The sequence below is a fragment of the Grampus griseus genome, assembly GCF_964374135.1.
Source record: "Grampus griseus genome assembly, chromosome: 8".
NCBI classification, from domain to species: Eukaryota; Metazoa; Chordata; class Mammalia; order Artiodactyla; family Delphinidae; genus Grampus; species Grampus griseus.
Genome location: NC_139002.1, coordinates 63534245 through 63605864, shown reverse-complemented (window position 1 = coordinate 63605864; position 71620 = coordinate 63534245). Strand labels below are relative to the sequence as shown.

At 45.5% G+C, this 71620-nt stretch overlaps 3 protein-coding genes across 3 annotated transcripts; 2 read left to right on the top strand and 1 right to left on the bottom strand.

The window, feature by feature from the left end:
• Positions 1-35247: 35247 nt before the first annotated feature.
• On the bottom strand, positions 35248-42633 carry EIF3F (eukaryotic translation initiation factor 3 subunit F). The gene is made up of 8 exons (XM_082660661.1): positions 42246-42633; positions 38960-39030; positions 38642-38721; positions 38071-38208; positions 36645-36736; positions 36088-36224; positions 35847-35960; positions 35248-35477 (listed from the first exon to the last, which is right to left on the bottom strand). The coding sequence occupies exons 1-8, from the start codon at positions 42625-42627 to the stop codon at positions 35400-35402; spliced, it is 1092 nt and encodes a 363-aa protein (XP_082516787.1). The 5' UTR covers positions 42628-42633; the 3' UTR covers positions 35248-35399.
• A 2483-nt stretch (positions 42634-45116) lies between these two features.
• Positions 45117-46671, top strand: NLRP10 (NLR family pyrin domain containing 10; the record flags this gene model as incomplete). The annotated part of the gene is given in 10 exon segments (XM_082660092.1): positions 45117-45261; positions 45264-45355; positions 45361-45445; positions 45448-45668; positions 45671-45796; positions 45800-45850; positions 45852-45938; positions 45941-46133; positions 46136-46290; positions 46294-46671. Coding segments are annotated over 10 exon segments (1533 nt in total).
• A 14912-nt stretch (positions 46672-61583) lies between these two features.
• On the top strand, positions 61584-62594 carry OR10A3 (olfactory receptor family 10 subfamily A member 3; the record flags this gene model as incomplete). Its single annotated transcript, XM_082659437.1, is given in 4 exon segments — positions 61584-61910; positions 61913-62077; positions 62081-62488; positions 62490-62594. Coding segments are annotated over 4 exon segments (978 nt in total). The 5' UTR covers positions 61584-61610.
• Between the last annotated feature and the right edge of the window lie 9026 nt (positions 62595-71620).

Here is a 71620-nt window from a genome sequence, read left to right as displayed (position 1 = left end):
TTATTACGTCCTTTACGAAGATGAGGAAATGGAGGCTCACAGCAGTTAAGGAGCTTTCCCAAGGTCACACACGTACTGTGCGTGATTTGAATACTATGAAAGAACAAATCCAACGTTCGGGAACATCCAGACATGACTCTGGCTGCCCCTCCCACCCCAGCCCCACCCCCCAACCCACCAAAAGTCTGTGGTTTTGCTGACATCAAGTTAGATTCAAGAACCAGGATAGACTAATTTTTTTTTTTCTTGTGACAGGAGACCTACTTTTTGAAAAGAGAAGCACATATTTTGTTAGTATCACGTTCTCTCGGAATGGTAAAGTAAGCCTTAAATACGAAAGGGTTCCTTTTACAGTAAGAATTTAGCTACTTTCTCAACTTGACAGAAACCTACCTGGGCAGACATTATCACCAGAAGCTTTGTGCCCTGTGTGGGGAACCAGGGATCCAAATATGTTGTAGAGACCCCTGGCCAGTGTGGTCCCTTGTCACCAATAAGATCCAGGCCAATTAGGAAATTCGCTTTACCTAGTCCTATAGTGGATATGTGTGTGGCCTGTTTCTGTTAATCCACAGCCCACTTGAAAGGGTACACAAGCATTATCTCATCCAGTTCTCACAATGACCCTTCCCTATAAGGAAATCATCACCCCATTTTACAGATGGGGAAACTGAGACTAAAGGAGATTACTTGATACATTTCTGAACTATTATTTTTATAAGCAGCAGATACAACTTCTATAATCAACCAAAACAGTAAGGATTTTCCCTTACTGTGCTACATTTACACAGCTACTAAGAGGTGGAGCTGCGATTTGAACCAGGTCTGTTTAATACTAAAGCTCAAGTTCTTTCTACTGCCCCTTTTGTGCCATCCCAGTGACCCAGTCTCTTGGGAGTCACAGCCTTCCCTAGACATGTTTAGCACAGGTTACATCTTGCTTCCTTGCCCTTCTCTCCTATTCAAAACTTATTACAAAGCTGCAGTAATCAAAACAGTGAGGTACCGGCATAAGGATATACATGTAGACCAATGGAATAGAATTGAAAGTCCAGAAATAAATCCATATATCTAGGGCCAATTAATTTTTTTTTAATTTTTAGAATTGAGATAGGGCCAATTGATTTTTCACAAGAGCCCTAAGTTCATTCAATGGGGAAAGAACAGTCTCTTTAACAAATGGTGCTGGAACAACTTAGTTTCCACACTCAATAGATTGAAGTTGTACCCCCACCTCACACCATACACAAAAAGTAACTCAAAATAAATCAATGACCTAAATATAAGTTCTAAAACCACAAAACACTTAGAAGGAATCAGTGGTAAATCTTCATGACATTGGATTTGGCAATGGATTATAAACATGACACCTAAAGCATAAACAAAAACAAAGATAAATTCAACTTTGTCCAAATTAAAAACTGATGTGCTTCAAAGGACATTATGAAAAAAATGAATCTTTGTATACTGTTGATGGGACTATAAATTGGTACAGCCATTGAGGAAAACAGTATGGAGGTTCCTCAAAAAATTAAAAATAGAACTATCATATGATCTAGCAATCCCACTTCAGGGTATACCCAGAAAAAAATGAAATCTGGCTCTTGAAGGGATATCTCCACTCCCATGTTCACTGCAGCATTATTCACAATAGCCAAGATATGGAAACAACCTAAATGTCTGTTGGCTGATAAATGGATAAAGAAAATAGATTATATATATGTATATGTATATATATATGTATATGTGTATATATATATATACACACACACATATAAATATAATGGAAGACTATTCAGCCTTAAAAAAGAATAAAATTCTGTCATTTGGGGCAACATGGATGAACCTGGAGGACATTATGTTAAGTGAAATAAGCCAGACACAGAAAGATAAATACTGTATGGTATCACTTATATGTGGAATCTAAAATGGTCAAAGTCAGAATTCCCTGGTGGTCCAGTGGTTAGAACTCTGTACATCCACTGCAGCGGGCACAGGTTTGATCTCTGATTGGGGAACTAAGATCCTGCATGCCAGCGCAGTGCAGCCAAAAAAATAAAATAAAATAAAATAGTCAAAGTCATAGAAGCAGAGAGTAGAAAGGTGGTTGCCAGGGAATGGAGGGATGGGGGAAAATGGGAGGATGTTGGTCAAAGCGTACAAAGTTTCAGATATGCAAGAACAAATGCCGATGCTCTAATATACAGCATGGAGACTACAGTTATCAACACTGTATTGTATTCTTGAATTTGCTAAGAGGATACATCTTACGTGTTCTCACAGAGCGAGAGAGAGAGAGAGAGAGAGAGAGAGAGAGAGAAAGAGAGGGAGAAAGAGAGAGAGAAAGAACAAAAGAACGAAAGAAAGAAAGAAAAAAAAAAGAAAGAAAGAAAATGGTAACTATGTGAGGCGACGGATTTGTTAATTAGCTTGACTGTGGTCATCATTTCACAATAAATATGTATATCAAAACATCAAGTTGTACACCTTAAATATAAATAATTCCTAGGCATCAATTATATCTCAAGCTGAAAAAATCAAACAACCAAAGAAAATCTACCAAAAGACATGCATTAAAATGTCCACTATTAATAACAGCCAAAACCTGGAAACATTTCAAGTGTTGGTCACAGTGCATTGGAAGAACTGTGGTAAGTTCATACAGTAGGATACTGCATAGCCACGAGAATGAACAAACTGCAACTTGATGCAAAAACTCAGATGAATCTGCTGTTGAACTACAGAAGGAAGACCCAAGACTATAGCTGGTACTCTTAAGGCAAAAATCAGCAAAACTAAACTTTGCTATTAGAAGTCAGCCCAATGGAAGTCAGGATGGTGGTCACCCTTGTGTCAGGGGCGGTGGCAAGGAGGGTTTCTGATTATAAGAGTGTACTCACTTTGTGAAAATTCACCAAACTCTTCACTTATGACTTGTGAATTTTTTTCCTATGCAGGTTATACTTCAATAAAAAGTACTAGAAAAACAAACAAAAAAGATGGGCAAATGACTTGAATAGATATTTCTCCAAAGAAGATATACAGATGGCCAATAGGCACATAAAAAGATGCTCAACGTCATTAGTCATTAGGAAAAATGCAAATCAAAACCACAACAAGAAACCATTTCACTCATCCTAGGATGGCTATAATAATAATAATAAATAAATAAGTATATATACATATATATATATATATATTTTTTTTTTTTTTGCGGTACACGGGCCTCTCACTGTTGTGGCCTCTCCCGTTGCAGAGCACAGGCTCCGGACGCGCAGGCTCAGCGGCCATGGCTCACGGGCCCAGCCACTCCGCGGCATGTGGGATCCTCCCGGACCGGGGCACGAACCCGTGTCCCCTGCATCGGCAGGCAGACTCTCAACCACTGCGTCACCAGGGAAGCCCCTAATAATATTTTTTAAAAAGGAAAATAACCACTGTTGGCGAGGATCTGGAGAAATGGGAATCCTCATATACTGCTGGTAGGAATGTAAAATGGTGCAGTCACTGTGAAAAGCAGTTTGGTGGTTCTTCAAAAAGCTAAACATAGGGCTTCCCTAGTGGCACAGTGGTTAAGAATCTGCCTGCCAATGCCCGGGACATGGGTTCGAGCCCTGGTCCAGGAAGATCCCACATGCCACGGAGCAACTAAGCCCATGCGCCACAACTACTGATCCCGCATGCCACAACTACTGAAGCCCGCACGCCTAGAGCCCGTGCTCCGCAACAAGAGAAGCCACCGCAATGAGAAGTCTGCGCATCGCAATGAAGAGTAGCCCCCGCTCGCCACAACTAGAGAAAGCCAGCACCCAGCAACAAAGACACAATGTGGCCAAAAATAAATAAATTAAATAAATAAATTTATAGAAAAAAAAAGCTAAACATAGAATTATCATATGATTGGGCAATTCCATTCCTAGGTATATATCCAGAAGATCTGAAAACAGGGATTGAAACAAAAACTTGCACACCAATGTTCACAGCAGCATTTTCACAGTAGCCAAAATGTGGAGACAGCCCAAGGGTCCATCAACAGATTAATGGATAAACAAACGTGGTATATGCATACAATGGAATATTGCTCAGTCAAAAAAGGAATGAAGTTCTCATACATGCTACAGCATGGATGAACCTTGAATACATTATCCTAAGTGAACTAAGCAAGAGACAAAGAAAAAAATATTGTATGATTCCACTTATATACAATATCTAGAATAGGCAAATTCACAGAGACAGAAAGTAAATTAGTGGTTACCAGAAGCTGAGAGGAGAGGTAATGAGGAGTTTTTTGTTAATGAGCACAAAGTTTTTGTTTGGGGTGATGAAAAGTTTCAGAAATCTACAGTGGTGATGGTTACACAAAATTGTGACCACACAGAAAAAAACTGTACTGCTAAACCCTAAGAACGAAACTTGGAATTGAATTTTTAAAATGTCATTTACAATTTCATTGAAAAATATACAATACTTAGGGATAAGTCTTCCAAAACAGGTTAAAGACTTGTGCTCTGAAAACTACAAAATATGCCTGAGAGAAATTAAAGATGATCTAAATAAACAGAAAGATATATCATTTTCCTAGGTCATCAGAAGGCCCAATATTAATGAGTCAAATCTCCCCCAATTCATCTATAATTTTAATCAAAACCCCATTAGGCGTATTGTTTCGTTTCATTTTGTTTTTTGCAGAACTTGAAAATCTCATTGTAAAATTAATGTGAAATTTAAAAGGACCCAGAATAGCCAAAACTTTGAAAAAGAAGAACATCCTGGTATCTCCAGGGCTTGGGTGAAAGGGCCTCTCCATATTGTCCCTTTCATCTTGTTTTGACTCCACACTCACCAAAAAACCTCCAAATTTTATTTGCCATGTAGCTTGATTCTGGGTTGGGGATGAGCCCCAGGCAGGACCACAAACACTGTAATAACTGGAAAGAGATCCTCACAACTGTGGAGTAATAAATGAGTACTGTGGTTTGAAAAAGAAAAAGAAGAAGAAAAAGAACAAAGTTGAAGGTCCTCAACTACTTGGTTTCAAGACTTATTATAAAGTTGTAGTAATCAAGACAGTGTGATATTGGCATCAAGAAAGACAAGATCAATGGAACAGAATAGAGAGTGTAGAAATAAATATAAGGACAAGGGATAAAGGTGCAAAAAGAGTAAAGTCCTTTCAGCGAATGGTGATGGAACAATTGGATATTCATTTTAAAAAATGAACTTCATACCATATACAAAAGTTAACTCAAGATGGAGCACAGACCTAAAATGTTAAACCTAAAATTAGAAAATTCCTAGGAGAAAATCTCTGTCATCTTGAGTTAGGCAATGATTTCTCAGCTATGACACCAGAAGCACAATCCATAAAAGAAGAAACTGATAAATTGAACTGCATCGAAAGTAAAACTTCTGCTCTTCAAAATACATAAGAGAATGAAAAAAGAAAAGCCACAGACTTGGAGAAAATATCTGCAAGTCACTTATCTCAGGGGTCCCCAACCCCTGGGCTGCGGACTGGTACTGGTCTGAAGCCTGTTAGGAACTGGGCTGCACAGCAGGAGGTGAGTGAGTGAGCGAGCGAGCGAGCGAGCTAGCGAAGCTTCATCTGCCGCTCCCCGTAGCTCCCCGTCACTCCCCGTTGCTCCCCATCGCTTGCATTATCGCCCAAACCATCCCCCAGCCCCTACCCCCGTGAAAAAATTGTCTTCCACAAAACCGGTCCCTGGTGCCAAAAAAGGTTGGGGACCACTTACTTATCTGATAAAGGACATGTATCCAGAATATGCAAAGAACTCTCAAAATTCAATAATAAGGAAACAACCCAATTTAAAAAATGGGAAAAAAGATTTTAACAGACACTTCACCAAAGAAAATATATGGATGGCAAATAAGCACGTGGAAAGATGCTCAGTATCATTAGTCATTAAAGAAATTAAAATTACAATGAGATACCACTACATACCTATTAGAATGGCTAAAATTAAAGAGACTGATCCTACCAAGTTTGCGAAAGGATGTGGAGGAATTGGGACTCCCATACGCTGCTCATGGGAATGTAAAATGGTACAACCACTTTGGAAAAGTTGCACAGTTCCTTAAAAAGTTAAATGTACATCTACCAAATGATCTTGCCAGTCTGCTCCTAAGTATCTACCAAAGAGAAATAAAAACACATGTACATACAAAGACTTGTATATGAATAGTCACAAAGTTTTAGTTGTAATAGCCAAAAAGTGGAAACAACCCAAGTAAATGGATAAACAAAACATGGTATCCCCATATAATGGAATACTACTCAGGAATAAAAAGAAATGAACTACAGATTCATGCAAGAACATGGAAGAATATCAAAATAACTGTGCTGCGTGAAAGAAGCCAGACCAAAAAAGAGTACATACTGAATGATTCCCATTATACAAAATTCTAGGAAATGCAAAGAAATCAGACCAGTGGTTCCCTGAGGATGGGGGGAGTGTGGGATGACGGGGGTAGTAGAAAGGAAGTATTATGAAGAGGCACAAGGAAACACTGGCCTCCTTGTTGTTCCCAGATATACACTAGGCCCACGCCTACACCGGGACCTTTTCACTGGCTTTCCCCTTCCATGGAACATTCTTCCCCATTAGCCACATGATTCACTCCCTGGCTCTTTTCAGGTGTCTGCTGAAATAGCACCTTATCAGAAAGAGTTTCCCTGATCACGCTATATACTACAGCATATTCACCACCACCCCAACTTGCATGTAGTCAGACTCTGTCCTTATTCTGCTTTATTTTTCTTCTTTACACTTACCATATCATATTTCACTTAGCACTGATATATATATATGTGTGTGTGTGTGTATGTAGATGTGTGTGTGTGTGTACATATACATATAATATTTTGGTCTATGTTTATCTCCCCACACTAGACAGTAGGAACTTTGGGACCAGGCACTTTGTTTTGTTCACTGCTCTGTCTCCCATGCCTAAAATGTTGTCTGGAAGTTAGGAGGTGCACAATAAATACATATTAAATGAATGGACCCCCTCAAGAGGCAGGTACAATTATTATTATCTTTTTTTTGTAGATGGAGGTTAAGTCACTGGGCTAAAGTCACATAACCAATAATTGAGGAAGCTGGGCTTTGAAGTCAGGTCACTTTGACTCCAAAATTCAAGTTCTGAGCAATTGTACTACATGGTCTCAAAGTCTGGGAGATCAAACTGACAAACAGATAATCATACAACCGTGGAGCTAAAGTGACTAACAGTGGGAGTATAAATCAATTCCCTCCTTCTGGAAAATAATCTGGTAACGATCCCCAAATCTGGAACTAACAACCCCTCTTCTAATCAAATAATCAGACATGAGAAAAAAATGTTATACAAGGATGTTTATCATGGAATGGTTTCTAATAGCAAAGATTTGGAAACAACGAAAAGGTCCCCACAAGGGAGTGACTGAAGTGCAGTAGAAGTGATGCAGAGACAGGAAGTCGCAGAAGATCAAGCCGGATGTGATCAATTTTTCTCAAAGGCAATACCATTTGCTTAGAGTATGGGGGTGTGGAGTCAGGGTCAAGCAATAGGGGTCTTGAGTATGATGGTTTGGAGAGGCTGCTGTAGGGAATGGGAGTGAAGGTAACCCAGGAGAAATGAAAAGATTGAGAGATGATGGAGATGTCCCAGCTGCAGACGAAGACCATGAAGGTAAGGACAACCTGCATAGCTGTGTAGTTTTGTGATATAGTGTTCTGGTGCCACAATAAGAAAAGGGAGTGGAGAGCCGAACACTGATAAATGCAGGGCTGGGGTGGCGGCGAGCATATGTGAGGAAATACAAAGTGATGATAGTGAGTGAGTTAACTAATCTCTCACGTGGTCCAGGCTGGGAAGGGAAGAGAGGCCCGGGAAAGGCTGGCCCAGGAGAAAATGCACAGATGAAGGCACTGGATGACCCTATAGTGTCATCCCAGAGCATGGGATGCTCATGTGAATGATATCAGAAGTGAAGCAATTCCAGGTATCAACATCTAGGAGTTTATCCTGTAAATAACTGAAGAGAAGTCTCTAGAATGGGAAGATCCAGAAATTAGAAGGAGTGCTAATCATTTACATGGACCCTGAAACTTTTGGGGATAATGACTGGGGCTTGAGTAGAGAGAAGATGGTTAGCCAAGTGCCAAGCTGTTGAGAACACCTGGACTTAATGACACTTTGTGTCAGTCATTTTGGATACATTGTTTCATTTTATCTTCATAATAATCAGTGGTATAGATAAGAATAGACAGATGAAATGACTAGACTTGGAAAGTTCAAGGTCAATGTCAAAGTCTTGAAGTGTTCATTTGCCTATCAGGATGCTAAATAGAGACTATAGAGTTATCAGTGAAGGGTCTGATTTTGAACATGTTGAGTTAGATGTGTTTGTGGACTACCTATTGGGTTGGCCAAAAAGTTAATTCAGGTTTTTCTGTAAGATGCTACGGAAAAACCCAAACCAACTTTTTGGCCGACCCATATAGATGGAGAGGTCTACAGGCTCAACAGGGCTAAGGCTCAACAGAAAGATTGGGGTTGGCCTCTTGCCTTCCAAGATGGCGCACACTCTGTCTATGGAGTGTGTATCTCCCTGAATAAATCTTCTTTCACTTTACTATGTCTTGCTCTTGAATCTTGCCTGCACGAAGCCAAGAACCCACACTGGGCGGCCATCCCAGGGACTCAGACATGACTTGGGATGTGACCATCCTCTCGCACCCCACTCTCTCTTTCCTGCAGCATCTTTTCTGGCACCCAATGCGGGGCCTCAAAGGCCATGATCTCGATCCGCCTATTGGGCTATGGCTCCCCTCTGAAGGGTGGCTGGGACTTACCCTGAGCCATGGAGATTCAAGTAGCCCGTTAAGGGGCAGCTGACGTCGCCTGCAGGGTCTGGCAGAGACCAGTTCTCTGGCCGCGAAGAAGCGCACTGAGGCCAAGGCTTCTCCCCCTCAGTCTTTCTCATTCTCCTATTGCTCTATCTCTTTGGACTTGAAAAGATCCACCCAGACGACCACCAAACATCCAAATTAAGACTGCGCGGCAAGTAACTGACAACTTGGTTGGGTCTAAAGAACTCCTGCCAGGGGGCTTATCTGGTGGCACAGTGGTTGAGACTCTGCCTGCCAATGCAGGGGACACGGGTTCGAGCCCTGGTCTGGGAGGATCCCACATGCCGCGGAGCAACTAGGCCCGTGAGCCACAACTACTGAGCCTGCGCGTCTGGAGCCTGTGCTCCGCAACAGGAGAGGCCGCAATAGTGAGAGGCCCACACACCGCGATGAAGAGTGGCCCCCGCTTGCCGCAACTAGAGAAAGCCCTCGCAGAGAAATGAAGACCCAGCACAGCCAAAAATAAAAAAATAAAATAAAATAAAGAACTCCTAAAAAGATTGGGGTTGAAGATATGGATTTCTATGTTAAAAAGCATTAAGCTGGACTTCCCTGGTGGCACAGTGGATAAAGATTGCTTGCCAATGCAGGGGACATGGGTTCAACCCCTGGTCCAGGAAGATCCCACATGCTGTGGAACAACTGAGCCCGTGTGCTGCAACTAAGGAGCCCGCCTGCCACAACTAAGACCCGGTGCAACCGCATAAATAAATAAATAAATAAATAAAGCATTGAGTTGATAACTGAGAATAGAATGGAATGGAACAGAATGGAAAAGAGGAGACGGCTTTGGCATGTGCTCACATTTGGACAGTAGGAACCAAGAGGAGGCAGCAATTTAAAAAATGTAGGCAGTATATTGTAATAGATTGTAAAAATTGCCATGAATTCTCGGCCAGCTCCTCCCTTCAAGAGGTGAGTCTTATACCTCTACCTTTTGACTTACTCTGGCCAATAACAACGTGGCAAAATGATGTTGTACAAGTTCTAAACCTAGGCCCCAAGAGGCCTTACAGCTTCTGCTCTCTCACTGGGAGCCCTTCTACCAGCATGTGAGCAAGCCTGAGCTATCCTGCTGGAAGATGAGAGGGCCTGCGGAGAGAGGCCCCAGATGGGCTAGTCTTCACAGCTGAGGCACCAGGTATGTGAGCCAGTATAGCCAAGAAAAGCTGAGTGTGGCCCAGACCACAAAATCTACCCAGCTGAGCCCAGCCCAAATTGTGGATCCACAAAATCCTGGGCTAACTCAGTTATTATTTTAAGCCATTAAGTTTAGGAGTGATTTGTTCCACATAAATAGATAAATGATACTTAAATGGCCTCAGATGCTGAGGGGAGGGAATTCCCTGGCAGTCCAGTGGTTAGGGGTTGGCGCTTCCACAGCTGGGGGGCCTGGGTTCAATCCCTGGTCAGAGAACTAAGATCCCTCAAGCCAAGCAGCATGGTCAAAAAACCCCAAACAACAAATAAGCAAAAAAAGAAGCAAAGGGGAAAACAGCTTAAATGAATAGGTTACACACAGCAGAGAGGTCAACTTCAATGGGAATGTGACGCAGAGTGCCTCCCAGGTTCAAAGATGTGGTAGAGGCAGAGGCCAGAGAACAGGGTAGGAAAGTGAGGGTTAACTGTTACCAGTGGTTTACTCCTAGGGGTTGGAGTTGGGGGGCTGCAGAATCACTGAGTTTCACTTTTAATAACCGTGTACCATATGCATTTGTTGCTTGTATAATCTTTTTAACAGCTCTTTTGAAGACTGTAACTTTTTGAATAATTCAATACTTACGTTTTGAAAACTAAGTAGTAACTAGAAAACGGAGGTGGGCGGTATATATCAATGTTTCCAGCTGTATCAGAGTCATCTGGGAAGTTTTACACACATACTGATTCCAAGGTCCCATTCCTGGACAATCAGATTCAGTTAGTTTGGACCAAGGCGAGGGAAACTGTTTTCTTCTCACAGCTCCCGAAGTGTTAAGGTTGTCAGGGTGAGAAGGAAAGAGTTCTGAGGACAGAACCCCTGGAAATATCTATATTTAGGGGTCTAAAAAGGAGAACAATGATTTTCAAACTAAGTTTCTATGGAAAACCAGGGTTCCCAAGAGATATTTATAGTATTTATTAATAAAACAGAAATAGGTACCACTTGTTACTATGTCCCAGGCAGAAGGCTAAGCCCTTTATATTTATTACCCCATCTAATACTCATGATACTTCCCCATTTTACAGACGAAGAAACAAGTCTATAGAGGAAAAGTAATTTGTTCAAGGTTAGCTAGGTGAAGTCAGGATTTGAATCCAGGCTGTCTAATTCCAGAGTCTTGCTACTTTTGTTTGTTTATGCAAGGGGAAAGAAAAGTTTAGTTACTATATAGAATTACCTCAATTTAAAAATGTCTTCCTACATGTGTTTTAGACCTTTGGTATATGCTACCATGTATTTCTACTAGAATCTGGACTGTGAGCTCATGTGGGGGAAGGAATTAATGTAGTTTTATCTCCTTACCTCTAGGGCCCAGCACATAGTTTGCACTCAATACATGTTTGTCGATTAAGTGAATAAATGTGTGATTTAGGATCTGAACACAGGCTCGAAGGTTTCGTTGTTTTTTTAAAAAAATTTATTTATTTATTTATTTTTGTCTACGTTGGGTCTTCGTTGCTGCGCACAGGCTTTCTCTAGTTGTGGTGAGCGGGGGCTACTCTCCGTGGTGGTGCGCGGTCTTTTCATTGAGGTGGCTTCTCTTGTTGCGGAGCACGGGCTCTAGGCACGTGGGCTTCAGTAGTTGCGGCACGTCGGCTCAGTAGTTGTGCCTCGCGGGCTCTAGAGCGCAGGCTCAGTAGTTGTGATGCCCAGGCTTAGTTGCTCCGTGGCATGTGGGATCTTCCCTGACAATGGCTCGAACCCGTGTCCCCTGCATTGGCAGGCGAATTCTTAACCACTGTGCCAGCATGTAAGTCTCAGGTTTCGTTCTTTTAAGGTTAATATTCCAATCGTTTTAGAGTTCCTCTCCACAGAGAGCACTGCTTTTCAAAAGAGCAAGTTCACTGGAATTGTGAGGCAGACTGCAGGCTGATTGCTAGGACTGTGCAATGAAGGGTTGATGAGGAAACAGAATCAAACTGATATTTTTCCTTAAAGAAGGCAATGAAAGCGAAGAAAGAGATGTGACCCAGGTGCACCCATCTTGCCGAGGGAGACGAGACAGATTCGAAAAGGTTTACAGGCTGAGGGGAGATGGCCAGTAAAGAGGGGAAGGTGAAGATGGAGAAGAGACATGGGGTCAGTGGGAGGCGAGACCCAGGGAGGGAGGGTAAGGAGGTGTCCCAGGGGAATTGGCCTGGGGCAGGAGGAACACCTGTTTCTCCGAATCTCTAAAACCAAGGGCTGTCAGAGATGCAGGAAGGTTTTTTTTGTTTGTTTGTTTTTTTAACATCTTTATTGGGGTATAATTACTTTACAATGGTGTGTTAGTTTCTGCCCTATAACAAAGTGAATCAGTTATACATATACATATGTTCCCATATCTCTTCCCTCTTGCGTCTCCCTCCCTCCCACCCTCCCTATCCCACCCCTCCAGGCTGTCACAAAGCACCGAGCCAATATCCCTGTGCCATGCGGCTGCTTCCCACTAGCTATCTACCTTACTACGTTTGTTAGTGTGTATATGTCCATGACTCTCTCTTGCCCCGTCACAGCTCCTTAAAAAACTACAAATAGAACTACCATATGACCCAGCAATCCCACTACTGGGCATATACCCTGAGAAAACCGAAATTCAAAAAGAGTCATGTACCAAAATGTTCATCGCAGCTCTATTTACAATAGCCCGGAGATGGAAACAACCTAAGTGCCCATCATCGGATGAATGGATAAAGAAGATGTGGCACATATATACAATGGAATATTACTCAGCCATAAAAAGAAACGAAATTGAGCTATTTGTAATGAGGTGGATAGACCTAGAGTCTGTCATACACAGTGAAGTAAGTCAGAAAGAAAAAAACAAATACAGTATGCTAACACATATATATGGAATTTAAGAAAAAAAAATGTCATGAAGAACCTAGGGGTAAGGCAGGAATAAAGACGCAGACCTCCTAGAGAACGGACTTGAGGTTATGGGGAGGGGGAAGGGTGTGCAGGAAGGTTTTAAGCAGAAGAAAGAGGAGGACGGCAGGAAGCAAGACTTCAGGGAGGTGAGAGCTGCCTGGCTAATGAAGTTTCTCTTCCAGCCCTCACCATTTAGGGTCATGGATCAGAACACTTAACTTCAGAATTCTGCAGACTGACGTGGGGTTATGGACTTTAACAACAACATCAAAAATCTATTTACTATCCTCATGACCTCATTTTAAAAAGAGGGGTGTTATTTAACACACCGAAGAAAGGTAGAAAAGACAACATCTCAGAATAAATCTACTCTGTGTTATGACCGACTCATTCCGTTGTCCTTTTTCTCATTTCATCAGTAAGGATGGAGGATCCCTTCCTCCAGAACTAGTGCGTGGGGAGCGCTGCTCCAAACCGCCCACGCGCCGGCAGCCGCTTTGCATCCCCGCGAGGCTGGCACGGAGCCTGGCAACCCGGTGGGCGCCGGTGCCGCTCCTGGCGCCCCGACAGCCGGCCTCGGGCTGCCATCCACCTCCGCCCAGCAGGCAGCGACTCTCAGGTCCCGGACAGCGACCCAGGGCACTCTGCCCTGGGCTAGCCCTGTCCCCGCCGAGGGCCCCGCGGGGCGCAGACCCAGGCAGCGGCGGCGGTGCCAAGGGGGGGCGCGGCCTGGACTTGAGGGGCGCCCCTCCTCGCCCCACCCCGCCCCGCAACCCCTCCAAGCTCTTTTGCGCTGTTCCAGAGCCGATCGACACCCGCAGGATAGCCGAGGTGGGAACGGGGGAGGTGGGAGGTGGGAGCCAGCTCGCGGGTCCCAGTGCCCCGGTGCCCTCCTCTGACAGCTCTGCCCCGCGGGTGTGAGGACACTGTCGCTCGGCTCCAGGTTCGGACATCTGAGGCTCTCGGTACCGATGTCCCGGACGCTCGAGGGTCCGAGTACACCCTGGGGGGTCTGGGCGTGAGTGCCCGCTCTCCTGCAAAAGTGCGAGCGTCGGAGGGCGCCCACGCAGGGGCACGCGGAGGTCCTGGCGGAGCCCATCCTCCAGGCGCCCGCCCTACCTGTCGTAGCTCCAGCGGCTGTAAGACAGGGTCCGGTGGCTGCTGACTCCCTCCATCTCCGCCTCACGACTCTGCTTCGGGGTAAGCTGGCAGCGGCGGCAGCGGCGCGGGGCTCTGAGCTAGCTTGCTAGCTGCGGGCCCGGCCAAGGCGCGGGCGGAGGACTGTACCATTCGCCCCCACCCCCGGGGGGGTGACCCCCCCTCCGGCTCTGCCAATGGCGTAGACGCGCGGGCTGCGGGGACCCGGGCCCGCGGGGGCCCCCTCCCCCGCGCTCGAGTCCTGCGGGGGCGCGGCTGCTGCAGCCTGGACTACTTATTTATTTATTTCCGATGTGTGCCCCACGTCGCCATAGCAACCGTTCCATCTTTTCCGGCTTCACTAGGGCACCGCTGTTTTCAAACCTTCCCGGGACCGGGACTACTTAAAGGCTTTCCTGTCTCCTGCTGGCGCAGGAGTCCGGGATAAACGCCCGATAACACAGACACCCTGGACGGAGATGCCCCTTCCTTTCCCATTCACCCCCTTCAACCTGCCACGGCCAAGTGCCCCCCTTCTCAGGAATGGGAATACCCATCCTAGAATTTCAAAGATTCCCGCCGTCTCCCCGCCCCCATCCCCCCAGCAGGGAAATCCTTTAACCACTGGAGTGCCCCCGTCCTAAAACTGTCGAGACTCAGCCGCCTCCTTACCCGAGTGAAAATCCACCTCTCCCTCTCTCTTCCCCCGCCAGATTCCCCTTGCATATTGTGGCCCCCTTGGGTTCCGAGGACCAAGCTCTGTAAAAACTCCCATTCCAGGCCATCTCTTTCTGTTTGTTTTCCTTTGTGCTTTCCCTTCATTACTACCGAAAATCCTTTGGGGGGAAAAAAAAATCCAGCTTTGTTGGCTTAACTTCATTTACGCCTGGCTGAGGGTGGCCCAGGGAGGAAGGTCTATGGGAGAGGGGTCCGCTGGGTGGGGCGGTCTGGGGTAAAGTGAGCCGGCCTGGCGGTCGGTCTGCCCCGCCCCTCTTTCCCTTCCCTTCCCCCACCCTGGGCTGCTGCCTGCGGGGATTTACAGGTATAATCTTATTGCCGAGGTCGCGGAAGCCTAAGAAGGGCCTTCCAGTGCCGCTGTTGCGCGGTGGTTGCGCTAACACGCTGAGATCAAGGCCCGGGTGGAGGTTCCAAGGTTCCCTGGAGGTAGAGGGCAGGGCGGTAGGGCCTGAGCTACACTAATCCACGGATCAGGGTCAACTCCCGTGGAACTAGCCTTACCTGTTAACCCTGTGGGTCACAGGGCTTGCAACTGGCACAGCCTCTGTTGCGTCCCTCTCACAAATGTGTTTTCGTTTGTCCCGAGCAGGTTTTTTTCTTTTTTTCATCAACAGCACAAAAATTGGGAGATTTAATAGACTGGGATTTTGTTCTGTGTTGAAAACTAAGAAAATCTGGCAACTCTAGGTCTGCCTTCAGCACGGCGGGTACAGAGCAGAGAAGTGGCTGCTGTCCTTACGGGGAGTGTGTGTTCTCCCATCAGCGTCAGGCCCCAGCCAGCCAGCTTCTCTCACTTAAATAACTTGCTGGTCCCTATAGCTCTGAAATTTGCCACGCACTCAGGCCTGCCCCAAAGCATCATTAACCAGATTTGCCAAGGGCCGGGTGCTCAGCAGAACGCTGAATACAGCAAGCAGCCACTGTTACTCCCTTTGGGGTTTACAGACTGACCTGCATGGTCTGCCCCCCAAACAGAACTACTGCTTCTGAGCCACATCTTGATGGTAAGACTCTTGGCACACCCATAACCTCAGGAGTGGTGGATTGGGACTCCAAAATCAACTTGTTGCAACTCTGTGAAGGCTTATTTCACTGTTGGGGTAGGGGTGATGGCTGAACTTCCCTATCTGGAGAACGGGCGGAGTTTGTGGGGCCTCCCACAAATGCTGCAGAACCAGAAGCCACTGCTTCTGACCCATATGTTAAAAGACAAGCCTCCAAAGATGTCTTTTCTCCAAAGGACTGACGGAAGGGCAAGAGGACCTCAGAAGGGACTCCCACAATAAGAGAGGACCCGCTCCAGTGGCATCACCCACTCCAACCCATGTGAACTCAGAGTCAGCAGCCACAGAGACCTGAGACTGACACTGGGCACTGATTACCAGGCCCCTGTAGCCTGCCTTGGGGAAGCCCCTGGAGGTAGTAATGATAAACACAGATTCTACCCCCCAGGGAACCAGGTTGTTGACAAAAGACAAGAGTTCTGTAGCTGTAAGAGCCAAGAGCAGGTGTACTGGACTCCCAGACCTCCATTTCCCAATCCTGACACCCAAATAAGAAGTACAAATAAGAAGCCCAAAGCCAGGTGTCCTGAACCAGGGCTGAAAGTTGTAGGGAAGCTACATCCCAGACATCCTGGAGGAACCCTTGGGCTAGGCAGATGGAAGAGCCTAACAAAGCCGCAGAGAAAGGGCCCTTGACCCTTCCCAGTGCCAGGAGCTGTGTGTCAGCATTCTGTGGGAGGGAGCTGTGCAGCGGTCTTAAAGCACGGTCACAACATCTTTGACGTTCCTCTCATTGAGAAGTAAAATCTATGGTACCTTGCCTTGATTCTGGGTGCTGTGTGACTTCTGAGGTTATGTAATAAAAGGCCTTTCAGTGTTCCCTTGTTCATTGGAGACCTGAGCCACCGTGTAAGAAGTTTGACTTCCACGTGGCTGCCATGTTGTTAGGAACCCTAAGCTATGAGCAAAAGTCACATGCAGATGCTTCTGTTGACAGTCTCAGCTGACCTAGCCTTCAACTCACCACAACTAGGCACCAGACACATGAGTGAAGAAGCCTTCAGAAGATTACATCCTCTAGCCCTTCAAGTCATCCCCTGCTTGAGTCTTCCCAGCTGAGGCCCCAGACATCATGGAGGAGAGACAAGTCATCCTTGCCATGCCCTCACCTGACCCACAGAACCTGTGAGCATTATGAAATGGTAGTTGTTTTTATACCACAGATAACCAGGCAGGCAGAATTCATCTCAGAGGAGCTGGTGCTTTTTCCTTGAAAGCTGATTAATGGGTCTTTTGGTTATGAGAGGAAGGGTCTCAACTAGTCTGCACAGAAGAGTTGCAACAAGGCTACTCAATTGCCCTGCATAGTAAAGCATTAGGAATGTAGGTGTTGTTGTATGGTAGTTAAATAATGGGTGGGCGGGATAAGTCTGGGGAGAGAGAATACAGGAGAAAGGCTTGGGTAGGAAGAGAGGGTGAGTGGCAGAAGGCTAGAGTCTAAGAGGGAACGTAGCTGATGAGAAATTCCTAGGCAGGGATGACCAAGGCACCTGAAGAACAAAGATGTCTAACATGCTATTTTAAGTTGGTTCCTGCTCTGTGGTGCTGCGTTGTCATCTCCAAGCCTTGAGTAGAAGTCTGATTGTGTATGCACCAGCACCTTGTTGAGATGATGCTTGGACAATGCAGAAGACAGTGCACCATCCTCACGTGAGACAAAGTGGCGTAGAAGGACAGCAAGCCAAGCAGTTAGTTGGAGATTAAGAATTAAGTTAGGAGCAGTGATGCAAAGGCAAAGGAGACCAGGAGAACACACCCCTTCCTGGACATCCTTGGGCATATCAGGGAGGGCACACTAGACTTCTCCAAATCAAAGGAGATAGATTGGAAATAGTCTATTTGCATTTTAAAGAAAAGTGTAACTTTCAAAGGCTGGAGGGCTTGGGACTGTCTGTGAAGAAGTGCCTGGACAAGTGGTCCTGGAACTAGGGTCCCGGCTACCCTCCAGTAAGGTGGAATCCCTCAGCCACGCAAGGCCAAACTGTCCAGCGCATTTCTGGGAGAGCAAACGAGCAGCAGAGAAATCCAAAAGAGGACCCAGGACCAAGGGTCCACCATGGCAAAATGAGGAGATAACAACGCGGCACCACAGAGCAGGGACCTGGGAGTCTATGTCCCCAGAGAACAAACCTGGAAGGAAAAATTCTCTGGTGTAACAGAGATGGAAAGCTATGAAGGGCAACCACTCCCTATCCTGAAACAAATTCCGTACTCTCCAAAGTAAAACTCTGGAAGAAAGTCCTGTTGGCTAGAACCAGGTGCACCCTCCACTGCGCCCTGAAGTTTCATCCTCTCCCTTCAGTTTCTGTTCCCATTGCTACCCCCATGTCACCCTAAGAGACAATGCTCCTCTTTTAACAATCTGGCCCTGGTGGACACAGTCCCCATGTTCTCAGATCTAGAACAGGCTAGATCTTTAATGACATCACTAATTTTAGAGGAACAACTACGGGAAAGTAAGCAGAGCCGTCACATGAAATGCATAAATGCAGGGTCCCTGTGCCATTCCTCTGGCCATCTGTAGATACCTATATTCCGATTCCAAAAGGTAGACTCTCTTGTGAGACTTCTTTCCTAGTCATCCTGACGCCATCATGCCCAAGGTCAAGAGGTGAAGATGTCCATTTCAGAGAGCTAGGCCTCATCTCCAGGTGACTGGCATTCTGAATGATCTTGTTGATATGATGGGCCATCCCCACTCTCACACTCACAGAGTGGTGGCTTGACCTTCACAGACCCAGCTGAACAACCTCCACATGACAATCTCCCCCATCAACCACCAGCCCCTTCCTCTCCATCCCAAATGGGCACAATGGCAGGAACATCTTCACAAGAGCACCCCGTCAACCCTGCTCTGAGTCCTCAGGGCTTTCTGTAAATGAAAGAAAGGGGTGGGGACAGAGATCTAAGAAGTCCACACAAATTGACAGGTAATTTTTCTTAGCATCCCGGACTCCACTGTTTAAGGAAGGAACAGGACTTTACAGCTCCCCAGGTAAGTAATCCCACACTTGAGAGCTCTGGTTCTCATTGAATGCGGGAGAAGCCTGCTGTGGGCTTCTTGGAAGCCTGAGCAAGGGGCCAGGCAGGGCTGGCTGTGAAAAGATAGGGTCAGTGTCAATGTTCAACTCTGAAGCTCCAAAACAAGTAAACAAACCAACAACAGCAACAACAGAAATGCTCTTTAAATTTCTGGTAGTGATTGTAAGAGCAACTGCAAGAGGTGACTACGCAATGAAAAGGTGTGTGGAGTGTCAGGAGCTCAGGGTCTGGTATTCAAAAGAAAAGGGTTGGGAAAAATATCTGTCTATATACTTTGTTGTTCTTGTGCTTTTTGTTTTTTGTTTTTGTCTCACTAGAAAAAGCAGTGACAGAAACTATGTATAAACCCCAATTTGGCTCCAGCTTTGTTGGAGGCCAGGACACCAAATGCCATATCAGGCAACCCTGAACTTGTGAACGATCAGTAATCATGTGACTCTGGGTGTTCCCGTCGCCTCTAACTTGCATACAACCTCCAGAGTGCGAAGGAGGCACCTTGTTTGGATTTATTATTAACATCTGAATGTTCACTTTCAAACATAGACAAACACTCTAGGCAGAACTTGGAGGAAAAATCAGTTTTGTGCTTTGTAGGTTAAAATTCTGCCAGGTATATTTATAATCGCATGACTCAATGTTGCAATATTTATAATTGTGTGTGCTCTTACATTAATGCATCAATGATTGAGAATTTTCAAAAGTTAAATCTGGAAATAGATGGGCAGTTAGTTTGAATATTAAGAGCGAGTTAGCTAGATAACTTTAGAAAGAACATTACATTCTTTCTGAGCCACAAATATTTATAGTGATGTAAATAATCCAAGGCGGAATAATAGAGAGAGCTGGGGACACAGAAACCCAGTGAAATTCGTGGAAAGCCTAGTGCATAGGAAACAGGTACCCTGCTCCCAGCATTCATTGCCAGAGGTGGGAACATCAACAATGGCTGATTCAAGACTAATGGTCTTGAAGCCTCCTGGAGTTTCTTTTCCTTAATATGGTGCCAGAAAATGCCATGGAAAGTTCTGGGCTTCCTGTAAGGGAAATGAAGGGCTAACAGGGCTGGTAGACCCAAATGGGCTTAAATGTTTGGGTACGGAGGATGCGGAGTACATGGGACAGACGACCAGAGAGGTTACAATGGGATGGCAAACATGAACGAAGTCGGCAGGCGTGGCAACGAGAACCAGATGAGACAAGTTAGTTCTTACAGAGATGATCATGGATCAGACACCTTCCTTCCCCTAGAAGATAGGATGATACAGAAACCCCTCTCTCTCAGGAGTTTAGGAAAGAAAGGCGATGGAGAATAACAGGGATCCCCAAGACCACCCCCAGGTTTGATGACTTGCTAAGAGAACTCACAGGGTTCATTATACAGTTGTCACTCATTGCTATCATTTATTATAGGGAAAGGATACTACGTCAGTGTCCAAAAGACCACCCTTAGGCTCAATGATTCACTAGGACTTGGCAGGGCTCAGAGAAGCTCTTATTCTCCTAGTTATGGTCTATTACAGATAGAGGATTCAGATTAAAATCAGCCAGGAGAAAAGGCTTTGGGGCAGAGCAAGAGAAATCACATGCAAGCTTCCAGTGACTCCTCCCTGTGGAGTCACGTGAGAACACATGCGATTCTCCCAGCAACAATGTTGCCAACGAGGGAATCGCACCCAAGCCTTGGTGTCCAAGGTTTATGATGGAGGGTTAAGTCATACTGATGCGCCACGCCTGTATGACTGACCTCAGCTACCACGACAATTTCCCTGCCTCCCCAGAGCAGAAAGAGTTCACTACATAAATCATTTTCTTAGGATAAACTTATCTGGTCAGACTGGTGCAGCATGGCCCAAAGCCTCTTATCAGCCAGCATATTCTAAGGGGCCAGAGGTTATCTCCAAGAAGCCAGGCTAAGGACCAGTCCTGAAGACAAACCTGTCTTTGGAATGTGTAAGGTTTGAGCAACCCAGGCCTGCTAAGTTAGTCCTTTCCTGCCCAGATGCAAAACAAAATCAGCAGAGAAAAAAGACACACGGGATGAAGCCTGGAGGAAACCAGGCATGAGCTTCCTTCCCCAGGGTCCTCTCGCAGTGGAGTCACACAGGACAGGCTAAATGCCCCAGCAACAAGTTGTGACATCTGTGAAATGCCGTCTACCGGAGAAGCTCGCTGAAGACTCAATGCCCAGGGGCTTTATTGGGGGCTGGTTGCTTAGGTACCCTTTGCCTAGCACATACCAAAAGTTGGAATCCCCAAAGAAAGCATAAACCATATTTTTTATAAACAGATTAGGCAGTGAGCCATTCTTATCAGGAAATGGGGGGAACCCTCCTGAAATTCGAATTCCCAGGTGCTAGCCAAGGGCCAAGCGTGCAAGCACACCTTCTCAGACCTGCTACGTTTACTCTTTTCTGTGTAGGAGGAGAATCCTGAATTGACTATTCACCGAAGCAAGATAGAGCAACTTCCCCAAGAGCCTGAGTCTACCCTGAATCGGCAAGATTAAATTTTGTCATTGGTAGAAATGAGTATTAAAGGGCTGTTTGTAAGAGGAAAAGAGAAGGAAATTGTATTTTTCTTACCTGAGCTTTATTACTATGGCATTTGTATTCAAATACATAATTACAAATTGTATTAAAAAGCTATGATAAAGTAGCGAATGCTCTGAGAATGTAAGTGCAGGAAGGTGGGATTCGGGGAATTGGTCTAGTCTGATGGGATGCAAAAGGGCTTTCCTGAGGAAGTAACATTTGAGCTGGGATCTGAATGATTAACATAAGTTAATTAGGTAACGTTGGGGATGAGAACATTTCGGGCACAGAGCCCAGCATGAGTAAAGGCCCTGAAGTGGAAAGATATATTGTAAGTTTAAGAAAAAGAAAGGGGCTTCCCTGGTGGTGCAGTGGTTGGGAGTCCGCCTGCTGATGCAGGGGACACGGGTTCGTGCCCCGGTCCGGGAGGATCCCATGAGCCTGTGCTCCGCAACGGGAGAGGCCACAACAGTGAGAGGCCCGTGTACCTCAAAAAAAAAAGGATAACACTGGACCTGGAATCCATGGCCCAAGGTTGGTGGTGGAGGGAAATACAGCTGATGTAGAGGTCTGGAGGCAAGTGATGCAGACCCTTGAAAGCCACGAAGATTCTGGTCTATATCCTAGACCAGAAGTCTAGGATGGGAAGTCATTGAAGGATTTTAAGCAAGGTGGCAACTTGCTCTGATTTGCCAGACCTTGGGGTGGGCACTGAGAATGTGACATGGACTCCACTTTGACTGGCTCACAGGTCACTGGTCTCTGGCCTCTCCCTTGGGTTCAGACCAGCCAACTAGTTTACCTTATTGGCCCTGGACATTGAGACGACTTGCCCCCATTAGAACTCACATCAACAAAGTAATATCATACCTTTAAAACAGCCCCTCTCACAGTTTGCAGAAGGCTTCTCTGGATACTGCCTTCAGAGCTGGGTGACGGGTTAACAGATAATTGGTCCTGTCAAAGACATCCGTGAGAGATTTGGTCCACACCAAATGGTCCTTGATATTTTGTCATATTTGGTGCTGTCCAAAATGTCCATGGAGACTTTCAGTCCACGCCAAAAGGTCCTTGATGTTTGGTCCTGTCCAAAACCATTTGGCAGGGACCAAATATGCTCAAGGAGGTTTTTGTTTTTTGTTTTTTGTGCGATACGCGGGCCTCTCACTGCTGTGGCCTCTCCCGTTGCGGAGCACAGGCTCCGGACGCGCAGGCTCAGTGGCCATGGCTCACGGGCCCAGCCGCTCCGCGGCATGTGGGATCCTCCCAGACCGGGGCACGAACCCGTGTCCCCTGCATTGGCAGGCGGACTCCCAACCACTGCGCCACCAGGGAAGCCCAACTCATGGATGTTTTCGACAGGACCAAATGTCCTGCAAAGGGGCTAAGAGTCCCAGCTTGAGTTAGATGTTGGTTGTAACTCAGCAACATCAATGACATTGGCTGCTCCTGCTAAAAAGATTCCATTGACTGAATTTCAGACTGAAATGTGATTTCCAGTGATGTTTGGAATGGGCTCAAGGGGAGTGCAGTGGAGGTGGGAACCTGTGCATTCCCCTGAGGAAACGCTGATATGCAAAGATCCCTGTGTGCATCACTGCCTTGGAGGGCAGGTGGGGTTGTAGGACAGGCGCTCTTGGCTCAGAAGTGGCCAATGGAGGCACACTAGTAGCTTTGGTCAGCGCAGGGCACTGTGCCTGGTCCCACCGCAGTTGAAGGTGCTGGCTTCTGGGCCAAGACCTTAGCAAACTCTACTTACCTGGGCAGAGAACCCCAGAATCCTAGCCCTCTTCAGCACTGGTGGTATCAACTACTGTTAAAAGTGTGTATCACTTAACCCTCTTCCTTTGGTAACACATGCTTTAGGTTGCAGAACTTCAGAAAGTACCTTCTGGCCTGGGCGTAGGAACCCTGAGCTCAAACCTTGCCTTTGCTTCCAAATCTCCCTGAGGCCTTGTGTAGGTTTCTTCCTCCCCAGATGTGAGTGATACCTGGGTTGCTATGACAATAAGTGCTCTTGGAGTCAAGCCCTCTGCAGCAAATGCTGGTGGTGCCTTGTGCTCCCTCCCCAGACCCACCTGATTTCAGTACAGCTGTGGTGGAGAGTTCCTGTGCGTATTACCAGCATCCCACCTAAAGAACCTGCCACAGTGTTTCTGCTTTTCTGGCTCAGGAATTTCTCTGAAGGAAACACAGTGCATGGACAGCCACAGGTGCTGCCTGGAAGTATAAGAGAGTTATCCCAAGGCAAACACCCAGCTAATGGAGAACTGGTGGTTGGCCTTTCTACATGGCTCTTCATGGAGTCCTTGCAAGAGTACACCTTGGGTGCTACAGAGGTAACTAGCTCCTGTGCTCCACAACAGTGAGAGGCCCGCATACCGCAAAACAACAACAACAACAAAAAGAAACTGTTATTTTTTTGTAGCTTCAGGGCCAAGATTCCTGAAAACCAAACCCAAATCCAGAGACTAATCCCCTGGGTAGTTGAGAGTATAATGCAAACTATATTCTCAACCACTCAGAGTCTCGTTAAAGAGATTGGGGTTGGGGAGGACCTGAAAACTGGGATGAGGACACGTGAGCAGATTTTGATGAAGGTGGGGGCCTTGAACCCCTAAATTATGCTGAGGCTCCGTTGCTGGTAGAAAGAGCTCTTCCTCTCCTGATCTGAATATGTTTGTGTATATATTAAGCGATTTTTTCCTTCACTTCTCCCATTCCCTTACCATCTAATACGAGACGTGTAAATAGTAATCTAATTTCAGGATTTAAGTTACATGATATCAAAAGGGGCATGTGACTCAGCTAGAAGGGATATCACTCGAAGATAGACAAAGGTCTCTGTCCTCTTTTGGAGAGTGTGTTCTCCTCTGCTTGAACCCTGTCTGATACACAGCTGTAGGCCCATGGAGAGCAAATGTGGGAGCAGAACTTGAGGCTGCTGGGCTGGGACTGGGGTGGGGAGAATTTACTGACCTGGGAGCACTCTCCTGTGATTCGGGATTGAATGCTCAGGCAAGGGCAACGGGAGCTGGTCTGACACATTTGCTGCGATCACTCCCTAAAGCTTGGATATGGTGATGGCCCTGCAGTGAGGTGTGTAGAGGACAACATTGGTGCTTTGCTCCGATCCTTTTGGGTCCCTTTTTCCTATTCCTCTGTGTGTCCTGCCCACCTTTCACTTTCACCGACAGCTTTTAGGTACACTTGCTTCTAAAATCCAACTCCTGCACCTCTTCCTCAGAGGACTGCCTTCATACTATGAAGCTACGCAAAGAGCCGTAGGTACCTAGGAATTTACTTCCACCCTGGGTGGCCCTCGCCTAACACCTTTTAGGTGCAGGGGTATGAAAGTGCAGCATCCTTGCCTTGGGCACGTGCAACACGGAGGTGTAACTTGTGCTCCGGGGCCTCCCTGTGGTCTCTGAGATCACATTCTTGCTTTACTTCCGTGTCCTCCTGCACCCACTCCTTTCCCTGTCTCCTGCAGAGGCATCTCAGCAGCGTGCTGGAGCTGACCAGAACCAGAAGCCAATTGTTAGCATCTCTTCTCAACTCCATGTTCAGAAAGGTCCTGTTGGTAGCTTTAAATTGGCCATGGTGGGAGCATTCACCACGGAGTGTTCATGGAAATGGGCAAACGCTACAAATCAAGGCTTTCTTTCCAAAGAGCCCGTGTTAATCATTTACCATCACACCACTAGGGCACTTCCTTAACAAATCACTTGTACGTAAGTATTCACTTCAGAGTCTGGCTCTGGAGAACCCACCCTGAGAAAGGAACTACGTTGGCAGTTACTAAGTGTCGGGGGGCTCGGGGAGGTAGGTACGTTGGAATGGATTTATTACATGAGACCAGACAACCCACTATCTCTTTTTAGTTCTAAAAGCAAGAAAGGCATCTTCAGCAGGTTCAAGCTGAGGTCCCAGCTGCCCTGACTCTTGAGTTCTATGACCTGAAAGTCCAACAGTGCCAGAGGCCTCTGTGTTAGATGGGAACACTGTGTGGATGGAGTCTGTGGGAAGTTCCAAAAGGAGACCTTTCAGGTTTGAGAGCTAAGCCATGCCTTCTGCAGCACAGAGCTACTCGTTTGAAAAAGCAGCTCATGGTGTGCCACCAGGCCCAAGTACAGCCTGCAAAGACCTGAAAATGGGACATCAAGACACTGTACGACTAGAAATGCCCACTGCAGTCTGGGCCACTAGTCATAAGTTGGCCTAGTCATGAACTGGGCGATTATGTTCGCTAGTTCACCAGTCTTGAAAGGATGCTTCATTGTATGATGACAATGGTACTTTTAGGTCAGGCTCAGAGGGCACAAGTAAGCTGCACGGAAAGGTGGCTTAGACTCCATGTCATATACCCCTGTTGCACCAACCTGCCCCCTCAGCTCACGTTCACGCATGTGGGGGGTTCCCGACCACGACAGCTGTAGGAGGAAAAAATCTGAACCTGGCATATGGATGGGTTGGCTTGACACAATGGTACAAACCAAAACTGAATTGCAGCCATACCGCACACCCACTTGGGACAAGTGCTAAAAGTGAGTGGGTGGTGAGGGAAACCCTCCTCGTGGGCAGTACACTTGGCCATCAACTTTGCATGTAGGGAGGCGTGGTCTGAGGTGAGAATATACATGGACTTCTGAGCAGTGGAGAATAACTCAATTGGTTGGTCAGAGGCCTGGATGAAGGAAGATTGGAATACTGGAGAAGGAAGTCTGGGGGAAAGGCGAGTGGATGGACTAATAGTAGAGGCGTCAGATTGGGCAGATCTTTGTCTCCAGTCACTGCTCATCAGAAAGCAACTGCTGCTGAAGAGGAGGCCCTCAACAACCAGGTACACAGAATGACGTGTTTGGTGGCTACCAGTTGGTTTCTATCCTCAGCCAAGGAAGTGCTTGGGCCCACGAACAGAGTGGGAAGGTGGCAGAGATGGAAGCTGTGCATAGGCCCAATGACAGGGATTCCTCTCACCAAGGCTGATTTATTGATACCTACTGCTGCTACTGAACACTCATCACAGAGGCTGGATCTCATTATGGTGTCATTCCTTGAGGAGACTACCCCAGCACTTGGCAAGTTGATTGCATCAGACTTCTTCTCCTTACTGGAACTGAAAGCTTTTCTGAATATGGATTTATCTTCCATGCTGTAGCATTTCTCCAGTGACTTATAGAATGTCTCATTATCAACCTGGGATCCTGTAGAGTGAAATCTCAGCTGAAGAGTGTGTATCATGGTAAAGCACTGTGACAACGGTTCTGTAAAACAAGGGGTCTTACCATATACTTCGTTACCCGGAAGCAGAGGGTAGAAAGTGGGAATGCCCTCTTAAAGGGTCAGCCAGGGAGCCAGCTTTAGGATGACACCCTGTGGATTAGGACACTGTCCTCCAGGGTGCAGTATATGCGTTAAACTATCAGCCGATACACAGCGCTATGTCCCCGGTAGTTAGAATACACAGGGCCAAGAAGCCAAGGGGTGAAGTGGAACTGACCCCTTTCATCATCACCCCGGGGACCTCCCTGCAGAAACTGTTTGCCATGTCTGCGACTGGCTCTGTTATATTAGAGGACCTGACCCTGTGGGGGACATCTTCCACTGGTTAACATGGGAAGCTTTCCATTTTGGGCTCCTCGTGCCAGTGGGCCATGAGGCAAAAAGAGAGTTATCATATTGGAGAGAGCAATCATCCCTGACTGTCCAGAAGAGATAAGGATACTCTGCATAATGGGGTCAGGCAGGATTCACCTGACACCTGGGTGCTGGAGTGGCTCTTGGTGCTTTCAGGCCTGGTGATGACAGTGACTAGGCAATCACAGCCAACAAAGCCTGATGACGGCAAAGAAGCCAAGGGTTCAGACCCTCAGGACACGCAATCCAGACCAGTACTGGCTGCCGGGTTTTGGGAAGGAGATGATGAATATTAATAGTGGCTTAGGAGCAACCACAGCAGGGGAATTATATTCCACTGACTCTCCTGTTGAAAGTTTTTTTCTTTTTTTTTAAACACAGCTTGCAACTGACCACTGCCTTTAAGAGTCAATGACAGAGTGGACTTATTGTGGGTCATGAGCAGATCTGAGTGATACAAAGGGTGTACCTTCACAGACACTTTTTGTTCCCTGTGCCATAGCCCATAACCTCCCCGACTTCAGCACAGCTGTGGTGGACAGCTCCTCGCACAGCGTTCACAGCCCACTGCAAGCTCTCCTTATCAGCTAGCGAAGTACGCTCAGCCAACCTGTAGATGCAGCCTGTAAGCATGAGGAAGTTAACCTCCTAAGAAATTCTTCAACCAACGGGAGAACTGGTTAAATGTCCCAGCCTTCAAGTCTTGCAGCGGGAGAATTCTCAGGGGTGCTTTACACAGCTCCTTAGAGAAGATTCTCAGTGGAATGGAAACGACCAGCTTAATACCATAGATTGTATGGCAGGCTTTCCTCCCTTCCTTGTCTCCATTCACTTCTGCTTCTTGGAGCATATTATGGGCTGGTTGTGTCCCTCCCAAAAGATATGTTGAAATCCTAAGCCCTGGTATCTGGAAACGTGACCTTATTTGGCAATAGGATTCTGAAGATGTAAACAAATTAAGATGAGGTCAATAGGGCGAGCCCTAATCCAATATGACTGGTGTCCTTACAAGAGGGATGTCTGGAAACAGACCACGAGGAGAATGCCAGATGACACCAGGGGCAGAGACTGAAGTGCTGCAGCTGCCAACCAAGGAACAGCTGGGGCTACCAGAAGCTGGGAAAGGCAAGGAAGGGTCCTCCTCCAGAGGCTTCAGAGAGAGCACGGCCCACAAACCCCTTGATTTCAGACTTCCAGCCTCCAGAACTGTGAGAGAGTAAGTTTCTGTGGTCATGAGACACCAAGTTTGTGGTACTTTTTTATGACAACCCTAGGAATCTAATACAGATTGCCTTCCCCAACAACTACCTTCCCCACGAGTCCTCGTCACATGCTTTACTTTCAGGGGACCCACACTATGTATGTCCCCTCTCCAGCTGCATTTTGGGGTTTCTCAGCTAACCCTTACCTCGATCCATCTCTTGCACCCCAATCAGCCAAGTAGTCTTACCTGGGACTGTTGGGACGTGATCCTGCCTTGTACCATTCTCTTTCTTCCAAGCTCCAGAGTTTGGTGAGGGTCCCTCACTCACCTGCCCAAAACTCTAGTAACATACAGAGAGGCCAGGCTCTTTCATAGGGTGCCCAGGACTATATATGAGCTTTGGTACCACTCCTTCCCTGGCTGGAGAGCCCCAGAAACTTCATTTTGGTGGTCAGGGCCCGGGTTTCTCCTGGAAAGTGGAAGCTCCAGGACTTTTGTATAGAGGGGCTTGTAGATTACAATCTGATTGGAGGGAGAGTGGGCCCTAGAAGATTTACTTAAAACTGTGTTTCCAAACCATGTTTTGAAAAGAAGTATGCTTATTTGGAGTGATATTGGGGTGGGCATAGAGTAAGATACTTGGGTGTCATCACCCTATGGCTCAAAGGTGACCAAGAGAAGAATCTCCAGCAGCTTTGGTCACTTACCGTGTACCCATCTAGCCTCTCCAAAGCAGAAGTTGCTTTTTCTTTACCAGGCCCTTGGAAAACTACTCAGAAAAAGGAATGTAAACTGGCAACCAACAGACTTTAAGTAGCGCAAGGGCGCCCTCTGGTGGCCATGACTCAGAAAGCCTCAGACAGAGAGCAGTGCTCTCAGGGAACAAAGTGGCAGAGGGACCAACATAGTGGGACATGGAGACCATTATAAGACTGATGGCCATCATCATGAGACAAAGACATAAACACAGGACTGGCAACCCGAATAAGGTAGAAGATAGACCAGGAAGGATCAGACACACCACCATGGAACAAACGGACTTAATCACAGCCTAGATCATCACCAAATGCAACTGTTTTCCCTTCTGGGAGACGTCACTGGGGAAAAGGGGGACATCTGAAATTTCGCTAACCCTGTTAGAGCTTGCACTACTGAAAGTGCATGTATTCCTAGACATTACAGTAAGTGTAAGAGCAACTCAGTTCCAGCAGTTGGGCCCTGTTTGAACGTTCCTGGAAATGCTGACCATGGCTAGCACGTGGGAGAAATGCTAATTTCATCTATGCTTGGAACCTGACGTCACAGTCATACGCTGTGCCAAGCAAACTTGCAGTAAGAAAGGGCTCCTTGATTCTTCAAGGAGGCCTGAGTGAGACCTGCTGTGGAGTAGAGCCTGGCCATTGCTGGAAATTCTGTGGGTGCTGGAAGGTGAAAGGGTCTCTCTGCCTAGAACGAGCTGAGCAGAAACAAGCAAGACGCCAATCCCCTGCTGAAGCCCTTGCCTCAGACTCCCTGCCTCAGGGGGTAGGACGGCTCAGTTTACCTGTTCCATCCTTCTTGACCAGAGCAAGAATCCAGTTAAGACCCCACACCTGCTGCCTTCAAGAGTCCACCAGTGGCTGTGGGCCATGTTCTTCACGGGATCCAGAGCTTCCTGGTCTTGCCAGAGACCTCTCCGTATCGGCCTCCCAGCACTCTCCTGGCCCACCAGGGACAAAGCTCTAAAGTAATTCTCTCTCTTGGGACTCCAGCAGAGCCCAAGGCCTCTCTTGCAGCCAAGGAGCCCACAGGCTCAAGAGAGCAGATAGGCTGGAGTTAGGAACAGGGAACCGTGTCTAGATTTCCACGTCCCTAGACTCTCCCGTGCTCTCCAAGGCTACTTTGATTGAGTTCATTTTTACTGGGACTCTGGTTTGGGCTGATGGAGGAGAGTTTTATGGTGATTATGGACCCATGGAGGGCAGAGGGGGATCATATTGTCTCTGGTCCCCTCAGCTTCCCACTCCCTCCCTCCACAGTGGAGAGAGGGCAAGAGGAAGCTGGGATTTACTCTCACAAAGGTGTCCTTCACATGCAGAGGTTGGATGGCACTGTGTGGGCTTCCCAGGTGACAATGTGTGCACAAAGTAGGGGACACAGATCATCCCAAAGAAATGGAAAGCCAGACATTCATGTCTGCACGCAGTTGTTCACCATGAAATGATGTTAGCACAAGACCGGAAACAACCCACAAGTCCAACACTAAAAAATTGTTTAGAGCTTGTCCATGTAATAGAAATTTATGAAACTATTCAAAATAAGGGTTTTGAAGGCTTAATGGCATGGATAATGAGTACTTTATACTGTTTATTTAAAAAATTATTTTATGAAATTTAGTTGAAATTTCAAAATACATAATCAACCCCAGGTTCAGAGAACTTGTGAGACACGCCAGACGACTTCTGGGGAGGATCTGAGGAAGCAGGTGACCCCACAGAGAAGGCAGGGCAACAGAAACTCTGTCGTGGCTGTTATCACAACTCCATTTTTACCTCTAGGCTGCTGCATCCTTGGAAACACAACTCCCTATAGACAGGCCATTGTAAAATTGAGTAATATTTTGATCTTCACCCCACTTTCTTCAAAGCTCTTCCTGTTTTGTGTCCAGTCAATTCCCAATGTCTTTCAAGCCTGAATTCCCTCTCTAGCTCGCAGGCAGATTTAAGCATGCCCTCTACTGTGCCTCCCCAAGAATTGTTCCTATTTCTTTTACAGCAATTATTCCATTTTGTCACAATTGTTATTTTTGTGCGTCTCCGCTCCAAGACTGAAACCCATAGGGGGCAGAGAGCAGTTCGTCTGCTTCTGTATCCCCGGCGTCCTACACTAGGTCTGGCGTACACGAAATATTTGCAGAAATGAGTTAAACAAATGACCTGTCTGGCGTGCTCCTTCCCTCCAGCCCCTCTCCAAAGGCTGCCGGTGCCCCTGATGAACTTACTATGCCCAGAGTGTCTCGTGCTAATTATTCTACAAGCCATCCATTCATGTATTCACATCACATACATTTACTGAGAACCTAATCTGTATATGGGTTGCTCTGGGATCTAACAGCCAAAAGAACAGACAGTCCTTGCTCTCAGAGAGCTTGTGTTCTTACAGAGGATAGACAAGTCCAAAATGGTGAGACAGATGCTAAGTAGGAGGAAGTTGTGGGATCGTGGTACAGGAGCACCTTCCAATAGGAGTCAGCATCCAGACTAACCCTGAAGGAGTAGTAGTACTAAGCCAGCTAAAGGGGCTGTGTTCTAGGCAGAGGGCAGAGCAAAGGCAGCCCAGGCTGAGTGTACGGGGCAGAGCTGGAGAGGCAGGCGAGGCCACGATGAGCCTACAGGTTGTGGTAGATGTCTGACTTCACCCTGGCAATAAGACACCCCTGAACTTCATCTGAGGCGTGTGCTGGTCGGATTTACAAGAGCAGTGCGCCTGCTGTGAGAAGGGGTGGAAGAGGGGGAATAGGGAACCTGTTTTCCTCTACTCCACGCTGACTACTCACATCAAACACTTCTGTGACCAGATATGCAGCTGATTTCCTCACACCAAGCAATGCCGATACCAGCTGAGCGTCCTCTGGTCTAACTCAGTTCTGACATCATCTACCTGGAGACAGCGCCAGGTCCTAGGGCTAAAGACTCAGTCCCACAAGACTGCTCCCCACCCCCGCCCCCCCCCATTAAGATGCCAGTCACAAGTCCAGGTTGGCACCAGTGCTTCTCATCCACCGGCTATAAACGCGAGGCTCCCACAACGCCCTCCTCGGTTTAATTAATTTGCCAGAGCAGCTCACAGAACTCAGGAAAAGTCTACTTACCATTTCTGCTTTGTTCCAAAGGATATTAAAGGGTATGACTGAACAGCAGATGAAGAGGCACACAGGGCGAGGTCTGCAAGGGTCCCAGGCACAAGAGCAACTGTCCCTGTGGAGTTTGGGGCACGCTATCTTCCTGGCACGTGTCTTGCTCCTGGACACATTCTTGTTCACCAACCCAGCTCTCCAAACTTTGTCCTTTTGGGCTTTTAATGGAGGCCCCATCACACAGGCACAATTGATTAAACCTGTGGTCACTGTGATGCAACCTTCAGCCCCTCTCCCCACCCTGGGCGCCAATCACATGGTCGGTTCACATGGCAACCAGCCCCCATCCTGCGGTTATCTAGGAGCTTTCCAAAAATCACGTCATTAACATAAACTCAGGTGTGGTTGAAAGAGGCTGGTTAGGAATAACAAGAGTCTCTTGACATCTTTGTATGTCTTATCACTTACGAAATTCCAAAGAGTTTAAGAGCTGCATGCCAGGAACCTAGGAACGTGGATGAAAATATGTATTTCTTATTATATCACAGAGGGCAAGAGTGATGGCAGAGTTGTGGTGAATTGGTTGAGGCATGATGGGGGGAGGGGGAATCAAGGATTCATCCAAGGTTTCTGGCTTTGACAACTAGGGACATGGTTGCATCATCACCTGAGAAAGTGATTTGTGGGTGAGGAAGAGACAATCAATTCAATATGAAAAGTGCGGAATTTAAGATGCTTCTGAGACATCCAGGTGAGAGATATGGTGTTCATTTAACTAGTCTGGAATCAGGAAACCAGTTCTGAATTGGGGCCGGAGCTGGAGCCTGGGCATCTTTATCAGTCCCAGGCTTCCCTGAGCTCCTCCAGGCAGAGGACCCAGGCCAGAACCCTGGGGTATGGAACGGTTGTGGGGAGAGGTGTCAGAGGAGGAGGGACCAGTTAGTTACCAGATGTCATGCCCAGACACACCCTGCAGTGTTCTCAGCACAGGCACAACCACATACAAAGAGAACGTGTGAACACACATTTCACAGGAAAGACAAACTTGTGCACATATAAGCAAAGGCTGGGGGGAAAAGCCAGCATCCTTTTAGGCACAGAGGAGTGTCTCTGACTTATGAACACCTCCACAGACAGGAGTGGGCAACGATGAAGTGACACTGGTGACACTGAGCCTTTGCACACCCTATTTTCTGTGCATAGAATGCCTTATTTTCCTCTCTCTTCTTTTTCGGTCTCTTTTTCATTCTTCAAGTCCAGCTTAGATTTCATTCCCTAACTGGAAGCTTTCCATGACCTACCTTGTGATTCCCAAGGTGATGGTCTCTTTACTTGTCTGTCCCTCCCATAGATTCTAAGCAGGCACCAGGACCTTTTGCTTAGCACACTGGTTAGCATTTGGTTAAATATTAACATAAGCAAACAGGTAACTTGAATTCTTCAGCCTTTCCTCAAAAGATCTGGTGCGGTCCCACAGTTTACCAAATAAGTCACAATTATTTATTTGCACTAAAAACTTCATTTGGTAAACGACCCCTGTAACCTTAACTCTGGACACACCTCTCTGCATCCTCAGCTCCCACCACTCTTGAGTAGCCAGGGTTTCCATACACCACTACCCTCTCAATCACCTTTATCAGAAACCAGGCAACATCCTAGACTCGTCCCATCCCTCACCATCCAGGTGTCAACCAGACTCCAAGTCCCCCTGAATCCAAGTCTCCGTCACCATCCCCACTGCCCCTGCCTTAGTCTGGGCGCTCATCACCTCTCAACAATCACGGCGACTCTCTGTCTCCCTGCCTTCTGTTTTTCTCCCTTTCCCTCCTTCCTCTATACGAGGGCTTTCCCCCACGACTTCCAGGATAAAAATCCAACCTCCACAGGCTGACAGCCTTACGGTCTGGCTCCTGCATACGTCTCCTTGGATTCTGAACAGGTTAAGCTTTTTAACATCTACTTCCTCTGTGCCGATCACCATTTCCTGGTTTAAAAACAAAAAACACCAGCTCGGATATCACGTCCTAGGTAGACTCTCTCTGACAGAGCTGGTCCACCCTTATATATTCCTGTTATGTTGCATTTTTGCTTTATTAATTTCATCGGGCCGCTAAACTGTGAAGCAGAGGGTGGCACGTGAAAAAAAATCCAGACCTGGATTCATATCCTGTTTCATCACTTACTAATTGTGTCGCCTCAAGCAACGTACTCAACTCCTCTGAACCCTAGCTCCTTTTGCAATATAAAGATAATTAAAACTGCCCCCAAACATAGGAAGAGCTCAAAAAATGTTAGACCCAGCACTGACTTTCTGTTTTTCAACTGATTATTCACTTTTCTGTTTCCCCTACCAAAATGGAGGGAAACAACCTACAGATCTTAATCCTACCTCCCTGGACCACACGGCAAACAGCTCTGTCCTATGATTCAGGCGCTTTAAAACACTGACCACACCCTTTACTTTTTCAGTTCAGGTTAAGTACCCAAGTCTCTCAATGATTCTCCCTCCATGGATTCTCATCTTCAGTTCCTGTGGAAACCACATGACCCATCAAGAAATGGTTCACAGTACTGTCAGTGGACACCTTTCCAGGTTGAAAATCAAAGGAAAAAATTTGGTAAAGCAGTTATCCTCACCACAGAGAAGGCTGTCTTTCCACCAGCGCACACGCATGGGTCTCAGGGCAGAGGTCTGTATCCACTCCTTCCCTTCTCTCCCACCCCTCTCCCTTCACTAGCACACCTCCAGGTACTTCAAACGGCACAAAGCAACTCTTTATACTGCCATCCATTTAAGATGCTATGGAAGAAAAGTGGTAAAAATCATTTTGGGGGGAGATAGTTTGCTCTGAACGTAGGCAAAAGAGTGGGGAGCAAGTGCCCCTGTACCAGCAGGTTGCTGAGAAGGCTATCTGGTCTCAGGTCAGAAGCAGCTAAAGCAGCTCGGGCTGTGGGTGCGACTACTGAAGACGAGTGAGGCCACACACACAACCAACTTCCACCGGGGTACTCACTTCCTGGTTTCCGTGTGAGCTCCAGAACTGTCTTCTCCCTTCCACCCAGAGGTAAACTCACATAATATGGAATTCATTTACAAAAGGTAGGCTATGTTTATTTACAGTCACAAGCAGTTGACTGACTCAGTGTGACTCAAACCACAAAGAAACCATTTCTCCTTCACTCCATTCTGAGTCCCAAGGTTGGCTGGGGCCCAGCCTGGTAGAGGGCTGCTTGCGGACCATTCACAGGTTCACAAGTTTCTCATTGAGGGCGATCTGTGACTGCGTGAGATTGGCCAGGTACGTCACCATCAGCAGGTCCTGGAAGAGAAGGAATCAGGATGAGTGAGGGGCTGGGTAAAGAGTGAGCAGAGAGGCTGGTCTTGGCCAGCTGTACGATGGACACTGGGTGAGGACAGTCCTGGGAAACGAGAGCTGGGAGAGGCTGAGCAAGAGTGGAAGGTGGAAGGCAGGAAGGAAATGCCCGAGAACACTTTCTCATCTCCACTGATACACCCGAGCCACAGGAAGCAAGGAAACAGCAGGAGGGGCATCTCCGAGCACCTGTGCTCTTCCCCCGAGCCTGGACTCCTCTACCCCTTCCAGGTCACCTTTCCCAACCCCCTCCACAGGTGTACGGCTGAGGTGGGGGAAGGCACAGGCTCCCAGAAGCCCAGGGATGGCACTCACGTTGATGTTGCTGTTGAGCATGGTCTCGAAGTCCTCAGGAACTATTTTGGGTACTTGGTTAACCAGACTCATCAAGAAGCGGCCCACGGTATTGTCAGCTGACACCTTTCCAGACTGAGCACCAAAGAGTCAACGAGGAACAGTTAATTCCACCACCGAGACCGTCACTTCACCAGCACATCCCCAGCCATCTCAGAGTGGAGATCATGCCCTCCTCCTTCCTTTTCCCTCCGCTGCTCACCAGCACGTCCTCCGCATACTGCAACACTGTGCTGAGGGCATCCTGGATGCGGGCCGATGCCCCTCCCACTTGCTGCAAGTCACTGGAGAGGCCGATTACCCGGTTGGGGCTAAAACAGGTCTTCATGATCAGGTCAACTGTGGGAGTGGGTTGGGGGTAGAAGTGACACAGAGTATTCAGTCATCCCATCAGGAAAGAGATCTCTAACCACCTCCCTTTGGACTGAGTCAGCTTCCCCAAACCCCCCTGCCCTGCCCTTACTAGCTTTTCTTTCTCTGGAGAGAGTTCAACTCCTACATCCAGTATGCTAATCACTGGTTCTGGTCTCATATGAATGGCCGTGTAGCCTCTGGTGCTGATGACTTCCCACCTCTAACAACTTCACAAATAATTCCTTGAGTCCCATTTCTACAGAAGAATGACTTCTAGTCGTCACAAACCTTACATCAACCGTTCCTCTTAACACACCAAGGCCCTCCATCCTTGTTACAGAACAGAAACCCCCTCCCCTGAAAAATGCCCAAGACCTACAAAGCGGGTATGGGCAAGTCACTCACCTCCAATGCGTTCAGTGTCATAATATGCGTATTTCACTGTCAGAGGGGTGAACATCACCCCCATGGTCCTCCCAGGAACACCCATTAAAGTGCTGGGGAGAGAAAAGCCAAGGTTAACAGATGGACTTGGGAGGGGGTTTCCTGTCTAGTTCAGGCTGGGAAAGCAGTCATACCAAGAGTATGGCTTCCACGGCTCTGAAAGAAGAGAGCTGGGCCACTTGAAGCCCAGAGCGCTAAAGGGAACAAGTCACTTTCTTCCCTTAGCTCATTCCACACACCAAACCCTTGGCCTGAGAGGAGGGACTCAGCTTTTGGACCGGGCCTGGACCCTTTATAGAGAGTTACTTCACACACTGAAATCTCAGTGTTGAGGACAGGACACTGGATTTCCCTGTAGAACTAGTTGCCTAGACATCCTTCCTCACAGAAAGAAGTGACAGGACAGGTCTTCTCTGGGACCGAGCTCCTCATCAGTACTGAAAAAAAAAAAAGTCGACTCTGGCCCATCAAGGTCAGACTGGGTGCTGTAAGTAATCTTAGCAAAGGTGACTGCCTTTACTGCGTCAACTATACTTTCACTGCATCTTGAGGAGTCTGAAATACCTGGAAAGGCTAAGGAATCAGGCAACAGCTAGAGGTTCGTGGTACACCAACTGGCCCATGAGGACTTGACATCCACCATCTTTGTCCTACCACATAATAGGTAACTGGTCACTTCAGTGTCACACACATAAATGGCACAAAGTTAAAGTAAGAGATGTGCTAACAAAGGGCTTCATTCTAAGCAGAAAATAAAATCCTTCCAACGCCTACAGCCGCCCCTTCTTCGGCATGCCTCTAGAGCCTTTCCCAATATCTCCCATCAACCAGCATTCTAGCTGCTTAATGTGCCAACAGGGTAATGTTACTGTCATCCAAACTGTACTCTATCCCCAGTTAATAGACATGTTCAAAACAAGGACAGCCATTCTTTAATCTGTACCGCCCTGTGTCCTATGCACAGTTTTAGTGATAACGACAAACTGAAGGGCAACTCAGAACATCAGTGAATGTGGAGAGGAAATCATGGCCAGAACACTGTGTGAGGATCGGCTATAGGAGTTGTGTAACAGTTAACTTCTAGAAAAGGTGACAGGAAAAATGAGCTTGCTCAAATACCTAAAGGGCTGCCCTTTGAAGTTGGTTATGAGCAATGAGCAGGAATCTGGGTAGGCAAGGATCAGTGAGTGGAAATTTCAGGGACAGACTTTGTTTCGGAATAAAACCTCTCCAGTGATAACTCCTGAAAAGTGAGGAAGGGGCTTCCTTAGGCAGCGAGCTGCACACTGAAGGATGACACCTGCGGGGGGTGGAGGCGGGGGTGGCACCCAGGCACAGTATGAACGAGGTAGCTTTTCATGCCCTTGTTGCCCAAGACTCCGGTCACCTGACGTAGGCCTTAATGCTCATGCGGCCATTCTGCAGACTCGTGTCCACTGTGAGGTGAATGGGGTTGGGGGCTTCCCGGCTGTAGTACTCATGGATCAGCACGGAGTGCTCTGTGATGTCATGGCCCGTAGCATACCTGGAAATGGAACACAGTTGTGGACTCATGTCTACGTGCGACATCAATACCAAACAGGATGGTGGCATGCGTGTCTCTAGGTACCCAACACCCCTAGTCGGGGTGTAGTTATACCCCCAGGGACAACACATGCCAAAAAAATACACACACTGAAAATTGTATCAAATCAAATAAGGGCTTCCTTAGAGCTCTTGAAAATTCTAAGTCACCAGCTAGGCAAAAAAGACTTGCTCAGTAAAAGCTGCAGTCCAAAATAAGTATTCTTGGCCTCACAGGACCAGAACCGCCAGCAAAACACACCGAACTCATAGCTCCTTGAGATAATACACTTTCAATACTCTGTCTCCAAAAGAGGGTGTACGATACCTAGTCAGGTGACAAAAGATGTTGGCACTCAACCACCGAGACTTTCCATCCCCTCGTCCCAACTTACCAGCCCAGGATGAGCTCATTTGGAGAGACTTTCTTGTGCAATTCATACATGTTCTTAGCAAATTCCATGTCAACAGCCACCTGAGAAGGAAGGCAGGAACGGAAGCTAAGAAGCCAAGAGTCCACAGCAAATGGATAAACAGGACAAGAGGCCACTCCCAACAGACAGAAGAGGCCCGGGAAATGTGTACAAATGGAACGAAGCTCTTTAACTGCAGCTCCAGTTATGAGCACAACACACTGTGGCGCAGGAAGGGCCTCACAGAGTCCAGCCAATGAGTCGCTACAGACCGCACGGGGGTCTCGAATTCCCACTCACCTCATCTTCTGACTCATTGTGCGGCACTGAAAAGCAGTTGGTGACTTCCACTGAGTGCTTGTCCACGGTTCCTGTGAGAGAGTATTGTCCATGTGTTATAAAACCTTGGGCTCCCAGCTGTCCCAAATGCTTTCAAGAGGTCTCCTCAAAGTCAGGGAAACAAAAACCCAAACTGGGCTCATAAGCTCCAAGTTCAGCCATGAGCACCAATGGAACCAGGATTTTCCAGAGAAATGAAGCTCTGGAGCAATCTCCAACTCTCTTCTTTAACTATCAGCAAACAGGGTCTGTTCTTACTTCGCAAGCTCTCCTTTTGCCTGTCCGTCACTTCCTGCTACCAGCCCTACTCCAGATCTTCACTCTGTGACCTTCATTTTTCAGCCTCCAGACTTTCTCCTTAATATAATTTCATCTGCAGAGCTCCCTGGAAGATTCTAATCACGTCTACAGAGACCACTCATACAGCAGCCTATCCTGAGAGCTCAATCTTAGGGAGCTTCCCCTGTACCTCCCTTCAGCCATGGTCCCACAGTCATAACCTTAACCCTACCATCAACCAGAAACCTTCTCCCTGTGAACCTTAAACATCATACCACAAACTTTTCTTCTTCTAGTTCTGATGATACTTTTACTCCAGCTACATTTGTTTCTTGTCCTCACTAAGACTGCTGGTCCCTTGACCTCTCCATTTTTTTTCTCATCTACTGGCACTGCCCACCCAGGCTTCAAGTGCTTCCCTCTCCACCACAGACCACAATGTTGCCTATACCCATCAGCGTCTGTTTAATTCCACTTCACTATGGTTTCTGCCCCCTTAGCTGAAACTATGCCCCCAAACCAAATGGATACATACTTCTTTTTCTTAATTGAAGTAGTTGATTTACAATGTTACATGTGTACAGAAAAGTGATTCAGTTATGTATGTATACACACACACATATACATTCTTTTTCAGATCCTTTTCCATTTTGTTATTACAAGATATTGAGGACTTCCCTGCTGGCACAGTGGTTAAGAATCTGCCTGCCAATGCAGGGGACATGGGTTCGAGCCCTGGTCCAGGAAGATCCCACATGCTGCAGAGCAACTAAGCCCGTGTGCCACAACTAGTGAGCCTGCGCTCTAGAGCCCAAGAGACACAGCTACTGAAGCCCTCGCGTCTAGAGCCGATGCTCCGTAACAAGAGAAGCCACTGCAATGAGAAGCCCACACACCACAACGAAGAGTAGCCCCCGCTCGCCACAACTAGAGAAAGCCCACGCGCAGCAACGAAGACCCGATGCAGCCATAAATAAACAAATAAATAAGTAAATAAATTAAAAAAAAAGATATTGAGTACAGTTCCCTGTGCTATACAGCAAGCCCTTGTTCTTCATTTTATATACAGGAGTGTGGATACATACTCTTTATCCTATTTGACCTCTTGTCAACAGACTTGACCACTTCAAGCATCTGAAATAGTTAAGTCTTCTATATTTGCATGCCACCATAACACCCTTCTACTAGAGCATTTATCACATTATATTCTAATTATTTGCCTATAAGAGTATATCTTCATCTTGAATTTAAGGTTAAGAGTAGAGCTTGTTTGATCAAACTTTGAATTCTAAGTACCTAATAGTTTTATGGTACATAAAAGGCACCACTGATTTCATTTAACCAAATGGAATATGTCTCGTGAATTGATTTCTAACTGAAAATGTCTAAGTTCCTAGCAAGCAGAATCTATGCTTCATTCTTCAGTAAGCAATGCCTCTGTAACACCTAGCCTTGTACCATGACTCCATTCTGAAAGAGGATCTGAAAAATCTAGATTACAGTTGTTCAAACTAGGGTCACTAATATTGGGGGGCACTTAGCACAAACCTAGGGTGGAAAATTGTTTATTTCGTTAAACAGCTCTAGTGAGTTTGGAAAATTTGACAGTGCAGCTGAAAGAGCAAGCTAGCATTTATCGAGTGCCAAGTCAGTGACGCAAGCACCATTTACTACAGAAGCTCAAAGCAGGGCAGTCACAGAATGATGGCATGCTTTGGAAGGTTAAGAATAGGGGTGAGGGTGGGGATATGGGATGAAGGACTGAGAGTGAAAACTCTTCCTGGGAACCTGGAAGACGAGTGAAACTTAAAGGATAAAATAAGGGAGAACAGGCAAAGAGAATACAAAGGCTTGATCTGAGCCAACTATGGCAATGCCTGAAAGACAGTGGACCAACTGAGGTTTCTGTAAAATGCTACACTCTCGAAGATAAAGACGGAGACAACGTGTGTCCGTGTCAGGAGGGTGCCCGATGTGGTGGAAGATGGCAACCAACAGCTGTTTTGTACCTAGTCTGTGCCAGCACAGTTAGACGCCTTCTGTGATAATTTAGTGCTCACAGACTAAATCTAAAGTAGGCCCTGAAGGAAACAGACTTAGCTAATAACGTGCTGGAGTCTGCCGACAACTATCATCCTCTTCGCAATACACCAATTGTCTTCTACGGTGGAAACTATTACACGTTCAAGGGTAAGAAAAAGAAACGATACATGCGACGAAATTGGATTCACAAGTGTCCAAATTCTGTGACCAAGATGGAGTGCAAATTAATCTGATGGGACCAGCAGTCCCCAGAGAAAAGGATATATTGTCAGAAATCCCTCTTTACGGCTTCTCAATTTTACTGTAACATGAAATATCAATTTCCCAAATTTGGAACATGGGCAGGGAAAAGGTTATTCCTCCATGTGCACGTTAATACAAATAATAGATAATACAACTGTCTGTGTCCAAATGGAGAATCAGAGACTGCACTGGGGGAACGGGGTCCATATCTCACTGGGGATTAATATTAGGGAGACTGAGGAACAGAGGCTCAGACTTAGACGTTTAGGAAAGCAGATTATTGAAACCTTAAATGGGTTCCTGCCAAACCGGTCTACTTGGTGAAAGGGATATCTTTTTACAGGTGTCCCCACTCCAATGCCAAGTGGTTAGGAAAAACTTCTCTTTTAACACCTGGAAAATAAAGACATTTACCAGTAGATAAGGGGGGAAAACGTGGTCACTGGGCTTAGGGAGTCAAAGGTTTTTGACGTCCTAGTCAGAGTTTGAATTCATTTTTCGTAGACTGGAACTAGTTATACTTGACGTGAAATGCTACTGGGAAGATTAAAGATAAAATGTAAGTCACTTGGCACACACTATTTATTCAATAAATAACTACAATGGGGGTGGGAAGTGAGGGGAACAAGATAAACGAGAGGTGGGAAGTAGAAGAGAACGTCAATTTTCTCTGACCACTCACCCAGCAGGGTCCCGATGACTCGGGCAGCGCCCTCGTTGCGTCGCTCGTAGCTGTCCACGATGGAGGCCAAAATGACCGGGTGCAGCCGGACCACGCGGCCGCCAGGGAAGGGGCCTGGGAGAGCCGGGCCAGGCAGCGACTGTGCCGGGGCCTGCGCTGGGGCCGGCGCTGAGGCCGGGGTCTGGCCCGGAGCTGCGGTCGTAGCCGCTGCTGCCGCCGGGTCTGAGGATGAGGCTGGAGCCGGCGTTGGAGCTGGAACCGGCGCTGGAGCCGGCGCTGAGGCTGAGGCTGGGGATGGAGCCGAGGCCGGGTCTGAGGCCGCAGCCGGGGTTTCGGTTGGGGTGGCGGGAGGCGTGCTCGGCGGTACCGCCGGTGTGGCCATCTTGTCGAGAAGGAAGGAGCCGGGCGCGGAAGGGAGTGAGTTGACAAAGATTAGGAGCACGATAGGCTGAACCTGCACCACGTGAAGTAGATCTTTGTGCTTATTGGCTTCTGATGATGCTACTCACGGCTACAATTTTCTTCTCTGAGTTTGTGCTCTTTGATTTCGGTCCGATGCGCACTCAGTGAGAAACGAGCTAAGTAGTTCCGAGTAAACTTGGAACCGCACTGAGAGGAGAGAAACAGCTGCCACCAGATGGAGCCAGAGAGCGGCGCAAGGGTCTCAATTGGTACTTCAATGGGATAATCGACATCAAGGTGCCTTTTAAAGGACTTTGTTCTTGACAGCATCCTAAGGTGTCAATGCAGTGAGTCATTCATTCAACAATTTGAATATGTGCCAGATGCTCTTTTGGAGCTTTGGGATATATCAGTGAACAAAACAAAGATCACTGTCCTTGAAAAGTATACATTCTACTGGAGAGAGACAAATCAGTACATTATAGAATGTATTAGGTGATAAGTGCTATGAAAAAGGAAAAATTAGCTGAAAATAAGGAGGAAATCAGGAGTCGTGAGGAGTTAGAGCAGGTCAAAATGGGAATGTGAGATTTGAGTGGATTTAAAGGAGACGAGGGGTATGACCATTATTGGGGAGAAGAACCTCCAGGTAGAGGGAACAGAATGCAAAGACCTTAAGGCAGGAACAGGCCTGGTGTGTTTGAGGCTATTTCATGGCTGGAGTGTTAGGATCAAGGCGGGGAGTAGCAGGACATGGATCTCTCCATAGGGCTTGGGGAGCAGATCATTAAGGACTTACCAGGCCGTGTAAGGACTTTGAGTTTTAGTCTGAGTCAGATGGAGTTTTGAGCCGGGAGGGTCATGCTCTGTCTTAGTTTTAAAAGAATCACACTGGCTGCTTTGAGAAGAATAGAAAGGGGGAGTGGTTACTGGGCAGAGCGAGGTGAGAGAGAAAGAGCAGAGAGACACGTTAGATTGCCAGGTAATCTAAATGAGAAATGAGGGTGGCTGGGACCAGGACAGCAGCAGTGGAAGCGATGAGAGGTAGGGAAATGATGGACATATTTTGAGGGTAGAGGCAATAGGACTTTCTGAGAAATTGTATGTGAGGTGTGAGAGGAGTCAAGGATGACTCCAATTTTTTGTGTTGAGCGACTAGTATGAAGAGGCTGTTGTCAATCGAGATGGTGAAACCTACAAGTGGAGTAGGTTTTGGGGAAAAGATCCCAAGCTCACTTTGGGATGTGTCACCCGTGAGATGTCGATTAGACATGCAAGCAGAAGTGTGGAGTGATCTGGTGGAGATACTAGTCTGTACTATGGGAGAGGATTAAATGAGGTGATGCTCTGTAAAGTTCTTAGCATATGCCAGAAGTACATTAGTTATTAGTATTACAAGGTTGCTATGCTCATTACTATGTGTGGAAGGAGCTCCGATCCTAACTTCCTGTGTAACTTTGGGCAATCTACAGGTTGGTTTGTTTGTTTTTCCTGAGCCTCAGTTTCCTTCTTGGTGTGGTGAGGATGATAACATCTGCCCGTCAGGAACTTGCCCACTCCCTTGGCTGGGTCAAGTGCCAGCGTCCAGCTGGCAAGGTCGATGGGTGAAGTTGGATTACGTAGCCCTGACTCTCGTGCCCAAGAGCTGCTTTCTCCTAGGAGCTACCTTTTCTAGTTAGAATTCACATGATCCTGCTCCCCTGTCAGTACTCTGGGTGGGCATGCATTCTTTCTTTTCATTCCTCCAAACTCAGGTAAACAGCGTATCCAGAAAGGATTGAAAAGCAAGCCTTGAATTTGATGACTTGGATCTTTACCAACCCTGGTAGAGCCGTGCCAGTGGAACTGCGGGGAGGGGGTGGGCATGGAAACCAGAATTTGGGAGTTGACTCATGGTAGTGAGTACTGGCTACTCTCTAAAGGAAACTGCCTGGGAAGGAAAGGAGACATTTAAAGCAGTAGCAGGGGGAACAGTAGGATTGAGATGGGGACAATTTAGGCTGACTCAGAGTCAGGAGCTGGTTCATCTTTAGCACCTGGCTTGATCTTTACCAGGAACAGGCTCCTGTGACTTCGCCGTTCTCCAGTTTCCCTTTCCTTTCTCCTCTCTCTCTGTCCTCACCATCTCACATGGGGACATTTCACATGAACACTCAGACATTCACACACACGGTGACTTTTGCATGTATATGTATTCTTACAAACACACGTGCCGTTGCACACTGACACGCCTTCCCCACACAAAAATACACAAGCGTCCATAGCACACTCCCGTGAGCACATGGAGAAATAAGCATTCACTCACACCCCACGGACACCCGCCCCACAGAACATACCCTCACACACTCGTACAGATGGGCACGTGCACATCACACATGCATACACACCCTCATACACACGAGCAGCGGTCCCTCCCCATGCCCCTAGAAGTATAACTTTCAGAGAGATACAAGTTCTGGGGCACAGAAGATGAAACCAAAGGGCAGAGGCCGGAGTCTGTCTCTTTTTATTCCCATCTCACCCCTAACACCTCACTTGTATAGTGCAGATTATGGAGAAATGTACCGAGAGCATGTGCACGGCCTAGAGGAGCGGCAAGAAGGGGGCATCAGGGCGGCTACAACCAGCTGCTCCTGGTGGCCACGCCCAGCTCAGGGAGCCCAGCGTCATCGGCCTGTCTGCCCCAGTCCACTGTGACTCTGTTACAGTGTAGGCTCTATTAGATCCAGGGGGAAAGTCCTCCCAGGTCCCACCCATAGTGGTGCTACAGGGGTCGGCTGGCATGGGAAAGACAACACTGGCCAGAAAATGGTGCCGGACTGGACCACTGGCACCCTGTATCCGGGCCAGTTGGATGATGTCTTTTATGTGAGCTGCAGAGAAGTGGTCCTGCTGCCGGAGGGCAGACTGGACCAGCTCCTCTTCTGGCGTTGTGGGGAAAATCAAGCTCCCATCACAGAGACTCTGAGGCAGCTGGAATGGCTCCTGTTCATCCTGGATGACTGTGATGAGCTGCAGAGGGGCCCTTTGCAGAGAGGGTGAAGAGGCCGAGGTCCAGTTCCACGGAGGATGTGCTGCACCTTCTGTTGGGGAGGAATGCTAATGCTCCCAGGTCCACCCTTCTCGTCACCACCTGGGTGCTGGCTTTGTGAAATCTGGAGTCCTTGCTGAGAGAACCACCCCATGTCCACATCCTCAGAGAAACCTGAGAGGAGGAGGTATTTCAACTCCTACTTCACAGATAAGGAGCAAGCCAGAAATGCCCTTGACATTGTACAAAGAAATGATGTTCTCTAACAAAGCCATGTCAGGTTCCAGGCATTTGCTGCGTGGTCTGCTCCTGGCTGAAGGGGCAGATAGAGCGAGGCAGAGAGGTCTTGGAGATGCCCGGTAATTGTACTGACATCTTCATGGCCTACGTCTCCACCTTCCTGCCCCACAGTGCCCCTGGGGTCTGCTCTGAGGCCACCCGGGACAGGGTCCTGAGGGGCTGTGCCCCTTGGCAGCTGAGGGCATCGTGTTTGAAGAAGGTGACGTCAGGAAGCACAGTTTAGATGGGCTCAGCCTTGCTGCTTTAGTGAGCAGCAACAGCTACCAAGAGGGACTTGACATCAAGAAGTACAGCTTTTACCGCATTAGCTTATAGGAATTTTTTCATGCCATGTCCTACCTGGTGGAAGAGGACCAGAGCCAGCTGGCGGGGGGTGGGGGAGAGTGCTGCAGAGAAGTGAATAGGCTGCTAGATGAAAAGAAGCAGACAGGGGGTGAGGCGATGGCCCTCAGTATGCAGTTTTTATTGGACATATCGAAAAAAGAGGGCTCCTCGAACTGGGAGCTAAAGTTCTGCCTCAAAATTTCTCCCTCGATAAAGCAGGATCTGAAGTGCCTCAAAGAACGAATGGATTCTATAAAGCATTTCAGGACTTGGGATTTGGAATTCTCCCTGTATGAATCTAAAGTAAAGGGTTTGATAAAGGGTGTTCAAATGAGTGATGTATCATTTAAGATGGAACATTTTCAGTGAAAAGAAATTCCATAGAAGTAACTCATTTTCTGTCAAAACCAGCTTGAGTAACGGACAGGGATGAAATAAAATTTATACTTTAAGGCAGGACGAGAAAATTTAAACATCAAATTCTCTCTGCCCGTTTGGACCTCCTCCCTCCCTCCCTGACGTGTGGTGTGCATCTGCATTACATGTTAACCAGAGTTCCTCGACGGTGGGAATGCCTGCTCAACTGTAAAGATCATTTCTTTCCCTTCCTTCTGATGCTAGCAATGTAACTGCTTAAAAGATTCGCTTTCTTTCCCAACTCTGTATGTGGGTCATGGTGACTTACCGCTCGCTTTGTACATGCTTACCTGAACTACTTATCTTTGGTGAACTTTATGTAGAATATCAGTATGTCATTTTGATGTATGATCCTTCGTCTCAAAAACCTATGACTGTGCCTTCGACTTCTAACAGGTGGAGCAGTTCTCAAAGCTTCTGAGAGCCTGTCTCGTGGGTTATAAGCTTCAGTTTGGCTTAACTTGATTGTCAATTTTCATTGACAACAGAAAGGAGAAAAAATGTCCAATTGTGGGCAAAAGTAATAGAGCAGGGATCCAAAAGTCAACGTCTAATGGAAAAGGCAGAGGGACAGAGGAACTAGAGACAAGGAGATTAGGAGCAACAGGACGTGGGGCAGAGAAGTGGGGACAGTAGAGATGAAGGGTCAGGAGGATGGTGGGGTGGAGGGACAGGAGGATGGGGGAAGACAGAGAGTAGGAAGGAATGGAGAGATGTGAAATTAGACTAATGCATACTGGAAGGGGTATAAGGACAGAAGAGCAAAAAGAAAGAGATTAGATAATAGGGGATCAGAAGACTTGGAACATAGGACATGGGGAAAGGCCATGTGGAATGAGCCCTTAGGAACAACCACTTTTGCCATCAATGGCTCAAATTCACTTATTTAGCACCCATGCCCCCACTCCAGGCTGTTTCGATAGTGCAGAGTCTTATTTCAGTAGCTCCTCTTATATGTTAATGTCAGCGACCAAGCATGTGATTCTGACATTTGACTCTTCCCTGTGAAATAAACTCCCTAATACAATAAAATGTGAACTGTGCTCATTCCACAATATTGGAAAATGTGAAGCATATCAGTGCTAACATCTAAAACAAGTATTGGGCTTCCCTGGTGGCGCAGTGGTTAGGAATCCGCCTGCCAGTGCAGGGGACACGGGTTCGAGCCCTGGTCCGGGAAGATCCCACGTGCTGTGGAGCAACGAGGCCCGTGCGCCACAACTACTGAGCCTGTGCGCTAGAGCTCGTGAGCCACAACTACTGAAGCCCGCGCGCCTAGAGCCCGTGCTCCAAAACAAGAGAGGCCCACACACTGCAAAGAAGAGTAGCCCCCGCTCGCTGCAACTAGAGAAAGCCCACGCACAGCAATGAAGACCCAACGCAGCCAAAAATAAATAAATAAAAGAAGTATTGTACTGTGGTATAATGGAATGTCCCTTTGACTCTGTATTTGTGACTTACTGCTGCTTAAACAGTAGCTTCCCATCTTTCTAGAAACTTCTCAATTTTCCATGTTGGGAATGAGCCATGGCTTGTCACAGACCTTTAGTCCTGGAAGCTCTACTGTGATTCGATTTAGCTCCATGCTAATAACATGTCATGACTGTCCCCAGAGGTGCCGTTAACTGACTTTTCTTTCTGGAAATGTCAGTCAGTTCTAAGCACTAACTCTTAATCCCTTTTTTCTGCTTTGGTTCCCTCTGTAGAGAAAAGAAGAAAAAGGGAATTCTAGATGGAGGTGTGGTCAGTTCCCAGCCCTCATTTTACAGATGAGGAAATTGAAGGTCAGTCAGGAGCCCCATCAGTTTCTGGGGTTCCTCAGGGAGCTCTCTTAGCTCCCACACCTCAGCCCACCGTGTAGAGGTCCTCAAGGACTGTGCAGGCGCCGCAAACCTACCCCCACCCAGCAGTTGCTGCAGAAGGCTGATGCTGCCTCGGACCCTCAGTGCCCCTTCCTGTAACAGGAAGGTTACAGACACCCCTCTTTTTGTTTTTCACACAGTTTTATTGTTGTCATGACTTCTCACAAGTTGATTCCACGTGTACCAATTCCAGAAATCTGCTGGACGTGCCCAGATACCTGAATCCAAGGTAACTCAGCCTTGACTGATCAACTTGAGACCCCATGACACTAATTATTATGAACTCTTCTTCACACAGGAAGTTTGGTGTCTCCACATTTGATAATTATATATGTAGCCTGTTGAGCACGTAGATTGTGTGTATATACAGAATCTGTGTAAGAAACTGCATGTCTGCCCATGTACTTAATTAAAGAGCAATTTGTACTGGGTTACTGAAGAGGCTGGTGGAACCTACTGAGCTAGGCTGTGTTGTCCCCTAGAGAGCCTGAATGCTCCCAGCTGACCAACTCCTGAGTATCATAGGGATTTTTTTGCAAACAGCAAAACAGGTGCCCAGCCACATTGCTGGATTTTCATGGGGCCAAGGAGGTCTGTTTAAAAAAACATGGATGTAATATCCAGATGATGTTTAGAATGTTATTTCACTTAGGATTCACATTCAAATCAAACACGATTAAGCAAAAATTAAATGACCAACTATATTCTCTTTTTTTTTTCTTTTTTTTTAAGCTGATTTCTAGTTAGGTCTGTCTGGCTCTTTCTAACAATGTCATCTGGGCTTCCACTCTCTTCCCTCTGTTGCTCTTTCTATAGTTGCCTTTTCCTCTTATTTCGGAGAGTGACCCTTATGTGTCAGAGAAGATGGCCATAAGGGGAGTCAATATAAACCACCCTTACAGCCAATAATCCCATAGGGAGGGAATAGTCTTTATCTCCCACAGGGAAATTGGGGAAGGATTCTGACCTGACCCTGAGCAGGTGTCAAGCCTTGAACAATCTCTTTGGTCTGGAAGATGAACTTCTCTGGCTTGGGTGAATCTCATGGCCTAGGCCACATTCCAAGGGCTGAGTAAGAAAGGACCAGCATCTCCTGAAACACAGGGAATGGAAGAGTGGATCTCCAAAGGAAAGGGTTCTGAGTAGACAAAATAATACATCATACTGCATACAGATATCGTGTGTCTGATGGACTGCGGTACCCTGAGAGGGCTGGGAAAGAGGGAGAACCAATGGGATCCCCATGTGTAGAAGTCTTGAAGAATGGGCCCAACCAGGCTACGGGACGTGGTGGCTGGAAGGAGCAGTGATTCCAGGTGCAGAGAGAAGCTGGGCTCATCTGGTGCTTTTATTTATTTATGTTTCCTTTTCTATTCAGTAGCAGTGATTTCTGTCTTTCAGCTCACTGATCTTCTGTATCATTTAGTCTGTTATTGATTCTTTCTAGTGCATTTTTCATTTCAGTTATTGTATTTATCTCTATTTGGTTGTTCTCTATATTTTCTAACTCTTTGTTAAAAACTTCTAATTTCTTACTCTGTGCATCTATTCTCCCTTTGAGTTCTTTGATCATCTTTATGATCATTACTCTGAACTCTTTCTCTGGGCGATTGCCTATCTCCACTTCATTTAGTTCTTCTTCTGGGGTTTTACCTTGTTCCTTAGTCTGAAACATATTCCTCTGCTGCTTCATTCTAAGTTGCTGTTTGTATTTCTATGTGTGTGGTAGGTTAGTTATGTTTCTCGACCTTGGAGAAGTGGCCCTCTGCAGGAGGCATCCTGTGCATCCCAGCAATGCACTCTCCTTTCCTCACCCAAGCTATACACTCTAGCGATGCCCCCTAAAAGGGCCGTGTGGGTCCTTCTGTTGTGGCGGGTTGACTATGTGGGTCGTCTGGTGGGCTTTGTTGGCCCCTAGTCTGGATGGCTGCCAGGCCCTCCCTTGTGCAGATGCTGCTGGCTGCTGTTTAGCGGGGCCTGGCCACGAGGTGGCTGGTCGCGGAACCCCAGGAGGCCCCGGGGCTAGGGCTGGCTCACTGGTGGGCAGAGTCAGGGTCCCGAAGATTCTGGGGCTGCTGCCCACCCACTGGCAGGTGAAGCCAGGGCCTGGGGTTAGTGCGGGACTACAGGCAGGCAGAGCTGGTTCCTGGAGTCTGGCTGCAGGACCCAGGCATCCCAGGGCCCATTTCAGATCCTTGGTGGGTGTGGGAGGCTGTTCCTGACACTGTTGGGTATGGGGTCGGGGGTGTCCTGAAGGTTGCATGGGCCTTCTGGTGGGCAAAGGCCAGGGCCCAGCTGGTCCCAGGGTAGGGTGTGGGTAGGGTCTGGCCTGCGTTGGGGAATCATAGTTTTCTGCTTCTGCTGTCTGCCCCTGGTGGGTAGAGCTGGGTCCTGGCCCTCTGGTGGGCAGGGCCGTGTCTAGGGCTGCGTCTACAGGTGGCTGTGGGCTCTTTAGTCCTTAGCCTGTCGCTGATGAGTGGGTTGTGTCCCCGCCCCCTTGGTTGTTTGGCCTGAGGCGTCCCAGCGGCACCTGCAGGCTGTTGGGCGGGGCCACGTCTTGGTGCTAAATGCGAGAGGGAGGAGCCCACACAATGGCGCCCGCCGGCACCGCCTTCCTCACGGTAGAACGAGCTCCCAAATACGGCTGCTGCCGGTGTCTATGTTCCCAGGGTGAGCCGCACCCGCCTCTCCAGAAGTCTCTCCAAGACCAGCAGGTAGGTCTGGCCCAGGCTCTTATCAATTACTGCTCTTGCCCTGGGTCCTGGTGCACATGAGGTTTTCCGTGCACCCTGTAAGAGTGGAGTCTCTATTTCCCCTGGTCCTGAGGGGCTCCTGCAATTAAGCCCAGCTGGCCTTCAAAGCCAAATGCTCTGGGGGCTTGTCTTCCCGGTGCCAGACCCCCGGGCTGGGGAGCCCGACGTGGGGCTCAGAACTCTCACTCCTGTGGGAGAACCTCTGCACTATAATTATTCCCCAGTTTGTGTATCGCCCACCTGAGGGGTATAGGGTTTGATTTGTTTGAGTTTCCCCCTCCTACCACTGGTCTTGGTTTCATTGTGGTTCCTTCTTTATGTCTTTAGCTGTAGAAGATCCCTTCTGGTAGGTTCCAGTCTTTTTCACTGATGGTTGTTCTGCAGATAGTTGTGATTTTGATGTGCTCCCGAGAGGAGGTGAGCTCTGAGAGCCTCTCTACTCCACCGTCTTGGCTGCTCTCCTCATCTGGTCTTTACTTAGCTTCCCTTTGGGGGGCAGGAGGTGTGAACCATGGGAAAGAAAAGGCTGTGGTCAAAAGGAAAAAACTGGGCTTCCCTGGTGGCGCAGTAGTTGAGAGTCCGCCTGCCAATGCAGCGGACATGGGTTCGTGCCCCAGTCCAGGAAGATCCCACATGCCGCGGAGCGGCTGGGCCTGTGAGCCATGGCCGCTGAGCCTGTGCGTCCGGAGCCTGTGCTCCGCAACGGGAGAGGCCACAACAGGAAGAGGCCCGCGTACCCGCAAAAAAAAAAAAAAAAAAAAAAAAGAACTCCGTCCCTAGATAACAGCTGTGGGAACCTCTTCTGAAAGAGTGGGGTTTGAGAGTGGCAGGTGGAAGAGGGTATCAGACAAAATACAAGATGCCCAGTTAAATTTGAATTTCAGATGGACAATGAATAATTTTTTTTACATGGGACATCCTTATATTAAAATATTATTTGTCGTGTGTCTGAAACTCAAATTCAGACTGGGCATCCGATATTTTTATTTGCTCAATCTGGCTGCCCTATGTGGAGCAGGGTGATGGTAGAACAGGCAGCAGCCATGAGTCATGTGGAGTAAGATATCAGCTTCCATAGCTCCAACTACTGCTGAAATCCCCCACCTCTCCTTGCCTTCCCTGGGACTCTTAAAAGGAAAGAGGCCCCTTGTACAACTCATAAACTGGTGAGGATCCTGTAGCAGGTTAAAATGTGAACGCTTCTGGGTATTCTTGGGAATATTTGGGGAAGGGTTACCAGGAAAAGACTGAACTTACGTTAGTAAATCCATGGCAGCCTTGAGATTGGGTTGGTATGCTACACTTGACGATAGCCTGCACTGTCCAGTGACATCTGGGACATGGTTACCAGGTAGGGAGTGATTGGCAGAGAATACATGAAGTCGGATATGTGTGAGGTGGCTGGGCACTTACAAAGATCACCCAACTCTGCCTGTTTCTTGCTTTTAGTATGTCTTTTTCACATCAGCATGTGGACAGGTATGGATAAAACTGGAATTAAGTTCACTAGACCCAGGGTACAGAGGCAGAAAATTGGTTATAAATTTTGATCCCTCCCCAGATGTACAAAGGCACTGCCACCCATAGGCCTTCCCTCCTTAAATATAGTATGGGGATAACCTCGTTATCCTTTTCTGTTGTTTAATCCAGCTAAAGATTTTTGTCCACCTCTCTGAAGTGGGGTTTGCATTGTTGCTGTCATTTCTAAGGAGCCATTTTAGGGTCACTTTTGAAGCTCCGAACCTCATTCCTAGGACTACTTCTGACTCTCTTTGCCTAAGGTTTGGACTATTCCCCTATTACTCTTCGTATAGTTTTCTGCATAAAGCAACTGGGAGGTTTTCCTCCTGCTAAAATTTCTTATGAAATATAGTAAGAGGTCTGGGGAAAACTGTGCTCCTCTTTTTATATGAAAGGTGGTTCAGGATTCCTGGAGGGTCAGAGATGCTAACCTTGGTCATTCCTTCCTTCCTGAAATTTTCTGTGACTACAGGGACACTATTGTCTAGTTCTTCTCATGTGTCTGATCAACTCCTTCGCGGTCTTCTGAGACTTAAATGTTAATGTTCCCTGTGATTCTCTTTTGGCCCCTTTCTCTCCTTACATCCTAACTTTAGGGGATGCTCCCTGTTGCTAGTGGTGTAACTGGACCTGTGTGGCAATGACTCCTCAAATCTGGAGTTCAGGAAATTCCCTGGCGGTCCAGTGGTTAGGACTTGGCACTTTCACTGCCGTGGGCCCAGGTTCGATCCCTGGTCACAGAACTAAGATCCTGAAAACCACACGGTGTGGCCAAAAAAAAGAAAAAAAAAAGAAATTCTGCAGTGATAGGAAATATATTAAGACAAGTACATTGAAGTTACCTTGTGGAAAGCCTGGATGTCATTACCAAAATGTTTAATATTTTCTAGTACGAATATGGTAACACTGAAAATTTAAGTGGGAAAAAGTCATTCAGATGATTTTATAGTTGGTGCTTTTTAACTTGAAGTTAAAACTTCTGGACTAGCTATGTAACTTTGAGCAAATACGTAACTTCTCTGGCTCTATTACTTTTCTGCTAAAATAAAGATAATGTTATTAATCTCACAGGGTTATGTGTTAGAACCAGAGGACTCAGTGTTCAGTCTACACTGAGTTGAATAGTCAATAAGATCGTTGCTTCAGTCCCAGCAGAATATAGGGATGAATGAACCTGAAGGCTTGGCTTTATCCAGAACTCTGATGATATAACCATGACCTGTGTTCCCTTTCTGTATTTCTCATCTCTGCTTCCTTAGGGTAGATTCCATTCTCAAGGAAACTGTCCCCTCCTAGAGGCAATAGGCTGTCAACAACACTTAGGGATACATTTTCTCTAATCTGTGTCTTGTGGGAAACATATCAGTTATCCAGCGGAACAAAGGTTTTCATTCACAAAAACCCATTCAAGGACGCCTCCCATATTGTTCACTGTAGTGGGATCACCTGTGAAGCCACGAACAAGACACTGTGATGGTGACTAGAATGGGAAATGCTGCTGATATGCACTTCTCATGGCCCCTACTCCATAGCTGGGAATAGCATCAATCCCAGCTATGCATACCTGAAATGGTTTAATGAAAAGATTCCCCAAGAGAAATAAAGGTATTGTTAGCAGGGGAAGGAGGCCAATGAATGATGGTGAGTCAATACTCAAATGTCCCTATACATATGAGAAAGCACATTGTCTACTTTAAATTATTGTATAAATACAAGGAGGTAAGCTGAGACCCATTCAAATTTCATTAGTTGTTTTTGCAAGACGCTGGAAAGAAGTATAGATAGGGTAGAATGGATGGGAAAACAAGAAACCTTACAAACAGTTTCATTGATAGTCCTGAAGGACATGGATGTGGTGGGTGAAGAAGAGAGGATTTCAAATCTTGGTGAAAGGGAGGATGGGGAACAAATGGAAACAGTAAGGGAAGTCCATAAATGAATCACTTCAAGGACTTTTCACACTTTAGGAGTTAGTTCCCAAGTCCTGGAGTGAGGGAGAAAGGGATACAAAGGAAGTCAAGGGGCAAATAGTCACTCATCCTACTAATGAGAAGACCTTGGAATTGACCATTCCTTCATTGAACAATCTGAGTGTCTGACTATAAAAGGCATTGCTAGGAACCCTGTGTGGATTTTCCAGTCACCTTCTATCATGGTAAGAAACCTGGAAGTGGGGAACAGGAAGTGTGACACAAAGATATTATTTTCTTCCTGAGTCTCTTACAAACTAAGAAGAAAAACAACAGAGTAAGTACCGTCAGTAGCCACTTTTTAAAGGTAAAGATGGGGTAGTATTTCTGCCAGTGTTCCAAAAAGGGAAGAGAAAATTCTAACTTATCTGAGAAGGAACATTGTCAGTGACAATCATGACAAAAGTGGATGCAGAAAACCCTCAGTACAATGCCAGAGGGGTCTAGAGGCACATCAGCCATGATAGAACAAGGGTCTCATAAGTATTCATGATGATGCCTCTGCCAGGATTCAAGATTGGAGCAGTAACCCTCAACAAATTGGGTATAGAAAGAACATACCTCAACATAATAAAGTCCCTATGCAACAAACACAGATGACATCCTACTCAATGGTGAAAGATTGAAAGCTTTTCTTCTAATGTCAGAAACAACACAGTGGTGCCCACTTTCACCACTCTTACTCAACATGGTACTGGAAGTCCTAGCTAGAGCAATCAGGCAAGATAAAGAAACAAAAGACAACCAAATCAAAAGGAATGAGTAAAATTGTCCTTATTTGCAGATAATATGATCTTATATATAGGAAATTCTAATGACTCAACCAAGAAACTGTTGGAACTAACCAACAAATTCAATAACATTGCAGGATGTAAAATCAACCTACAGAAATCAGTTTCTGATTCTATACAGTAACAATGAAATATCTGAAAAAGATATAAAGAAAACAATCCCATTCACAATAACATCAAAAATACTAAAATATTAGGAATAAATTTAACCAAGGAAGTAAAAGAGCTGTATAATGATAACTGTAAGATTCTGATGAAAGAAACTGAAGAAGACACAAATGAAAGATACCTCATGTTCATGAATTGGAAGAATTAATTTTTTTTTAACTGTCTGTACTATGCAAAGCCATCTTTAGATTCAATGCAGTCCCTATCAAAATTCCAATGACATTTTTTGAAGAAATAGAAAAACAATCCTGAATTTTATATGGAACCACAAAAGACCCCAAATAGCCAAAGCAATCCTAAGAAAGAACAAAGCTGGAGGCATCACACTTCCTGATTTCAAACTATAATACAAAGCTATAGTAATTAAAACAGTATGTTACTGGCATTAAAAATTGATACATAGATCAATAGAACAGAACAGATATCCTAGAAATAACACCCCACATATACAGTCAACTAGTACTTGATAAGGGAGCCAAGAAGACTCAATGCAGAAAGGATAATCTCTTCAATAAATGGTGTTCAAAAATGTGGATAACCATACGCTGAAAAAATGAAATTGGACCCCTATTTTACACCACTCACAAAAATTAACTCAAGATGGATTAAAGACTTAAACATAAGACCTGAAACCATAAATCTCTTAATAGAAAACTTAGAGAAGAAATTCCTTGATTTTGATCTTGGCAATTATTTTATTTATTTTTTTAACATCTTTATTGGAGTATAATTGCTTTACAATGGTGTGTTAGTTTCTGCTTTATAACAGAGTGAATCAGCTATACATATACATATATCCCCATATCTCTTCCCTCTTGCGTCTCCCTCCCTCCCACCCTCCCTATCCCACCCCTCTAGGTGGTAACAAAGCACCGAGCTGATCTCCTTGTGCTATGTGGCTGCTTCCCACTAGCTGTTGGTTTTACATTTGGTAGTGTATATATGTCCGTGCCACTCTCTCACTTTGTCTCAGCTTACCCTTCCCCCTCCCCGTGTCCTCAAGCCCATTCTCTAGTAGGTCTGCATCTTTATTCCCGTCCTGCTCCTAGATTCTTCATGACCTTTTTTTTTTTTTAGATTCCATACATATGTGTTAGCATATGGAATTTTTTTTCTCTTTCTGACTACTTCACTCCGTATGACAGACTCTCTAGGTCCATCCACCTCACTACAAATAACTCAATTTTGTTTCTTTCTATGGCTGAGTAATATTCCATTGTATATATGTGCCACATCTTCTTTATCCATTCATCTGTTGATGGACAATTAGGTTGCTTCCATGTCCTGGTAAATAGAGCTGCAATGAACATTGTGGTACATGACTCTTTTTGAATTACAGTTTTCTCAGGGTATATTTGGCAATTATTTTTTGTATATGACACCAAAAGTACAAGCAACAAAAGCAAAAATGAACAAGTGGGCCTAATCAAACTAAAAAAACTCTACACAGCAAAAGAAATAATCAACAAAATGAAAAGCCAACCTACAGAATGGGATAAAATATTTGCAAACTATATATCTGAAAAAGGGTTAATATTCAAAGTATGTAAAGAATGCATACAACTCTATAACAGCAACAACAACAACAGAAATCCAGTTTAAAAATGGGCAGAGGGACTTCCCTGGTGGCACAGTGGTAAGAATCTGCCTGCCAATTCAGGGGACACAGGTTTGATCCTTGGTCCAGGAAGATCCCACATACTGCGGAGCAGCTAAGCCCGTGCGCCACAACTACTGAGCCTGTGCTCTAGAGCCCGTGAGCCACAACTACTGAGCCCATGTGCCACAACTACTGAAGCCCGCATGCCTAGAGCCTGTGCTCTGCAACAAGAGAAGCCACCGCAATAAGAAGCCCATGCACTGCAATGAAGGCTAGCCCCTGCTCTCTGCAACTAGAGAAAGCCCGTGCAGCAATGAAGACCCAATGCAGCCAAAAATAAATAAATAAAAAATAAAAATGGGCAGAGAAACTGAATAGACAGTCTTAACCATTGGACCGTCAGGGAATTCCCTGAAGAATTTCTTAATGGGGGAGGTCATGGTGGAATTAAGCCTCCTGAGTGAAGAGGTGTTTATTCCCTGTAGAAACTGAAAATGTTGCTCCAAGTTTGTGCAACTGAGCTTTCTTATGTCCATATGGGAAAATCTATAAAAATTGTTAGTAAGTCCTCCAGAGAAAGATTCTCCCAAGGCAAACAATTCAGTGTCATCTAATGTTATAAAATCAGTGCATTGAATCACTGAGTTGTATTTATGGGAGGGTTTCTTAACTAAAGAAGTGAAACATCTGTTTAAATGGGATGAAAATCAGAGGCAATCATTAGGTAAGGAACTGGAGATTCTGCTTACGTACCTGTCAGTGAGTTTACCATTTATAGTTCTTCTTGCTGATAATTGGAGATGCCTATCAGTGCTCATGTAAGAATGCCAGCTACTCGGCCTTTCACATTCACATCAAAGTTTGAGTAATAATTAGAGCTATAAGTAGTTTGCTTGCACTACTCATTAATTCATAAAAGTTTGTAGCTGGGGTGGAAAGTGGTCATAAATAAGGCCAGTCATGGAGAAAGATGAAACCCAGAGGAGGAAGTGATTTGCCCAAGGTCGTACAAAAAGTTAGCATTAGAGCCAGAAGAACATGTCAGTGAATGTCAGGCCAGCATTTGTAGTTTGTGTTAAAGGGAAAAGGTGGAGACTTTGGGTTCTGTTTTTCTTCTTTTTTTTTTTTGGCGGTACGTGGGCCTCTCACTGTCGCGGCCTCTCCCGTTGTGGAGCACAGGCTCCAGACGCACAGGCTCAGCGGCCATGGCTCACGGGCCCAGCCACTCCGCGGCATGTGGGATCTTCCCGGACCAGGGCACGAACCCGTGTCCCCTGCATCGGCAGGCGGACTCTCAACCACTGCGCCACCAGGGAAGCCCTTTTTCTTGTTTTTTCAATCTCTCATGAAGACAGCAACTTAGATTTGTTTTCTGACTTTATCAGCCCCAGAAGTGAGTGTGTGTGTGTGTGTGTGTGTGTGTGTGTGTGTGTGTGTGTGTGTGTGTGTGTTTTGGCCACTCCGTGCAGCCTGTGGGATTTTAGTTCCCCAACCAGGGATTGAACCCGGGCCCTTGGCAGTGAGAGCGTGGAGTCCTAACAACTGGACAGCCAGGGAATTCCTCAAGTTTGTATGTTTTTAATAGGATACTCAAAATTTTCTTATTTTCAAAACTAATTTGGTTTTATACACCTGGAGCTTAATACATACTTTTGTCTACTAGAAATGGTCCTTAAAAAGGGTTGTTTTTTTTTTCCTGTAGAGTTCACTTTACTAATTTTGGGAGATTTTTTGATATCCAAAATATAACTATTAAAGTTAATATAGGGGCTTCCCTGGTGGCGCAGTGGTTGAGAGTCCGCCTGCCGATGCAGGGGACACGGGTTCGTGCCCCGGTCCGGGAGGATCCCACATGCCGCGGAGTGGCTGGGCCCGTGAGCCATGGCCGCTGAGCCTGCGCGTCTGGAGCCTGTGCTCCGCAACGGGAGAGACCACGACAGTGAGAGGCCCGCGTACCGCAAAAAAAAAAAAAAAAAAAAGTTAACATAGACATTTGATTTTAATATATTGCTATGGCCAAATTCAGTAAATCGACTTACCTTTTTATTCTCTGCTATTGTCCTAATGATCTGAGCTCAAGACCACATTACATTGTCTTCCACTTGCTTGTCCTTCTGTCCTCCTGGCTTCCTCATGTAACTACAGTGAAATTCTGCTAGTTTTCAAAGCACCCTCCAAAGACCAAGTCGAGTACTAAGATGTCATGGAATACTTTTGATTTCAGCAAGCCAGCCTTCCCCCTTCCACTTAATGGCCCTTCTAACCATGACATCCTGCGCTTATGGTTGTTCACTCTCGCACTCCATTCAAAAGTAATATTTCCCTCTTTACATTTCTAGAATACTTACTCTGACTCTGGTTTCCCTTAAATGGCAGCCTGAGAAGTGGGTGTTTTATTTTACTGATAAAAGGAGACTCTGAAAGTTCGGGGAGGGAGGATGATCTTATTTTGGTTGAGGTATGAGGGATAGGTTGGAGGAGAAGTTACAAAACCTGGAGAAGCCAGTTAGGAAAACATTTAACAATGGGGGGAGTTTGAAGGGGGAGGAAAAGAGGCAGTGAGCTGGAGCAGTGTCAGTGGTGATGAACTTGCTGAGCCCAGAGGGACTCCAGATTTTAAAGATCCAAGTGTCCAACAGTGAGTAGGATGCTGGGGACAGGGGAGAATTGGTTTGGGTGACTGGAGGGGAGATCAGGGGAGGAGTGAGGTGCTCTGCCCAGAGAGGGGCTCAGGAAGAGCAGCTGAACTGGTAGGAAGATGGTCAGCTCTGCTTGGGGCTGACTGGCCCCTAGGACTCAGGCAGCACGTGTGCCTTCTACGTGCTGCCCAGCCACCCCTGTTCCAGCTTTCCTTCAGCCTGGCTGTCATATGAATGGAGGGGAAGCCTTGCAGCCAGCAGTTTTCCCTGAATAAATCAGAGAAACACGCATGTCAGAGCCAGAAGAGATGTCCTGGGTTATTTTCCTGCCCCCAACCACACCGGGGAGCCTGAGTGCAGAGAGAAGCAGAGACTCACCTTGGAGGTAGTAGCAAAGTCAGGACTAAAGCTCAATCTGCCAGTCTAGTGGTATTTCCAATCCCACAGGGGGCCTCAAACTTCTACAGAAGCCATGGATTAATTCTGGGGCTCTCTATTTCTTTGAATTTGATTTATTTTTCCTTCAGACACTGTATTCCTTAAGGGCAGATTCTGGGTTTTCCTAATTTTAGTATTTATTATTCCATCTCTTCAATAAATATTGGTGTAGCATCTATTATATAAGTTAGTATCTACTCTAGGCTCTGAGAATACAATGCACACCTGAACAAAGTTTCTGTCCTCCTGGAGCTTATATTCCAGAAGTGGGGGGGTTAAATAATAAGCATAAAACTCAAATAAATATGTGTTATTTCAGTTGGTGATGAGTTATGGCAAAAAATAAAACAGGGAGATGTGGGACTCAAAGAATGCTGGTGTAGGGGGGAAGAGAGAGAGTTAAACCACAGGATCAGAAAGATAGAAATGGCATTTTTATAGCCTTGGTAGCTACTTTATGGTCACAAGGATAGTCCATGGAGAACTGACCTCTGAACTTTCCCATTCAGGCAAATTTCAGTATAATTAGGCAAATCCACTCTGACCAGAAACCAGTGTGCTTAAAGCAATTTACTTATGTTCATCTGAGATAAGTGCATTTAAATTCAACCCCTTTTTAGTGTTTCTGTATTTGTTGGGGTGTATTATTCATATATTTCATTCTAAACGAAGTATTATAAATGCATTTTGAACCTTAACATTTATCGTAAATACTCACCACGTTTGTTTTAGTTTTGAATTATTAGTTGTAATTTTTTCTGGATATTTTTTGCTTTTTGTTTATTTGAAACACTTTATTTGAAAATTCATATATAAACATACAATTGAAAAGAACAGAGATGCAATGTAATAGACAATAGATTCTAAGTAATATAATGTCTGTTTGTGTTTTAAGGAAAGGATTAATTTTCTACCTGGCAAAAAAGTTGCCAGAGAACACCTGCTGTTATTTTGTACTTTTGAAACAAGATTTCTGAGCCAAAATTCTTCACTTCTTTATTTGTGTTTGAAAGATTCACTATTCCAGTAACTGGCCATTCTCAAAATTTTCAGGTTGATTTGTCAAAATGAACTCATCATTATATCTTCTGTCAAGAATATCAGACTTGAACTCTCAGCTATTGGATTGTTACTTTATAATTTACATACATGGTCCATGAAAACAATATACACTCCACTACTGAAATGAAAAGGCAAAACCAAAGCTCTGTGGTTGAATTCATCCTCTCGGGCTTTTCTAATTTTCCTGAACTCCAAGGGCAGCTCTTTGGGGTTTTCTTGGTTGATTACCTGGTGACTCTGATGGGAAATGCCATCATTATAGTCATCATTTCCCTGGAACAGAGCTTATACGTTCCCATGTATTTGTTTCTCCTGAACTTGTCTGTGGTGCATGTGAGTTTCAGTGCAGTCATTATGCCTGAAATGCTGGTGGCCCTCTCCAATGAAAAAAAAGTATGATCACCTTTGCAGACTGTTTTGCACAGACGTATTTCATTCTTCTTTTTGGTGGGACCGAATGTTTTCTCCTGGGGGCAATGGCTTATGACCAATTTGCTGCAATCTGCCGTCCTCTGAGCTACCCAATGATTATGAACAAAAGGGTTTTCGTGAAATGAGTTATATTCTCATGGGTCTCAGGGATCATGGTGGCTACTGTGCAGACCTCATGGGTTTTTAGTTTTCCCTTCTGTGGCCCCAATGAAATTAATCATCTCTTCTGTGAGACTCCCTCAAGGCTAGAGCTTGCATGTGCAGACATCCTTTTATTTGAAATCTATGCATTCACTGGCGCCGTTTTGATTGTTATGCTTCCTTTCTTGTTGATACTCCTGTCTTACATTCGAATCCTCTTTGCCATCCTGAAGATGTCATCAACCACTGGGAGGCAGAAGGCCTTCTCCACCTGTGCCTCCCATCTCATGTCTGTTACCCTCTTCTGTGGCACAGCCAGTATGACTTACTTACAACCCACATCTGGCTACTCCCCAGAAACCAAGAAGCTGATGTCCTTGTCTTACTCACTTCTTAACGCCTCTGCTGAATCCACTGATCTACAGTTTGAGAAACAGTGAGCTGAAAAGAGCTTTGATGAAATTATGGCTAAGAAAAGTAGATTTGTATGCATTCTGACTATGCTGAGAAGCTATGTGATATTTGGTCAATGCTGGACTGAACTTTATTTAAATTTAATAAATGGTAGAAACAGTTTGCATTTCTTGGTACGAATATGTTTGATTTTTTGAGTTCTACAAATCTGATAATATATTAGGGCATCTTTATATATTAATGTTTTTATTCTTTTTTCATAGATGCATAATATTCCTTAATATTAGGTATAACACAGTTTCTTCAAAAAATTGTTTATTGGTGGCCATATGGGTATGTGTTAACTTTTTGTCTCTTTAGAGAAAGCTAAATAAAGAAACTAGTTTTTTACATTCAGAAACATTGTTGCTTTAATTTCTGCAGAATAGGTTCCACAGCAGGGTTTTGATGGATCAAATAAACTGTGAGTTTGCCAACTTTCATCAGTAATACCAAAATTACTTTAAAAAATGATGTTAACAATTTCAGATTATTTTGAAAACCCACTCTGCCCCACTGACTGGTTTGAGCTCCAGGAAGCCAACAAATAGATGAGCTTTTTATTTTTTGAGTGAAAATATGTCCATGTGTAAGTTGAAAAGAACAGCTATTTATTGAGAGGACCACACTGGTTCTATTCAAGGACCTAAAGACATTATAATCCACAGCTGGATTTCATCTGGTTATTTTAGAATATATTCGTCCATTGTGTTGCTATTTTTGAGGGTCATTTATCATACTGCTTTTACACTTATAAACCATTGTTTTGGAAATCTGGTGAAATTTCTGTTATAGGGCAAAAATGCCCTCAACATTTGTCAAACAATATATGAATTTTTTTCTTGTAGAACATAAATATGATAAATTGTGCCTATTTTCTATTATCCATGAATCGTTTCAATCTGTGTGTATCTTTCCCAGAAAGAATAGACACTGTGACAAATATAATACTTCATTCTTGCTTCCTATTTTAATATTGCTAGTAGGCAATAGAAAGTATCCGACTCATTGAACCTACATCAAAGGAGTTCATTTATGCTTTGGGTGAGATAAAAAAGAGGTTGGAGCATTTTCTCTTTATGAAACATTCCTTTTGATGGAAAAAAACTTTTTTCTTTATATTCATACCTACCCCTGCCAAAAATGGTAGTGGAGTGCAAATCTGATTCAAATTTCAAAAAAATCAAAAAAAAAAAACAAATAAATTACATTAGCAGATTGCTGAAACCTTGTGGAAAATATCTGAATGCTGTATCATAATGTTCTCAGTTAGACATCAAAGGAACATCAGCAAAAAACTTTGATTGAATCTCATCCCTTGATATCCTGAAATTTCTTTCTCATAGCTCTTAAAAGGACCAATTAAGTAAGGCTTATCTAAGACAAACAAGCAATCAAATGAAACTAAATACAGTTTCCTTTTAATCATTCTTTAGTTCATTTGTTCATTTATTGACTATATAAACCAATTTTTCTTTTTAAAATGCCTGTATTTTAGTCTTTTTCCCAGTTTTGAGATATAGTTGACAAATAAAATTGTATGTATTTATAGTGTACAAAGTGATGATTTGACACACATATACATTGTGAAATGATTACCACAATCAAGTTAATTAACACACCCATTACCTCACATAGTTACCTTTTTGGGGGGTTTGAGAACACCTGAGATCTACTCTCTTAGCAAATTTCAAGTATACAATACATTATTGTTGACTGTAGTTACCATGTGGTACATTATTCACTTTGTAACTGAAAGTTTGTACCCTTCCACCAAAATCTCCCCATCTCCCCACAACGTCCCCCTTACCCCGCCCCAGCCAGCCCCTGGCAACCACCATTCTACTCTCTATTTCTATGACCTAGACTTTTAAATGACATGAATTCTCTAACCAAGATGGCCTTCACAGTCCCCCTCAGCTTGAGTAAACTTTAGACAGGCTTTTTTCCTGCCCATAGACTCTGACCTTCCTTTTCTCAGAGCGCTTTAGAAAACTTGTAAGCACACATTCTTTCTCTTCCTCCTTTGAAACTACCCCTGTCATGAAGATACGAGAAAGTTTATTTTTCCTTTGGGTAGCCATTTAGCAAGCACAAATAGCTTATGGTTTTCCTCCTTCCAGCTTTTAAAATCTCTCCAGCTCTTTGTTTCAGCAGAGGTTGAGTCAGTCTATCTCCCCTGTTGCAATAATCTTGAATAAAGTCTCTTTTGCCTGTTTAACTTTGTCCAGTACAATTCTTACTTTGACAGCTCTTTAAATATTAATTTCATATAGAATGAAAACTGAAAGAACTGAAACTACCACCCCACCAGGCAGCTTACAGTATACCTGTACCCGGTTTTACCATTTCACTGTCTTCATTAGCATAACTTTACTATTCCCGGAGACTCTTGACTGACAGGGCCCCAGGCAAATAACTTGATTGTTCAGTTCAGTAATTTCCCAAAGACCTACTAAGTCTTCAATAGGGAGCATGAACAAACAGTTGATTCCCCAAGACTGTTCCAACCCCTCTTCTCAAAACTGAGACACCACAGTAGGTGAACAGTCTGGAAGGCCCAGTCACTCAAGCCCTGAGGCCATGAGCTGGTACAGCTTCAGTTCCACAGCGTTCTGTTGATCAAGCAGGGACAGAGCTCTTTTATTTATTTATTATTAATTTACTTTTTATTGATTGGTTGATTGATTTGCTGTGTCGCACCGCTTGTGATCCTGACCCCAGATTGAACCCGGGGCCGGGCTGCAGCAGTGAAAGCGCCAGGACCTCCAGGAAACTCCCAACTGAGCTCTTTTTAAATAATTTTAAATCCTTCTGAGGTTTTAACAAAGGGTTTTACCACCACTCCCCAGATTTGATCTTTGCCCTAAAGCCATTTCTTTCTTTGAAAATTGTTTTTTGTTTGAGACTGGAAGTGAGAAACAGTTTTATTTTTGAATCTAGCAAGTCCTGGCTCCTTTCTGTTTTCTTTAAATTCTGCTGAAAAAGTTAGTAGTTTGTCCTTTAGTCCATTTTTCTCTCCTAGTATTTTAATATATGCAGCTGAAAGAAACAAGTTAGCATTTCTGATATTCTGCCTGGAACTCTCCTTAGATTTGCTACTTTATTGGTATATTTTCTATTTTCTACATGGTTCCAAATTACAGTTTTGCTAACTATTCTGCCAATACATCATTTGGTTGCCCTTTTATCCAACGTCCAATATCATTTTCCTCACTGTCTTGTTGTAACTGAGCAGGACCCCATGGGGGCCTTCTTGGGACAGGCCTTCCCCCATATCCTCTGCTTTAGCTCCTCTCTGAAGTACCTAGATAATAGTATTTGATGCACATTTCCGGAGTTGTTTTGCAGATGTATAAAACTCCCCTCTCCAACAAATGGAAGATGTTAACTACTTGATGACCATGAGCACATAGCCCCAGGCCTCCTGGAGCCTAAGGACTGATAATGTTAACCTCTGTGACACCACTCTGCTACCTCACCATCAGCCAGTTAGAGAATTGTGCACAAGCTGATCACATACCCCACGACTCCCCTCCCTCGCCTGGCTTTTTAAAAGTGCTTTGCTGAAACCCTTTGGGGGCTTTGGGGGCTTTTTAGGGCATGAGCCACCTCATCTCCTTGCATGGCCTTGCAGTAAACCTTTCTCTGCTCCAAACTCTGACATTTCAGTTTCTTTGGCCTCACTGTGCGTCAGGCACACGAACTTGTGTTAACTTTGTTAAAAAACAAAACTTCAGTTGAGTAAATTTGAAGAACTGTTTTTATCCATCCGTTCATGAATGGGGCAGCGTCCCATCTAGCAACTAGAAGGGCACTCCGAGGGGTTGTACAAAAAGGATAGTTTTTATAGGAAAAAGAGTGAGGCAAGAGAGCTATTAGCAAAAGAAAGGAAAGGATTATTTTTAGGCCAGGACATCTTTTTTTTTTTGGAGGAAGGGAATAGCAATGCACATTGCCTCTTTTTCCTCCGCAGGAGGTTGGGATGGAGAAGGCCCATATGACAGATAACCTCTGTGGACTTAAAGAAAAATGCACAGCATGAGAGCTGTGAATTTTAAGTTTTATTCAGGGTCTTACTGAGGACTATAGCCCAGAGGCACTCAGTAGCTCTGAGTCAACTGCTCCAAAGAGGTAGGAGAGAAGCCAGTATATGTATGACTGTTTGACTAGGAAAAACATACAGTCAAACATACATCTGGGTAAAAGATTACTGCTAATCACAAAGAACGAATATCTCAAGTTAGTGATTTTAGTGCTTTTCTGTGTATGGGAAGATGCAAGAATCTGGGGTCATTGAAATTCCTCCTGAGGTACAGGTCTTAACTATCGAGGGGCCCATTTATCCAAAGCACGGGATATCTCATCCTGTTCTTTCCATCCAGAATTCCCCTCAGGGTGCACGGTCAGTTGCAAAGTTGCAGCAAACAACCCTTTATATAACTGGATGAGGAGTGACATTCTTTGTTCTTTTTGTGTTTACATCTCATAGGTTCTGACCAGAAAATCCAAGCTGGCTGATTAAGATTGCATTTCTGGCAAAAGTCAAAAGCTGCAATTAAGTTAGGTATTAAATCTAGGTTTGTTTTCATGAGCTTTAGCTAAACTGGTGCCATTTTAGGCCTGTGGCTTTTCTCTTTAATTGTTAAGTCCTACCTGAACAATCTCCCTAAAACCCTTCAAACCCATCAGCAGTATCCTCAAGACACCTTTTGATTCTGCCCTTTGCTCCCATCCTGGAGCCAATGTCAACTTCTAGTGTTTCATTATAGTTGCATTGATGATGTGATATTTGAATTAAGAATGGAAGGATGAGTGCTATCTTATTTGTATAGGGCCAATTTTGAGTGTGGGAAGCTTATACAAAGATACTGGTGGGAGGGAGAATGACCAGTTTGAGAAAGGGAAAGAAAGCCATTAATATTTATTCACCAACAGTTGTTGAATGACTTCTATGTACCAGGCACTGTGCCAGGTGCTGGGAACACAAAGATAACAAGATAGTGTAATGAGAGAGACAACTATTGTAGGGAAACAGAGTTTGTCACTGCAAAATATGTCTCTTTGGCATATTAATTATTTTAAGCTGGTTATTTTCTAAGAAACCGCAGATAGGGGAAAAGCTGAAAACCCAGAAGGAATTACCCTTTTGTAAGAAACATTTGTAAGGGAAATCTCCATCTGTTAGTGTGCTTTCCTGGCTGTACCTGGAAGAAGAGGATGACCGAATCTCTAGAAACTCTTATAATAGACCAGGCAAGGATTTGAATCTGCATAACAACGCAACCCTACCCTTGTTTACTGTGCTTTTCCTGGTAAGCTCCCATAACTGACTCTCCCCACACTTAACATCCTTTTTTGTCTTTAGCTGAGGATGGTATTTAAGAGGAGGGCTTTGGCCATTTTGATGAGTTGCTCAGTTCTCCTTGGGTCTCTCCCATGTATATATGTTATTAAATTTTTGTCTGATTTTCTCCTCTTAATCATGTCAATTGAATTCTTAGACCAGCCAGAAGAGTTTAGAAGAGTAGAGGAAAATGTCTTCCTCCCGACTCTATTAAACAAACTTGCACTTTAAAATGTCTTTCTGGCTGCTAAGTAGATAATTGATGGGAAGTTTTCAAGAGTGGAAATAGGCAAGGAAGAGGCAATTGCTATAGCACAGGTGAGAGTGATGTGGCTTGGGCTAGGACAGTGGCAGTGGGAATGGAGCAGTGTGAAGGATTCTACCCATATTTCAGAAGTCAAATTGCAGGATTGGTAATGGATTGTATGTGGGGGGCGGAGGGGTAGAACAGAAAGAGGTGTCAAGGATGAACTCATATTTCTGGTTGGAGCAGAGTGAATGAGGGTTCTGTTTTTTTGAGACGTGGAACACTGGAAGAGAAGACTTTTTGGGGTGAAATCCAGTTTTGGATGAGTAAAGTTTGAGATGCCTGTGTGAAATCAAAGTCAAGTAGATAGCTTATAGGGATATATAGGTCAGGCTCAGAATGGAGGTCTGAATTAGGGAAACAGCTACAGGGCACCAGATAGAGAGGAATTCATGATTCAGGGAGGGTCTTAAAATGGAGAGACTGCAGAATCAAGTTCCATGGAAAGAATCCAAAAGAGAAGGAGATATACTGAACCAATGTGGCTCAGGCTTTGTGTTGATGCATTTCTATTTGAGGAAGAGATAGACACAAATGGATAAAGTAATAACATGGGTAACAGAGAAAGCGTGAAGTTACAGGGATTCCAGGGACCAAGGAAATCATATTAGGAGGTTGGGGGACAGGGTACCTGGGACAGAGGAGGTGGATCTAGGAAGCAGCCTCCAGGCACTAAATGAATGAAAGCTCCAGGAGAAATTGGGTTAATTATGCCAAAAGATGGACTAACTTCTCACTGTCATCTAGTGACTCAAGCATGTAATTGCTATGATCTCACCCCTGAAGGTCCAGGGAGCTAAGCTTGTTCATGGTTCATCAAATCATCCCTAATGAACTCACAGAATGTAATAGAATCAATCACATCACAGTGGATTTGGGCAGAGAGTAAATGCAGTGACAAGTTTCATGTCTTTAGTAGGTGTAGGTGTATCTATCTTTTTGTTAGGCTTAGAAGCAGAAGGGCTGAGTTTCATCCTTCCTCCTTCCCCTCTTTTCCCACCTCCTTTCCCAATCTTGCGCTCTTCTTTCGCCACCACCACCATGACCACCACCACCACCAGCATCGTATCATCACCATCATCAATACCCGACACGTTACACACTCATGGATTGTGCCTGTTATCTCATTTGAGTATCTGTTCATAAATTAAAAATCTTATTGGGTAGCCAGCATGTGCCAGCTGCTGTGCTAGATGTTAGGCACAAAGATCAGGTACAGTAACTCATTTCTAAGGGCTTACAATCAAATACTGAAGCAGATAAATTAACTTTTACCACATTGTGTGGTGTTACAACTGTGGTTAACACTTGTACTGGGTAAGTCAGGGAAGGCTTCCTGGAGGAGGTGATTATGATCATAGTTTGTAGGACTAGTGTTAGTTATATGGCAAAATCCAAAAAGAGGACTCTACATTTAGAGAAAACCTAGTGTCTAAAAAGCATGCTGTATTTTAAGTAGAATTCTATCTGAAGTAGAATTATGTGACGGCTCTGTAGCATACTTGAGGAGTGGCAAGAAGTGAAGCCCGACTGTGAATGACTTTATGAGCCAATGGAAGGAGTTTGAATTCAATTTTGAAAGTTATTGGGGAGTCACTGAAGGATGTTACATAGGAGAGAAACAAAATCAAATTTGCTTTTTAAAAATAACTAGTATTGGGGCTTCCCTGGTGGCACAGTGGTTGAGAGTCCGCCTGCCGATGCAGGGGACACGGGTTCGTGCCCCGGTCCAGGAAGATCCCACATGCCGCGGAGAGGCTGGGCCTGTGAGCCAAGGCCGCTGGGCCTGCATGTCCAGAGCCTGTGCTCCGCAACGGGGGAGACCACAGAGGTGAGAGGCCCGCGTATCACAAAAAAAAAAAAAAACAAAAAACCAAAAAAAACCCTAGTATTTATTGGACACTTATTATATACCCAGCTAAGTTCCCTGCATGGATGAGCCCATTTTATTCTTCATAATACCATTTAATAGAAGAGCTGGGAGATACTAAATAATCTGTTCAAGTATTCAAAATTATTTGGTGGCTAGATGGGATTAGAACACAGGTTTCTTGGACTTCAGAGTTCACGCTTTCTGCCCCTGTGCTTGCTTTACTGAGTCTCATGTGACAGGACTTAGAAATACGCTCAGATCGGGTTTACGTGCCCCAGGCATTTCTCCAGTGGCCATGCACTGAGCTGTTGTCTCCACCGTACATCCCAGGCCGGAGGACGCTCCTGGAGGTGGCCACATCTGATAGGACTGTCTGCTTGGAATAGGTCATGAGCAGAGATTGTGGGTAGGATCGTTTAGATCAACACTGGCTGTTCTTGCAGGAGAGACACACCACCCGAGATCATCGTGTATCATTGTGCAGCTCTTCTGGGATCAAAATGATCCCATCAACATGAGTCGTGTGGGTGTAAGATACAGTTTCTTTGGGGAGCTAAAAAAGGCAATTCTTAGAGAGTTCATGTTCCCCCTTTATCTGACTTCTCAACTAGGTCTTAAGAGGGGAAAACCAGGCATTCATTGCCCATGAAAATTCTTTCAACCTTTGTTATTACTGTTTCCAAGTATTATGTGCTTTTTTCCCCTAACATTGTAGACTTTGTTAACACTAGGGAGTTATGATATTTGGCAATTTACGGAATATTAAGTCATGTTTCAAAATAAAATTATAGCAAATCTGTTTTTGGTGTTAGGGTTTCTATATGGGCTATTTCTCTGCTTTTCTCATTATCATCCAGAAATGGGGCAGACCTTCTTAGGTGTCATTATAAGGGTGTCCCAGCATCAGGCTGGAACTCCTTGTAGGTTAGGATGGCCTAAATATCAAGAATATCAAGAATAGTGCAATAACTATCAAGAATAGGGCACAGACACTTCCATCTTAATAACTGCAGCTTTTCTCTTGGTCTCTAGTTTTGCTTTATGTTTCAGATATAAAGCTATTCAATGACCATTTTTTACTCTGATTTTGTTTAGAGTAGTGGTTCTCAAAGTTGCTTTGTGGACTTTAGGGAGACCCTGAGATCTTCTTAGGTGTCCTGTGAGGTCAAAAATTATTTTCATAGTAGCATTAAGATATTATCTGCGGGCTTCCCTGGTGGCGCAGTGGTTGAGAGTCCGCCTGCCGATGCAGGGGACACGGGTTTGTGCCCTGGTCTGGGAGGATCCCACATGCAGCGGAGTGGCTGGGCCCGTGAGCCATGGCCGCTGAGCCTGCGCGTCCAGAGCCTGTGCTCCGCAACGGGAGAGGCCACAACAGTGAGAGGCCCGCGTACCGCAAAAAAAAAAAAAAAAAAAAGATATTATTTACCTTTATCTCTTTCTCTCAGCAATGTAGAGTTTTCCAGAAGCTACATGATGCATTATCTCATATGTAATATATATGTTATATTTTATAAGACTGAGTGCAGAATTCAGTTGCAGAA

What these genes read in the sequence shown, in the direction of transcription:
- EIF3F (XM_082660661.1), bottom strand. Translation starts at nt 42,627, where the DNA reads ATGGCCACACCGGCGGTACCGCCGAGCACGCCTCCCGCCACCCCAACC. An exon ending in AATGAGCTCATCCTGGGCTG is followed by an intron (nt 38,209 to 38,641) that starts GTAAGTTGGGAC and finishes TTCCATTTCCAG; the next exon opens with GTATGCTACGGGCCATGACA. An exon ending in AGTATGCGGAGGACGTGCTG is followed by an intron (nt 35,961 to 36,087) that starts GTGAGCAGCGGA and finishes TTTGGTGCTCAG; the next exon opens with TCTGGAAAGGTGTCAGCTGA.